Genomic DNA, 72,089 nt, shown 5'->3' on the forward strand with positions numbered 1-72,089 from the left:
TTTACCAGGATGCTGCCTGGTTTGGAGGGTAGGTCTTATGAGGAAAATTGAGGGAGATAGGGCTGTTCTCTCTGGAGCGGAGGAGGCTGAGGGGAGACTTAATCGAGGTTTATAAAATGATGAAGGGGATAGATAGAGTGAACGTTCAAAGACTATTTCCTCGGGTGGATGGAGCTATTACAAGGGGTCATAACTATAGGGTTCATGGTGGGAGATATAGGAAGGATATCAGAGGTAGGTTCTTTACGCAGAGAGTGGTTGGGGTGTGGAATGGACTGCCTGCAGTGATAGTGGAGTCAGACACTTTAGGAACATTTAAGCGGTTATTGGATAGGCACATGGAGCACACCAGGATGGTAGGGAGTGGGATAGCTTGATCTTGGATTCAGATAAAGCTCGGCACAACATCGTGGGCCGAAGGGCCTGTTCTGTGCTGTACTGTTCTATGATCTATGTTTTATGACGAGTAAGAATGTGTATATGATAACCAGATCTCATTTAAACTTTGTATTTGAGACAAAATAAAATTCATCGCAATATCCGCAAATCAATTATTTCTCAGAACATGAAGAATTCACTTTCAAACTTCCACCTGACCAGAACTTGTAGATTTGTGGAAGATTTTGATTCTCATTTTCAAAGCCCTTTGGACATGTTTATTCAACAGGAGTTGAGCTGGACAGGAACCATAACTTTGCTACCCACTCCGGGTTTAAATTTTCCAGATTTCATCCCATCATTTAATGAAATTCCAGATGACAGTAAAGGGATATTTCACAGCATTCATCACCTCCTCTCTGAACTTCCTCTGTGTGACTGCGTAAATAAATGTGTTGGTGCAGGAACTGGATAACTGGAGCATTGATCCCATCATATCTATTACAAGTCCATCAGTTGACCAGACATTAAACATTACAGTGATTCGTTGAATCGATAGAAATACAACACGTGTCACCCATAACAGGATAAAGCTGCCCGATATGGTGAAGAGGAAAATGATGGATCTCCTTCGATTCTTCATTTCTGGATCATTCTGCTCCTCCCCGATTCGCTGTCCCCTCAGTTTCCTGCGGACTGCACTGGCCAGCAGGATGTACCTGACAGTGAGAGTATTGAGCAGCAGTATCAGCACGAAGGGGAGCACTGGAGTTAAAATGCGATCAATCCAGTCAAAGACTTGCCATGAAAGGAAGTAGTAGAATTTGCCTGATATTGAGCAGTAATAGGTCTCATACGTAAAAAACACCGGGATTTTGGTGAATAAACACAGTAAACTCACCGTTGTGATAACGATGGCTGCTGTTTTCTCAGTGCAGTATTTCATCTTCAGTTTCTGGAAGCAAATGGTCACCATTCGGTCAAAGGTGAAGGCGACTGTGAGCCAGACAGAGCTGCTAACAACTGCGGTAGCAATAACTTCTCTGATGCCACAAGCATGATGAGAGAAAAATAATACAACGCTCAGTTTGAAGGGATTAATTTTCTCCAGTATGACCCGAATAATGACAACCAGCAGATCGGCTGCAGCCATCGCCACCAGGTACCGAGTGACACCTTTGGAAAGACCGCACCTCCCTCGAGATAGAGTCACAATCGCGACTAAGTTAGCTGTAAATTTAAAACAGATGGTAAAACAAAGTTGTCCAGTGAGTGGAAGAAAAGATATGAAGAGCAAGAAGAGAAAATGTGAAAAGTTACAGTTTTACAACTCACATTAAAGAAACAGGGTGGAGCCTGTTATCCAATGTGTCAGCAAATAAGCTTCTCAATGAACAAGGAGAATATCATTATTGCAGAAATATAGTAACTGCGATTAGGTTAAATTAATCAAAACAGACTCACTGGTGAGACAGGCGGAGTTTGTGTATTTAGTTTCAGCTCCTTGGGTTGGAGATTGGATCTGATTCACTGTTGAATCAGTTGAATAATGTACAGGAGCTCTGAATTTGAGCTCTAATAGTGAGCAAGTGGATAACTCATGAATCCAATCATGGGGTCACAACTGATTATTTGTCAATTCTTTCAGAGCCTTCCAGGAAGTTGGAAAATGGCACGGTAAATAATTTACATTTTGTTCACCACAGAACACACCCTCACAATCAACTTCAAGAAAACAGCTACAAGTGCATTTATCGAATGTCTTTCACAACTGTAGTTGATCTGAAGCTCTTTTCATGCCATAAAAAGACCTTTGAAATGTAATCACTGTTGTGACGTCGTTATCTGTCCACACTGAGACTTCCCTTGTATTTGTGAGCTGGATCTCAGTGGCAGGTGTGATGCTACTGTTACTTTAAGAAATGTAGTTTTTAATATGTTCACTGCAGTTATAAGCAGCTTTGTTTTTTTATTGTGGCATCGGCTGTCTGATTAGAGATCCTTTTATTTCGGCTAAATGGTTGAAATGTTTTTTTTAAATCTTGACCGAATGCCCTTTCAGGGAGTTTCTGACCTTTTGGATTGTCGTGGGCAGAATGATTGAAAGGTCAAGTAGGATAGTTGTTTTCCTCTCCCAAGAGTTTTGTCCTTTCGGTTTTGGTTGCTGGTTGGTTAGAATCTGTTTCAACTCAAGACTGGAAGCAGCCTTGCCTCTCTCTCCGGAGTGAAAATTCTGCTGTCGGTGGTTTTCTAGCTTGGAATTTGAGGCAAGGATTTCCTCGCTCACATGCAGTGGCTTTCAGGCAAAAACAGGCAAAAACAGAGTTTCCTTTTCTCGCTCCCTGATATTTTTGACAAACTTATCTGATACCAAGCTTGTCTGCGTGTATATCAAGAGAACTGCAGCATCCAACCATGATGCATCCAGCATCTTGTGAACATTCGTATTTTTTGTGTTAAATCTGTGGCAAGTATTTTTTTAATGGGAATTGTTTATTTAGCTGTTAAGGTTTAATACAATATCATAGTTGTTTTTTTCTTGTTTGTGCATGGCAGAGGTTATTGCTCATTTTCTGTCTGTACATGTTAACAGTATTCTTAAATAAACTTTGTTTGATAGAATGACCAGTGGGTCATTTGAATCATACCTGAGGTCAAACATCTCATGCTCACCCTAGCCAAATTCAAATTGCAAAACCTATGATCCAGGTGGACTTCATAAAACACTTTGGAGTTTCTGACCTGAATTATACAAGTGCCGCACTGAAACCTGCACAAAGTCAAACAGATCCTGAACATCAGTAAACACATGTTTAGTTTGGATTCAATGCCTGAAATAAAACATTGCCTGAAATAAAATAATGATCATCATGATTGGAAATAATAACTTCAAGCATACGACTGTGTAACATGCCCGACACCAACAAGTTCCACTATCAGAGCAGCCAAACCAGCAATGATTCTAATAACTCACACAGAACTCCAACCACTGCAAGGATGTGATAGAAAATGGGTTCGACATCAAAGAGCAGAAATAAGAAATCCACCAGATGCATGTTCCGTGATGAACTCTATTGTCCTTTAGTTTTCATTGACTCTGAGCTCACTCACTCAGTGGGACCCTTTATTAATACAAGCGAGTGACACCCACTGAGACCATGAGACTTACGTAAACATTGTTATTAGTTCCACTGATTGGAGTAAACAGATTAGACAGGCACGGAACCTTGATTGAAGAAAAACAGAATCGTTGTATGTACACTTGATGAACACCAGCACAAGCACAGGAATTGAAACATCATGGAACTGGCTACAACAAAGCGACCATTCAACTTCTCATACCTGCTCTGGCTGTTGAAGGAATGGTCCACTCACGTCCATTTCCCTCTCCTTTCCCCATACCTTTTCTCCTTTGAAAAACATTTAATGGATTCAATGCCCTGCGAGATGCTGCAAAATCTAATAGTGGCTTTGTGTGTGTGCGTGCGTGTGTGTGTGTGTATGTGTCTGTGTTTGTGTGTGCGTGCGTCAATCTCCTAGACTCTGAATTCCATCTAATATGGATTAAATGAATTTTAGATTCTCTATACCAATGGAACGGTGAGTGAGACCTTTCCATTGACGTCATCCCTTATAATTTGTGCTTCAAATCTGCTGAAACATTTGTAGGGTAAAGAACACTGTCTAATAAAATATACTAGGAATCTGTACAAATTTCCTGATAACTTTTCCCTGTGAAATTTCCGAAAGCCACATTGATAATGGCAGCTGCCGAGGTCAAACGGTCACACTGTAATGAGAGCCTCCCACCAGAGGATGTGCTGCAGCATCATCTCTGACGGGAGTGGGTGATGATGTGGAGATGCCGGCGTTGGACTGGGGTAAACACGGTAAGAAGTTTAACAACAACAGGTTAAAGTCCAACAGGTTTATTTGGTAGCAAAAGCCACACAAGCTTTCGGAGTTCCAAGCCCCTTCTTCAGGGAGGGGGTGATACAGAGAGAGAGATTTCTAAAGTAAGGTAGAGGGGAGAGTTCAAGATTGAGCTGAGAGGCCAAGATTGAGCTGAAAGCCCGAGTGAACCTAAAACAGAAAGAGGAGGGAATGGAGGGAGGAAAGGCCAGAGTGAGGAGGGAGGAAAGGACAGAGTGAAGAGAGAATGGAGGAGGGAAGGACGGAGTGACCGGGGAATGGAGGGCGAAAAGGACAGAGTGAGGAGTAAATAGAGGGAGGAAAGGGCAGAGTGAGGGGGAATAGAGGGAGGAAAGGACAGATTGAGGGGGGAATGGAGGGAGAAAATGACAGAATGAAGAGGGAATGTAGGAAGGAAAGGGCAGAGTGAGGAGGGAATGAAGGGAAGAGAGAACAACATGAGGAGGGAATGGAGGGAGGAAATGAGAAAACAGGGCCTCAAACAGGGCCCAGAGGGCAGGACTTGAGAAGCGAGTAGTGAGTGGAGTGCCCTGTTTGCGATCAGATTTCCACTCCATCTGACAAAGGAGCAGCGCTCCGAAAGCTAATGGTATTTGCGACCAAATAAACCTGTTGGACTTTAACCTGGTGTTGTTAAAACTGTTACTGTGTTTACCCCAGTCCAACGCTGGCATCTCCCCATCCTGTCTGTCTGTGCCAGCGTTCAGGACATCTGCTCAGGGTTGGAGAGGAACTTGCAGTGGGAGAGGGAGGATCCAGTTGCCCTGGTTCATGTCGGTATCAATGGCAGAGGAAGAACGAGGAAAGAGGTTCTGTACACACCTGAACCGTGCTGGGACCAGTGTTCTAGCGAGACACATCACGAGAGAAGAAGAGAGGGATTGAAATGAAATAAGAGTGCGCAAGATATCAAATGTAGAAAGATGTGGGCTGGAATTTTCCAGCCAATCACGCCAGTGGGCTCTTCCAGTCCTGATGACAGCATATTCCCACCATGGGTTTCCCAGCAGCGAGGGTGCATTCAACGGGAAACCTCCTTGAGAACAGTGGGACCAGACCAGCATCAGCCAATGCCAGGCCAGCTCAGCCCCGGCAAAACACACAGCGGGTTGCGTGAAAAATCCCGCCTGTGGTACATCGAAGCGTCGAGACAAGAGCCGGAATTCTCCAATCTCATTTGCCTCGACATCACTGTCGGTGAGAACGGAGAATTTGGCACTCAGCCAGATCTCCCTTCAGTACAGCTGGACCGGAAAATCCCAGCCGTGGCGAGTTTGGAGAATTCCGGCCAGGGAAAGCGAGGATAATAGGAAAATGGGAAATAAGGGTCAGAGAATGGCAGCAAGGGACAGAATGAAAAAAAAAACCGACGGATGGACAAAGAATAAAGACAAAGATAACAAAAAGGCAAAATGGAAGGCTCTGTATCGGAATTCACACAACATTCATTACAAAATAAAAGAGTTGATAGCAAACACTGAAGTCAATAAATATGATTGGTCGTCATGACATAGACCTGGCTGCAGGATGACAAGGATTGGGTTCTGAATATTGAGGGGCTTATGACATTCAAGAAGAATTGGGAGTGAGATAATGGTGGAGGGGTAGCATTGTTACTCGAGGGTATCAATGCTGCAATAGTTAGTGATGACCCTGGTTCAGGAGATCAGGATGCAGAACCTGTTTGGCTGGAGATGGGCAGTTACAAGCTGCCCCCGGGGCATTGGCACTTTGCCCTTTGGGCACTGCTGGGGGAACAGGCTGGCACTGCCAAGGTGCCAATGCTCATGGGGCGCCCCCCCAAGTTCCCGACCCTCTGGGGGGCCCGAATTGCCCCCTTTCATTCCAGTGGGGTTGAGACACAAGCTCCCCAAAAGTGGGGAGCTCCTGTAAACCCCATTGGAGTGAAATACTCCTTGCGGGGGCAGGGAGGCGAGCAAGTCCGGAGACTTCAGTCCCGGACCCACAAATGACATTTAACTTAAACTGAAATCGTTTTTTACATAATACATGCGGCTCCCCGTTGATTTCCAGTACGGAGCTGACGCCGCCAGAAATCTGGTGCCAGGAGATGCTATCGGGGCGGGATATCCAGCTTGGATCCTGCGCATCTGGTACCGCTTGAATCTCCTGGCCTGCTGCGCTAAAAAAGAAGCGCAATGTTTGGAGTAGCGAGTGAGTATTCATTGTGGTCCCGATACAACCTGACTGAGGGCGATTGACTGGGAAATTAGCAGTAGCTGTACCCCTATCAGCCACATCCCGTGCCCCTGGGACCAGAGAAATGGGAGAATCCCAAGAGTGGGAACAGACACTGAGAAAGTATCTGAATAAGAAATGGCCCAAGTGGGCAGAACACTGCAGTAAGTTATTCGCGGGTCTGGGATCCGCAGGTCAGAGACGTTGGAATGAGAGAAACAGAGATCAAGGAAAAAACACTTTGAAATTGAGTAAAGCTGTCGTGATTGTTATTTTGTTAGAAGAGTTATAGAGCGAGAAATCAGTGAAAATGAAGTTAAAAGATTATTTAGAAAATTTGAGAGAAGTAGTTGAGAAGTTAAGAGAAGAAAATGAGCTGTTCTGTGGAAAGGTAGTAGAGCAGGAGCAAAAGAATCAGATAAAAATATTTTATATGAGTCAGTTTAAAATTCAATGTGAGAAAGCATATCAAGTTCGTGAAGAGAATCAAAACTCTGATCACTCCCAGTGCCAGCAGGAGATTAATGAATTAAAATCTCAGCTGTCAAAGCAGAAAAGGGATGATGTCTGTATTTGGGACAGTTGAGTTTGAGGGAGGTGATGATTGTGGATTGGTTTATGGGATATATCGAGAAGAGAATGTTTGGCAATGTGTCACACTTGGTGCTGACTGGGGGCCCCCACCTCCCTTCCGGAGGCTCCTAATCGCTCAGCACCCTGAGAACTTGCCCGTGTTCCGATGAATCCTGTGACTACTAGTCGCAAGGAAGGCACAGAATTGCCACGAGACAAAGGAATGAATGCCTTAAAGTACCCCAACTCCACATATAGTTCCAAATACAGAGTTAACCAGCCCCCACCAATGGATAGTCTTGTGATTTTAGAAAATGCTATGCCCATGAACCCCATTGAAACAGACCATATGGGGCAAGGAGCAGGAGCTCAAACCCTCACTTACACCGTAAAGACCACCAAGGGGCTATTTACATCAAAGGACAAAAGAGCGGTTGGGGGAGTGTGGTGTTACAGAATGGAGTTACAATGGAACTATGTCTTCTCACCTTACCAGGGAAATATTGTCAATTATTTGAAGAGGTGCGAAAATATTCTATAGATCCACCTCGGTGCAGTAAACATGGTGAGAAACCCAGCTCAGTTACAAATCAGAAAACACATGTTTGGAAAACGCTAATTAAAAGCCTGGGGAAGATTTTTGAATTGTTTCATTCTGAGAGCACATTTAAAACACAAGGCTGATTGGAGGAAACCTGAAGTTGAGCTGATAATTTGTGTTGTTTTTGTGTTGCAGTGTTTTTGTGTGGTCTCGAAATCTCTGTCAAATTAAACATAAAAATAAAATTTGTAATCTCCAGCGTGTATAAATTCTCAATCACTAAATTAGGTTGGTAATGAATCAAAGAGAAAATGGTGAAACCTCGGCCATTTGAAAAGACAAGAGGGGTGAAGCAGTTTCCAATGTAATAACATCACCACCCCTTCAAACTAGACAAAGGGAAGTGAGCACATGTTTCCTGCCAAACTTTATAAATCCTTTACTTTCACAATTTGAACCCAGGATCATTCAAACTTTGAATCTGTTACTTACAAACTCCAGTTTATATACTTGGATTATAACATTTCAATTTACTTTCCACAAATTGTGTTGCTTGTTAAATGTATGTGGTTGTTGTTGAATGAGATTGCGAAGAGGAGTTGTTAAAAGCCATTGCTTTGTTCTTGTGAGAGTCGTGATTGTGGGTAATAAATGTGATGCTTTACACATTAGTTTAAGTTCAAAGGGAGCTGAGAGAGAGTTAAACTTAAGTTTAACATTTCTTAAGAATTTATCTCTTCTTTGAGTTTGATAGTTTTGAAGAAAGAAGAATGAAGATGACTGTCTTAATCTATTTCTTTATTTTCTTTGAATGTTTTATTTTTATTCAAGTTTAAAACATTAAGATTGAATGGCAGCAAAATGCTATGGAGTTGTGAGCTTGGAAGCTTCCATGAGTGAATGTGTTTAATAAAATTTGTGTGGATGTTCTTTGTTATGTTGCTTCCTTTAATGCTTTAATGTTTCCCCCAATTGTGATTTTACAATACTGGTTTGATACAGAGTTTAAAATCAAATGGGAGTTGTGAGTTGATTAAAAATGTAAAGTGAACTAAGTTAATTTATTTTGAAATTCCTTAACCCTGAGTATAATCAATGGCCATGGTTGTTCTCGAGAGATATCGGATGTACATGTGGGACGTTACTTTGAACACAACGTTTGGAAAGTAAATTGAAATGTTATAAACCAAGTTTATAAACAGGAGTTTGTGAGTAACTAATTTGAACTTTGAATGATCCTGGGTTCAAATTGTGAAAGTAAAGGATTTATAAAGTTTGGTAGGAAACCATGTGCTCACTTCCCTTTGTCCAGTTTGAAGGGGTGGTGATGTTGTTACATCAGAAACTGCTTCACCTCTCTTGTCTTTTCAACTGGCAGAGGTTTCACCATTTTCTCTTTGATTCATTACCGATCTAATTTGGCGATTGAGAATTTATACACACTGGAGATTATTAACTTTCTTTTTATTTTTAATTTCAAAGAGATTTCTAAAGTAAATTAACTCATTTGGCTCCAAGCTGAATGGATTTTTCTGTTTAGTTTTAAATAAGTGCATCGTGAATAACAGATAATAAGCAAGTCCAGCAACTTCAAGATTGTTTTTCACAACCTCGTGATGACGAGACCTAAAGGCTTTGCCTTTGTGGAAGGGTTTAACTCATTTCAATTTTCTCCCTCTGATCTTATGAATTAAAGTGATTAGTTTCTCATATTTAATTGATTGAATAAATTGAGTGCAGGGAATAGCCAACTCATATAAATGGGAAGTTACCTAAATTTTAAGGGGATAAATACATTTTAATTTTTGAGAATGAAAGTGTAATGGAAAGAGAATCTGCATGGGTTTGTTATTGAAGAGAGATAAATTGAAACATATTCTCAGGTCACGATGTCACCATTTGAAGCTGGGATAATTTTATAAAGTAATATTTGTTTTACTTTTTATGTTACTTATATTGAGTTCATGTTATTTAAGGTAATGCACATGGTAACATGTAAAATCTGTTTTGATTCAATGTGCCTAAAAGCTGATAATTTGGGAACTAATCTTTCTGTGAAAGATAAGGGTTCCTGAGTGTTTATGGGTCGGGTGATCTGTATTTGGAGATCGTATTAAATCTGGGGAATGTCAATGACACTGCAACAGATGACAGGATTTTCCTATTGTTTAGTTATCTGGGGTTATGGAATAAAATAAACCATGTGTGCAGATCATGCTATACATTACCTAATAACAAATAGTCAAAAGCTGATCAAATAATGAAGGAGCTTCCTCTACAATTTGTTAAACTGGCATAAAATCACTTAAGTTACGTCTTTCTTGTGCATTAGGTATATTGGGTTAATTGAGCCTCAAAATAATATAGCATGTGTATGTTAATAGGAGACACATTTTGAGCTGTGACTGTTGGCAATTTAGATTTTCCATTGTAGTTGTGACAAAGGGATGCATTATGCAGATATGGATCATTTTTAATATCAAATACGTGGGAGAGTCAAACCTACCCCTTCAGTACCTTTTGGTAAATGACCCTCCTAAATCTGGATTTGAATTTTACTCTGCTCTCTCATCTCCACAAATGGTATATTCTTGTCCTGTGAATACTGTTGGACCTGAAAACGATTTAGTAATCACGAATACAGACAAGATTCTGTATGAAAATATTCGTTATGAATTGGTGCCAGTTGTATTGGATTTCACTAAAATGTATTTACCAGATTGGTGTCCCTCTCAACTAGGGAATTATATGTCCATTTAACACAGAGGTTGTTAAAACAAGAAGCGACAAATGAAGAACAAGAATGGTTTGGTGATTCAAACATTCGCCAGAGGAGGGAGTTAATTAATGATTTAGCAACTGTTTACAGTGCAGGAGAGTCCACAGTTAACACTCCGGATTTGGCAAAACTGGACATTAAACTTCAAACATTAACCCAGTAGGTTAGACAAGTAATGCTGAGGTCAATAACAATAATCAGAATGCTGCAACAGGATCTTTCTTCCTATAACGTGCTGATTAATATATGGTAATGATATTAGATGGACATGCTAAAACCATTCATCTAATTATTAAAGACAAGGCAATTGATGATGGAAAACAACAGAATAGAAACGTATGTAGTGTTAATTGGAATTGGATGGGAGAGCAACTTGGAGGGAATTGAGAACTGGCTGATCAGGGGAAGGTTCCTTCCTGGATTAATGTGCAGTAACATTATTTTAGTCGTGGACAAAGACATCCTAATGTGTCTCAATGTCAGTTTCGATGATTGACCGAAGTTTAGTTTGAGATTAATTGTGGTGGAACATTGCACAAAGCTTTGAAGTTAATAGTCGGGATTCCAGGGATTCCAATGATAGAAGGTGTCAGAGGTTCAGAACATTGGTATCATTATGGATGGTTAATGGATGGGATATGATAATGCTCTACCATATGCTGTAGAAAGAGAGGGCAATTTCGTGGGTACCAGCTTAAGAGGATGCCAACAATCAGAAAGAATAATTGTTTGTCTGTCTCCCAAATATTCAAATGAACAGGATTCTTGTGGGTTTAAAGTTGATGACAATTTAAGTTGTACAGTGGAAGTTAGGCATCCAGATACAGACATCATGAAAGTATCTTACAGAGAAAAAGATGAATGTTGCATTACTCCTTCATTAGACCATTACCAATATGAAGCTTTGGTTTGTATTATTACCTGAACAATTTTTTGTGTTACTCCACAGACACCAGTAAGAATGGGCTATAGTGAATTGGTTGAAATACATGAAAGACAAGAGTTGATATTAAATGTAATGGATGAACAACAAGACACTTTAGGTGATATCCATTGTGACAAATTCCTGGCCAGGTTTCATATACAAGTGGAAATCAAACTTAAGGTAAGCAAAGAGACAGATAGTGAGTATTGATTTATGCATTGCAAGTATTTACTATTGTCTCAGTGGCTACAAAATAAAGGAAATTGTATTTCAGGATCTAAGGTTGACTTTGTGTCTATTCGCCAGTAGAGGTAAAACACACAGTTTTGTATTACAATGTAAGCCCCTGTTCACAGTGTTACTCGACTCATCAACATTCCAAAAACCTGAGTTCAATTTGCAGAACCAAACCAAGAGTGTAAATGTAAAGTTCACACATTGGGCCCGATTTTACCATTTTGATTCTATGTGCTGAATCTGGGGGTGATCCAGACCCGACTTGTAAACCTTTCTCCGGCGCCCCCATACGTACTCTACCTGAAAAAAAAGCAGCAATTCCGCATCGCACTGCACAACCCTGTGGGTGGGGCTTATCGCTGCTGCTCCGATCGGAGCCACCAACTGCACATGCGCAGTGAATAACATTGAAAACCACTCCCCTGCCACATCACTCCCGGGCCGCACAGACATTGCCCCACCCCCACAACATAACCGTCCCCCTTATCCACCCACCCGCCCGCTACCCAGACCGATCTTGGCCCCCCTGCCCCACTCCGCTTCACCTATCGCACGTAGAGTGGCAGCAGACGCCCTCTTCCCCCCCCCCACCAGAGAACAATCTGACCCGCCTCCCTCCTCCTCCCCCCACCAGAGAATAATATGACCTGCCTCCCTCCCCCACGATGTGGAGATGCTGGCGTTGGACTGGGGTAAACACAGTAAGAAGTTTAACAACACCAGGTTAAATTTCAACAGGTTTATTTGGTAGCAAAAGCCACACAAGCTTTCGGAGCTCCAAGCCCCTTCTTCAGGTGAGTGGGAATTCTGTTCACAAACAGGGCATATAAAGACACAGACTCAATTTACATGAATAATGGTTGGAATGCGAATACTTACAGCTAATCAAGTCTTTAAGAAACAAACAACGTGAGTGGAGAGAGCATCAAGACAGGCTAAAAAGATGTGTATTGTCTCTAGACAAGACAGCCAGTGAAACTCTGCAGGTCCAGGCAAACTGTGGGGGTTACAAATAGTGTGACATGAACCCAATATCCCGGTTGAGGCCGTCCTCGTGTGTGCGGAACTTGGCTGTCAGTTTCTGCTCAGCGACTCTGCGTCGTCGTGTGTCGCGAAGGCTGCCTTGGAGAACGCTTACCCGAATGTCAGAGGCCAAATGCCCGTGACCGCTGAAGTGCTCCCCAACAGGAAGAGAACAGTCTTGCCTGGTGATTGTCGAGCGGTGTTCATTCATCCGTAGTCGCAGCGTCTGTGGATGAGTCTGTGTGAATGTATGAGTGTGATGTGAGTGTGTGTATGTGCATAAGTGTGTGTGTGTGTGGCTGTGTGTGTGTGTGTGCATGGGTGTGTGTGTGCGAGTGTGTGCGTTAATGTGAGTGAGTGTGTGTGTGAATCTCCTGGACTCCGATACTGCGGTTCAAGTGAAACTTAGATTCTCTATACTGATGGAACAGTGAGCGAGACTTTTCCATTGTCTTCATCCCGCATCATTTGAGTGTCAAATCTGCTGAAACGTTTTGTAGAGTAAAGAGCACAGACTAATAAAATATATTCGGAATCTGTACAAATATCCTGATAACTTTTCCCTCTGAAATTTCCTGAAGCCACATTGTTAATGGAAGCTGCCAATGTCAAAAGGTCACACTGTAATGAGAGCCTCCCACCAGAGGATGTGCTGCAGCATCCCCTGATGAGAGGGGGTGATACAGAGAGAGAGATTTCTCAAGGGAGGTGGGGGGGGAGAGTTCAAGATTGAGCTGAGAGCACGAGTGTACCTGAAATAGAGTGAGGAGGGAATGGAGGGAGGAAAGGCCAGAGTGAGGAGCGAATGGAGGGAGGAATGGACAGAGTGAGGAGGGAATGGAGGGAGGAAAAGACAGAGTGAGGAGAGAATGGAGGGAGGAAAGGACAGAGTGAGGAGGGAATGGAGGGAGGAAAGGCCAGAGTGAGGAGGGAATGGAGTGAGTGAGGAGCAGAGTGAGATCAGAATGAGAGTGAGGTGGAAATGGGTGATGAAGGAAAAGACTGAGGTGGATACAGAGTGAACTGTAAGATTCTAAAGTGGGAACTTGGTGAATTTGGGAATTCTGCAGTGATTGGGAAGGAGCTGCTCATTCACAGAAGAATAGGGATAGCTTTTACTGGAAAGTAGGGAAAGGATTTGTGTTTGGATATTTTCATTTAAAGATCTAATTCTCACACCAAGTCTCGCTCAGCCATCACCCTGTGCTCTCTGATCTACATTGGCTCCTGCTCTGACACTGCCTCATATTCATAACAAGTTCTTCTTTGTGCTCAACCCCTCCATTTCAAGATGGCGCTGGAGCGATGCAGCCTCTTGCGAGCTCTTTGCAGCATATCCACTAAAACCATCTTTCAGTCTTGTTCTAAACTCCGGAGCTCGGGCCTTCACTCCACCGGCCCCCAACCCCACCGACCCGGAGCATTGCGACTCTCTGCAGAGCCCAAGCATTCCCTCCAACGCTGCCCCACTTTATAATCGCCCCACATTTCTAAAAATCAATTCCCACCGTTTAAAAATGACCAATACTGCTCCTTTTAATCTACCTGTAAATCTCAAAATCCTTCGACATCCGAAGGGAGACCCTGACCTGGCAGAGTCCTGGAGAACCCTATACGTGGACCCAGCCATCAGCTCATCCGTGACCACGACTCCAGAGACACCATCCAGTTACTGGTCATCTGGACATCCTCCGATCTCTGAAGTCAATTCTCAGCCCGACAGCGACCCGGAATGCTTGACCAAGCAGACCCGACTGCCGAGGTGAAACCACACTCATGGCAACCAATCCTCTACCCACACACCGACCAACGTGAAGAACCTCACTGGACACACCTACACCCTTGATACCGTAGTCTGCTCACACCGACCCCAGGGCCTGACCGGAAGCAGCCACTCATCCAGAAGCATGGGAAATGCACAGGTCTGCCGGTGAGATTGAAACAACGTGGTACCAAACCCCCCTCCCCAGCTTACTCCCGGCAAATGTCCAATCTCTGGAAAACAAGCTCGATGAACTTAAAGCCAGACTCACTTTCCAAAGGGAACTGAGAGATTGGTGTGAAATATATTAACCTGCCTCCTGCCCATTTCCGAAGGGAGGCTGATGGTGTCGGAAATCCAGCGCTCGTAAAATGGTACTGGTCGCGAAAACCGAAATGGGCACAATGCAATGGCAATATTGCCCCCCATGTATTCCAATTCCTTGTTCTTTTATTCTTACAACATTTATGGTGATGGGCAGAAAGGTCTCCGTTACTGACGCCAGAGAGATTAATGATTAAATTGCTGGGAATTTAATTACTGATTGAGCTGAATGTGAGTTCAAAATATTCAGTTAAAATATATTCTGTTCCAGAATCAGCACTAGAAGGAATACAGTGTGAATTTGTTCAGGTGACAGTAACTAAGAACATACAAAGACAATTTGTTCCCATGCTGACTGATATTAATTCCACTCATTGAACAAGCACGTGAAAAATATCCCTTTCCATAGACTGTGCAAATGCATCGGGAAATTTTATAAAAGCCAGAATGTTACTATGATTGTTGTTCCTGCAATAATGATCAATGTGAATCGTGCAATCTCACAATACTGATACAAATGAAAACACAGATTCTCTTTCTGGGATGCAAGGTATTTCTATCATTTCAGAGATCTCTCACCATCTCTCAAGGGTGAGTTTAACACAGACAAAGAGATTGAATCATCCCGGAGCCCTTTCCAATTCACGTTCTCGAGCATGAGAATGACGAAAGTCCATTCTTGTTGTTTTTTTGAAAGCTGTAATTGTAACATTCTGACCTCCAGCGCTATTAAGATTCAATATTCAAATCCATTCGGCCCTTCAAGTTCAAGTTGGGACTGAGGAAATCGGTGGTAATGATGGAGTCGGAGCACATGTGGAACGTGAGGTGTATTCAGATGGTTTGGAGCTGAGCATGTGGATGACCAAGGAAAGATATTTGACAAAAAAAACAAGTGTAGTATCGACATGCTGTACTTGGTTGAAGTCATAAGGTAACATTGTGGCTTCATTTGAAGCAATTTTTAAAAGCGGCATCTTGGCATTTTGGCGAAGATGCAAATGAGATCAAGCCTTGGAAAAGGTGCAATGCCTACTCCAATCAGCTTGGATCATGTAGATCAAGCCCAAGACAGGAGCTGAGAGCCCTGTCTTGTCAGCTTGGATCGGGAATGTCTCACTTGATGAGACTCTGAATTGGGCTTTGATTGGATTGAATTGGATATAAACAAAGAAAAACAGTGTGAGAGAGTGAGGAGAAGCCAGTGTGAGTGAGTTTCTACAATGCCTGGACACAGAAGAATGGAACCAGGGAGGAGAAACTGGAAATGAGGCATTGCTGGAGGATGGGAATGTTAACCATGTCAAAGCTGCAGACAGGCTGAGAAGGAAGAGGAGGGAGAGTTTGCTGTGGTCACAGCCACACGGATATCATTTGTAACATGAATAAGGGCTGTTTCAGAGCTGTGGCAGGATTGGAAACCTGGTCAAAGGTGGAGCTATAGAAAAGTTTTGACTTCAGGACATTTGAGTTACGATGATTGGCATTGCAACATTTATAATTTAACACCATGTTGTGAATTTGAAATTATGGCTCTGACTTTATGACTCTGTAATAAATCGAGGGCGACTTGATGTGGCTCAAAGTAACAAGGGATTTAATGCCAATGATCAATAATATTTACAACAGAATGTCAGATTGAATCAACGATGCGACTGTACAACTCTCTTCCCAGGATCCAGCCACGGGACCTCCTCGACTGGGATACGCAACCTTGCCCCCAATTGGCTCAGCTTCCCACCTCGACAGTCCATAGGGTCCGGGCTGATCGTGTGGCCCTCAGGGAGAGCTCCCTTAAAAAGGGGTAACGCTGGCACAATCCTTCCCCCCTAACTCATGAATTCAACAATGGAGGAATTCAGCACAGACAAACAATGTTTTATTAAAGGGCAGCGGGAATACCCCTGAGAAAAACCCATCATAAGTGTAGTTGGTCCGGGGATTCCGGACCCGCGTAGAATGCCTCAGTTCTGTGGGAGACTCTTCAGAATTTGAAGAATCCAGCCGGACAGATGCAAAAGGCAAACTCATCAATCCGGGGTCAAGCTCCTCTTCTGGAGCTGCTGATTCCTCAGTTACAGTAACCACTGGTTGCTCAGATCCCTTGTTTCCAACTGGAATCCCGGTAACCAATCCTGGCAACTTGGAATTCACAGCAGGGGGCGCCGGTTGATCCCCTGTATCGGTCACTGCTCTCCTCCTCAGGTGGTCTACATGTTTCTTGTGATGACAGCCTTGTATCTCCATCACATGGGAGACCATTCCTATTCTCTCCACAATCTTACCAGCCACACAAGCCGGTCCTGCTGCAAAGTTTCTGACCATGAACTCAACTCGGAACAGTCTGTCTTTGTTCTTTGAATCGTGATTTTCTCTCTGAGAGGCTTGCCAACTCCCCCACCCTCCCCACCAAATCTGGGAATATCATATCCAACCGTTCTCTTAAGCTGCATCCCATTAGTAGCTCAGCTGCCGTGACGCCTGTGGTTGCATTTGATGTGCTGTTATAAGACAACAAAAAACTGGCTGTGCGGAGAGGAAGAGGCCGATTGACTTGATTGGTGGCTCTGGTTTATCTTTGACATAACAATGGTTTGTGTTTGGAAACTATCATAATGTGTTGTCATAAATATATTGATGAAATGTTTTGATTGCACAGATGACCGACAAGCTTCCTTGAGCTCTCTTGGAATACTTTTATTCTGCCTCTGATAACGTTCTAGAAGCAAAGGCAAGGCCCTTTCATTCCATCAGGCACCGGGTGGGACGACACTGCTCCCACTCCATACGGTGATGCATCGCAGGTTATTACCAAAGCTTTGGTTGGATTGAAGAGCATCAACAAAGCCGACGACCGCAGAAGCTGCTTAATTTTTACAAAGGCTTCCCCACCTCCCATGCTGATGTTTCTTTAACTTTGGTAGATATGTTTATTAAAAATCTACCATAATAGCTTACCATGCCCAGAAATGATTTCAACTCTGATGCGTCTTTCGGCTGTGGAACCTCCTTAATTGCTTTAACTTTCTCTTCCAAAGGATGTAACCCTTTGTGTCTACCCTAAAATCCAAATATGTAACTCCCTCTGCTTGGAACATACGTTTCTCCCATTCCAACCTAACCCCTGCTTCTTAAAACCTTCTCAGTACTTCTTCCAAATTTGATCTGTGTTCTTCAGGTGAGGTTCCTGTCATTAGTACATCATCAAGATAAACCACTAAATTAGAGATGCGTTGTAATTGGCTCTCCAATGTCTGCTGGGAAATGGCACAGGCTGATGAGACTCCAATAGGTAACTGTGTATACTGGTACAAACCCTTGTGGGTGTTGATAGTAAGCAGCCTTTGTGAATCCTCATCCAACTCCAGCTGCTGATGGGTGTGACTGAGGTCTAATCTGATATATTTTAAACCCCCGACTAGTTTGGCCCTCTCTCCTTGCCACGTTATACGGATGGCTGGTCCAGCTGGGTTCAGGTGTGGACCATCCCAACAGTCCAGCTCCCAGTTTCCCCAGGGGGAAATCTGGTTTGGAGGCTGCCAGGTGGGAAGACACAAAGAGAGGCGGGATGTCCCCATTGTGCGAAAGGCACCCTAAAGGGTGAACCACAACCCCTTCCTCCTCACCCTTTCACCACCTTTGATGGAAGAAAGGTCTTCCCAGTCCCATCTGAATCCCACTGCCCAGAGGATAATGGCAGTGGAGGTGGATTGAGCTCTTTAAATGGCCATTAATTGGTATTGGATAATGATGCTGAGTCCTTGTGGAAATGAAGTCCTATCTTCACATTGAGGATATCACTCATCATATTGTGTGGCTCCACCACCGTAATAAATGTGATAGATTCCAAACAGGTCTAACACTCAAAACTGGGCATTCATGAGGCCCTGTGGGCCACCAGCAGCAGCAGAATTTTACTCAACTACAATCCGCCCTGCATTTTCCCCACTCTACCATCACCAACAAACCAGGGGATCAACCTTGGTTCAATGAAGACTACAGGAGGGCATGCCAGGAGCAATACCAGGCATGCCCAAAAATGAGGTGTCAACTTGGTGAAGCTACAACACAGGATTACTTGCAGGCAGGCCAAATAGTAGAAGCACGATGCGATAGACAGAGCTAAGCGATCCCACAAACAATAGATCAAGTCTCAGTTCTGTCGTCCTGACACATCTAGTCGTGAATGGTGACGGACAATTAAACAATTGACAGGAAAAGGAGGCTCCACAAATATTCACATCCTCAATGATGGGGGAGCCCGGCACATCAGTGCAAAAGACAAGGCTGCAATATTTCCAACAATCTTCAGCCAGAAGTGCCCAGTGGATGATCCATCTCAGCCTCTTCTTGTGGTCCCCATCATTCCTAATAATCTGTTGCCAATTTTATGCACTTCTCACGATATCAATAATGTGCACAGTTAATCATCAGAAGTGTTTGACTGGACAGTGTGGAGGGAACTTTCATCCCGGTCTAACCTGTGAGGTAACTAACTCGTCAACACATTTCACAATGAATGCAGGAATGCTCCTATACTATTACAGGTGAAGATTGGTGCGCTCCAAATGTGTTCGGCTTCTTTGTAATTTCTGGGCTGCATTGACTGAATAACATCACTGTGTTCAGAAACACGAGTGATCCCTCCATCATCTCAGGCTGGAGAAATTGATTTTGACTCCCTGGTGTATTGCTGATCACCGATTGCTGAGTGCAATGTAACGCTGCTGATTACTGAATAGTAGCTTTAAAAAATTATATCCCATACAAATCTCAAATTTATGCTACACAACAGAACTGGAGTTCCGGGACCTTCCAATTTGCACGTCTCGCAACAAAAAAGTGCTTTTAGTTTTGTAGACCTCACTTTGTAGCTGTCGGTGTACATTAAGTAGAAATAAAAACAGAAAATGCTGGATAAACTCAGCAGCTCTGGCATGTGGAGAGAAACAGACTTAACGGCCGCGATTCTCCCATCCACGCCCACCATTTTTCTGGCGGGTCCGGCCAGGAGATGTGCGTGTCGGCCATTTCACGGGTTCCCCGCCAGTTTTTTCGACCTGCGCACATCTCCCAGCTGGAGAAAAATGGCGCCGCTGGGATCCCGCGGAAAATCGGCAGGTCGCTGTTTAACACAAGTTTTCATCCCTTTGCATGCCATTATCAGAATCCACATGACAATCTCTGCCCATATCTGCGTCTCCCAACTTTTTGGCGTGATTTAATTTTGGTGCGAATCAGAACAGGTATTTAAGAGTCACAACCTGGAGTGGCAGCCTTGAACTGGCGTGAGGAGGTAAGTGCTACTCGCGGAGTGCGGGGATGTTGCAGGCAGGCCCTGGAGATGCCTGGTCGCCTTCCTCCTGCCACCTTCATGTTTTGGCCAGTTGAGTGACATCTGGGGGTGGCGATGGTGGGGGGAGGTGGTGGTGGCGGGGGGAGGGCCAGGAGGGCTTCCCTTTCCTCACAGCTCCCTGGGTGAAGTTCCATCAGGGAGTCCCATTCCCCCATCCCCCCGCACTCTCCAAGCAGTGCTGAGGCTGACCATGGGAAGGAGCCTCGAGGGCTCCTGCTCCCTCCCACCCCGCACTCTCCAAGCAGCGCTGAGGCTGACTGTTGGAAGCAGTCTCGAGGGGTCCTGCTTCCCCCCCACCCCCCACAGCACTTTGCAGTGGCATTGTCTTTCTGCGGGGTGTGGTCAGTGACTCTACTAAGTGCTGGTGTTCCGGGGAAGGGGAGGAGTGTACCACGTGCTGACTGAGGCCAAACCAGATGAAGCAGCTGCTGCTCCAGGCCGGGTTGCAGAGGTTCAGACATGGACTGCATGGAATCTGCTGTCACTGGGCTCACATCTGGTGCTGCTTTGCAGTTTGTCCCTGCCCTGTGACACGGACCAGCAACACATGCCTGTCACAGATTCTGCAGTTGCACACATCGCAATGGCTCAAGGTTGTGCATTGCCCACGTCAGCACACTGACCTGCATAATCTGTGCCCGCATTTGCCATGATGGGAATCTTACACAACCCTAGTCGGGCCACATATGGCACCATGAATTGTGTGGGGTTGCCAGCTCCCACAAGTGGGGATTCTGGCCCAAGTGAGGGATCGGGGTGGTGCTGGGTCTATGCAGCCAATGGTCATAATCCATCATTCTATGCTTTTTCCAAACCACACTGTGCAGATGGATCTCGGTTTGCTTGACCTGGAGCTGGCCATGTTGGTGGCAGCAGGGTCAGAGGAGGGGGAGGAGACGGCGCCGGTCAGGAGGTGGCGAGCATGGAGAGACCACCGCAAGAGGAGGCACCATCAGACCCTCAGGAAGGAGGGCAGGGGGCTGCCGCTGAGGGTCAGAAGGTGGGTGAGCAGGCTCCCGAGGGGGTGCACAGAAGGCGGAGGATGCCAAGGCCAAGGAGTTACAGGGCCCGCAATTCCTTCGAGACCCTCGGAGGAAATGTGCCGTCGCCGGCTGCAATTGTTCAAGACCGCAGTGCGTCACATTTGTGAGGTACTCTCATACCTGGCACCTCGAGGGAGCAGCAGCCACCCACTCCCTGAAGATGTGAAGATGATGGCAGCCCTCAATTTCTATGCCTCCGGGTCATTCCAGGCTCCTAGTGGCGACCTAACTGGGATCTCCCAGGCCTCCGTGCACAGATGTGTGCGGCAGGTCACAGATGCCCGGGCAGAGCAGTTCATTAATTTTGATGTGGGCCGTGCACAGCAGGAGGCCGGGCTCTCGGCTTCGCCTCCATCGCCAGGATTCCGAATGTGCAGGGCGCAGTGGATGGCACACACATCACCTTGCGGGCGCCCCCATGCAGGGCCACAGCGATTTGTGAACCGGAAGGGGTTCCACTCCCTGAACGTTCAAATCGTGTGCGACCATCGACTGAAGATCATGCAGGTCGATGCACGCCACCCAGGGAGTGTCCATGACAGCTTTGTGCTCCGGCAGTCGGACATCCCTGGGCTCTTTTAAGACTAGCCCAGGCTCCCGGGATGGCTACTGGGTGACAAGGGTTACTCGCTAAGGCCATGGCTGATGATGCCTGTGTGGAGGCCCCAGACCGAGGCGGAGACCCTCTACAATGAGGCCCATGCAGCCACCCGGTCCGCCGTTGAGTGGTCAGCCTGCTGAAGATGTGGTTCCGCTGCTTGGACTGCTCTGCGGGGGGGGGGGTCCTCCAGTGTGACCCTGTGCGTGCTTCATGCATCATGATCATTTGCTGCACTCTGCACAACATCACCCAGCAGTGGGGAGACCAGCTGGAGCAGGAGGAGGAGGAGGGGGAGGAGGAGCAGCAGCGAGGGGGCGATGTGGCCGCCCCACCACATGAAGAGCTGGAGGAAAGACAGCAATGGCAACTGTCCGGCAGGGAAGGGCAGCAAGGGACGCCTTGATTGCAGCCCGCTTCACCGAGCTAGTGCTGTGCAGTGAGGGGGGGTGCAACCAACACACACCCACCACACCCCAGGAACAAGTGCAGCCGCTATTCCCCCTCCACATCGACCTGGGCCCTCAAACCACCACATCACCCTTCCCCTGCTCCTGTCATCCCACCACCCTTTCCCCCAGAAACATCCGACCATATTAATGTGCCTGAGCTGGCAATGATAGCGAGTCTTGTTTGAAGGCTGGAAGATGATGACGACTCACTCTTGTGCACACTGGGATCCTGCCCCTGGTGCAATTCAAGTCTGACTCCTACCTGTACTCTGAATGCACGCTGCCACCCTGGCCCAGGGAGCTGGAAGGGTTGGGGACGCATGTTTTTGGCCAACAGATTGGAGGGGGGTGGGGGGGTTGCGGGCACTTGCACCAAGGGTCTGGTGAATGTTGGGGAAGGTAGGACAGGCACTCTGAAACATGGGCTGAGTCTGCAAGGCTCAACAGACAGCACCTCTGTGTTTGGGAGTCGGGAGCACTGAGGTGGGGGTGGGGTGGCGGGGGAAGAGAATCAGAGACACATTAATCACAGCATGATGTGCAATTAACAGTTTATTGTGCTCTCCCCCTAAATGATTACCAAACCCTGACGAATGCTGACCTTCACCCGTGCCCTCCAGTGAATTACAACTTTCTAACTTTGTGCTGTCTACTACGTCTTCCAGGTGCTACCACAGGATGCACATTGGAGGTGGAGGTGTCCAGCTGTGATACCCGCCCCGTTGCCTGTGATGTCCTAGGCGGACGTCCCCTGGGTGGCCGGGAACTGTAGGGCCCCGGCTGACTTGAGGATGGCACTGTTTCGGTGCCACTCTGTTCATCTCGTTGGTCCTATATGCCCCGGTGTGAGGAAGGTCTGTGGTTGTCCGGGATCTCCTGGGTGGAAGACACTGGCAGGGGCTCAAGCTCTTCCTCCTCCCTTGGGGTGCCCAGAGGCCCCGGGGGCACTCGATGGGACGTCAAATGCAGTCAATTTCCAGGTATCTGGAGCTCAGAGCAGCTACAACAGGCCCGTATGGGGCGGGAAGATGATGGGATGTGGCCCAGCTGGACCCTGGAGGCATCAGGCTGCCCTTACTATAATTTAAACCGAGGTGTGGTGAGGTGGGGGTGCCGATGGTGGGGAGGAAGGTGAGCAGAGCTCAGGGTCTCCAGATGGGCCTGTGGAGGCCTCACGTCGACCTTGGGGGGACCTTTTTACAGTGGACCCAGATAGACTTCAAGCAAGCCTGGAAATGGCCTTTTGCAGCAGACTCGGGGAAGACACAGGGCCCGAGTGAATAAGTAAGTGAGTGAATGAGTGAGTGAGTGAGCAAGCAAGCGAGCGAGTGAGTGAGTGAGTGAATGGAGAGGGTGAGTGTCACAACTCAATGTCCAGGTTCGTAACCCCAGGGCGGTGGGGTGGAAGGGGAGGAGGCAGAAATATGGTCCATGGTGGAACCAATGAAACCAAGAGGATGAGAGACGAGGTCCTTTAATATGAGTTTAAGGATTGAGAGAAAACGTTACAAAAGCAGAACAGTAATCTCTGAATTATTCCTGGTGCCACATGCTAATATGAGAGAAATAGATGGACATAGCAGGTAATTGTGTGGATAGAGAGGTGTTTCCAGAGAGAGAGAGCCTCTGGCTCCTGGGATATTGGGACCAGTTCTGTGACAGAAAGCATCTGTTGAGTATTGGCGTGTTTTACCTGAACAGATCTGCCATCAATATCCTTGTGGGATGGTTCGCTGGTGCAATGGGGGAGATTTTCATTTCATTTAACAGGGGTTTGGCCATGAAGACCTGGGCCCAAATTTACACAGAGATGGAATGGCTCCACTCCTGATCCAAAATGAGCCCCGAACCGAGATTTCCTGCCCCCAAACCCGGCACTGCCATTTTCACCAGGGTGGCTGGGGGAATATGTGGACAGGATGTATTTTATACATCCACACTTCACAGAGGCAAAATAAAATTCAAAGTGCAAATGGCCATTCTTGGAAGGAATTTTATCACACGCCTTTCTAACACTTAATTCTTTGACTCCATGAAATTAAACAAAATTTCTAAACCTGACAGTGTTCTTTGAGAAATAAGGTGGCCTTTTGGAGGGGTGAGGTAATCTCTTTGTTTTAGTCAACCGGAGTCATCAATGTGTATAAATGGTGGATAAGTTCTGTGGAGCTCTCTGGCTGTCAAGTCATTTAAATCCCCTCAGTTTAATTTTGAAGAGAAAAGTGGCTGCTGAGACAATCACTTGGTTCGAGTTAAGAAACAACAAGCTCTTCTGCTATTTTGTCTATTTTGTGAACTACCAAACAATTGGAAAGTAATAGATTATCAAATGTGCAATGAAATTACTGAGGTGAAAGGACCTTTGAGTATTGACAATGGGTGACTTTAACGATTCCCACATAAAATCAGACAGTCGTTGGGTTAAGGACAGCGAAGGAGAGAACATTCTGGAATGTCTTCAGAACAATGTTTTTTATTAGTCAGTTTCCAGCCCAAGAACAATGAGACATTTAAAGATCTAGTTTTGGGGAATTGAACCCCCAAAAGCCCCACACAGGGGAGCCAGGTGATTGTGGCCCAAAGAGTTTCAATTGATTTTAAGTTCTAGTGACTGTAATCACATATGTACGAACAAGAGCAAGTGGTCAGTTCGGCAGTTACTCAACATCGATGTTTAATTTGTGACTGACCATTTTGGCCTTGGCTACATCTTGTCATCCTTATCATCCTTGTCAATTATTTGTGTATCCTCCTTGGTGCTTCTATATCCTTTTTATAATGTGGTGACCAGAACCATACACAGAGCTCCACGTGCGGTCGGACCGTGCTTTGTACAGGTTTAACTGCAATTCTTTAATTTTCAATTTCAACCCTCAAGAATTAAACCCTAATGTTTTGTTTGCTCCTGTAACAGCTTTAATACATTGGTCACCGAAAATCTAAGACCTCTTTGCATCTCTGCCTCATTTAGATTCTTATTTTCCATCTTTTTTCTGATCTTATGATTCTGAGCAAATTGTAATGCCTCACACTTATCAATGTTGAAATTAATTTGAAATGCCTCTTCTGTACATTTATGAATGTTTTCTCCTCATGTGTGGCAGTCCCCCCTCAGTCTCGACAATGCTGCTCAATGTTGTGTCATCTACAAATGTGGAAATTGCATTGTTGGTTTAAGAACATAAGAACATAAGAAATAGGAGCAGGAGTAGGCCATCTGGCCCTTCGAGCCTGCCCCGCCATTCAACAAGATCATGGCTGATCTGAAGCGAATCAGTTCCACTTACCCGCCTGCTCTCCATATCCCCTAATTCCCTTATCGATCAGAAAACTATCTACCCGTGATTTAAACATATTCAACGAGGAAGCCTCCACCATTTCAATGGGCAGAGAATTCCAGAGATTCACTACCCTCTGAGAGAAGAAGTTCCCCCTCAACTCTGTTCTGAACCGGCCCCCCGTTATTTTGAGGCTGTGCCCTCTAGTTCTGGTTTCCCTTCTAAGTGGAAAGAATCTCTCCACCTCTACCCTATCCAGCCCCTTCATTATATTATATGTCTCTATAAGATCACCCCTCATCCTTCTAAACTCCAACGAGTACAGACCCAATCTGTTTAATCTCTCCTCATAAGCTACACCCCTCATCTCCGGTATCAACCTGGTGAACCTTCTCTGCACTCCCTCCAAGGCCAATATATCCTTTCGCAAATAAGGGAACCAAAACTGCACACAGTACTCCAGTTGCGGCCTCACCAGTGCCTTGTACAGTTGCAGCAAGACCTCCCTGCTTTTATATTCTATCCCCCTCGCAATAAAGGCCAACAATCCATTGGCCTTTTTGATCACCTGCTGCACCTGCAGACTGAGTTTTTGCGATTCGTGCACAAGGACCCCCAGGTCCCTCTGCACAGTCGCACGATGTAATTTTTCTCCATTTAAATAATATTCCAATTTACTATTATTTCTTCCAAAGTGGATAACCTCACATTTGCTAACGTTATATTCCATCTGCCAGATCCTCGCCCACTCGCTCAGCCTATCCAAATCTCTCTGCAGACTTTCCGCGTCCTCCACGCAATTCGCTTTCCCACTCACCTTCGTGTCATCAGCAAACTTGAATACCCTAGATTCAGTCCCCTCCTCCAGATCATCGATGTAAATGGTAAACAATTGAGGCCTCAGCACCAATCCCTGCGGCACGCCACTGGTCACCAACTGCCAACCAGAAAAGCACCCATTTATCCCAACTCTCTGCTTCCTGTTAGATAGCCAATCCCCAATCCACGCCAACACCTTACCCCTAACTCCGTGTACCCCAATCTTCTGCAGCAACCTTTTGTGAGGCACCTTATCGAACGCCTTCTGGAAATCTAAAAACACCACATCCACCCGTTCCCCTCTGTCAACCGCACTAGTGACATCTTCATAAAGGTCCAGTAGATTCGTCAAACACGACTTTCCCTTCATGAATCCATGCTGTGTCTGCTTGATCGAACCATTCTTATTCAGGTGCTCTGTTATTTCCTCTTTAATAATGGACTCTAGCATCTTCACAACTACGGACGTTAAGCTAACCGGCCTGTAGTTACCCGCCTTTTGTCTACTTCCTTTTTTAAACAGCGGCGTAACAGTAGCTGTTTTCCAGTCAGCCGGCACTACCCCAGAGTCCAGCGAATTTTGATAAATTACTACTAACGCATCTGCTATTACCTCAGCCATTTCTTTCAGTACCCTGGGATGCATTCCATCCGGGCCTGGGGACTTGTCTACCTTCATACCTATTAGTCTACCAAGCACCACCTCCTTAGTAACAGTAATTGTATTAAGGACCTCCCTTCCCACCAACTCTCGATCTCTAATATTCGGCAAACTATTTGTGTCTTACACCGTGAAGACCGACACAAAGAACTTATTTAAAGTCTCAGCCATTTCCTCGTTTTCCACGATGAAATCCCCCCTCTCATCTTCCAAGGGTCCAACATTCACTCGAGCCACTCTATTCCTTTTTATATACTTGTAAAAACTTTTACTATCATTTTTTATATTTTGAGCTAGTTTAGTTTCATAATCTATCTTTCCTTTCTTAATCGCTTTCTTAGTCGTTCTTTGTTTTTCTTTAAAGCTTTCCCAATCCACTAATTCTCCACTATTTTTGGCCACTCTGTACGCATCTGATTTTATTTTAATACTCTCCTTTATTTCCTTCGTTATCCACGTCCGGTTATCCTTTTTCTTACAGTCCTTCTTTATCACCGGAATATATTTTTGCTGAGTACTTAAAAAAATCTCCTTAAAAATCCTCCACTGTTCCTCAGCTGTCCTACCTACCAGTCTGCTCGCCCAGTCTACATTAGCCAATTCCACCCTCATCCTATCGGACTCCCCTCTGTTCAAGCAGAGGACACTGGTTTGGGACCCTACTTTCTCACCCTCCATCTGTATCAGAAATTCCACCATATTATGATCACTCATCCCAAGAGGAACCTTCACAAGAAGATCCTTAATCCTACCTGTCTCATTGCACAGTACCAGATCCAAGATAGCTCGCTCTCTCGTAGGTTCTGTAACATACTGTTCAATGAAACAATCCCGACAGCATTCCAAGAACTCTTCCTCAAGCCCTCCCCTGTCCTAGTCCTGAACACATTTCTTTGCTTAGTTCTTTCCCATCATTCCTTCTGCAGCTCATCTTGTCTCTGAGAGCCACCTCCTGCTCCCCTCAACCCACAATTCTCAGTCTCAAATGTATGTCTGCTGTGTTATGATTCAGGTTAGAAACTCCAAAGCATTTGATATGCCTGGATCATAAGCTTTGCAAATTTGAATTTGGCTAGGTTAAGCAAGAGGTGTTTCACTTCAGGTATGATTCAAATGACCCACTCAGGAGCTTTTATCAAACACATTTTATTTAACACGTTGAACACGTTGAAAGAATAATAGCAATAGTTTTTACCAATTACAAGCAAGGTTAAAAATAAACAAACATGGTATTGTATAAAGCTTAACAACTACATGCACTGTTCCAATACAAACCTGCTTATAACATACACCCGCCACAGGTTTAGCACAGAAAGTAAGAATGCTCACGTGATGCTGAAACTTAGTTCATTGGCTGGAGAATTGAAACTCTGACTTCCCAGCCTTGTAACTTCTCACAGACCTCGAGGCAGGGGCAGAGCCACCGCTGGCCTCCAGCTTTAGCCTGAAAACCACTGCAAGAGTGAGAGGCAATCCTTGCCTCAAATTCCCAGCTAGAAAACCACCAACAGCAGAATTTTCACTCCAGAGAGAGGCAAGACTGCTTCCAGTCCTGAGTCGAAACAGATTCTAGCTAACCAGCAGCCAAAACTGAAAGGAAGAAACTCTTACGAGAGGAAAAAAAAACATTCCTACTTGACCTTTCAATCATTCTTCCCACAACAATCCAAATGGTCAGAAACTCCCTGAAGGCCAAGATTTTTTAAAAAACATTTAAACAATTTAAGCAGAAATAAAAGGATCTCTAATAAGACAGCCGGTGCCACGATAAAAAAACAAAGCTGCTTATAACTGCAGTGAACATATTAAAAACTACATTTCTTAAAGTCACAGTAGCATCACACTTGCCACTGAGTCACAACTAACAAATACAAGGGGAGTCTCAGTGTAGACAGATAGAGACGTCACATACATTTCTAAGGTCCTTATGGCATGAAAAAAACTTCAGGATAAACTACAGTTGTGAAAGACATTCGATAAATGCACTTGTAGCTGATTTCTTGGAGTTGATTGTGAGGGTGTGTCCTGTGGTGAACAGAATGTAAATTATTTGCTGTACCATTTTCCATCTTCCCGGGATGCTCTGAATGAATTGATAAGTAATAAGCTGTGACTCCGTTATTGGATTCATGAGTTATCCACGTGCTCACTATTACAGCCCAAGTTCAGAGCTCCTGTAGATTATTCAACTGATTCAACAGTGAATCAGATCGAATCTCCAACCCAAGGAGCTGAAACTCACCAGTGAGTCTGTTTCGATTAATTTAACCTGAACTCAGTTGCTATATTTCTGCACTAAAGACATTCTCCTTGTTCATTGAGAAACTTATCTGCTGACCCATTGGGCTGTTTCTTTAAGTGAGTTGTAAAACTGCAACTTTTAACATTTTCTCTACTTGTTCTTTATATCTTTGCTTCTTCTCACTGGACAACTTTGTTTTACGATCTGTTTTAAATTTACAGCTGACTTAGTCGCGATTGTGACTCTATCTCGAGGGAGGTGCGGTCTTTCCAAAGGTGTCACTCGGTACCTGGTGGCGATGGCTGCAGCCGATCTGCTGGTTGTCATTATTCGGGTCATACTGGAGAAAATTAATCCCTTCAAACTGAGCGTTGTATTATATTACAGTCGTCATGCCTGTGGTATCAGAGAAGTTATTGCTACCGCAGTTGTTAGCAGCTCTGTCTGGCTCACAGTCGCCTTCACCTTTGACCGAATGGTGACCATTTGCTTCCAGAAACTGAAGATGAAATACTGCACTGAGAAAACAGCAGCCATCGTTATCACAACGGTGAGTTTACTGTGTTTATTCACCAAAATCCCGGTGTTTTTTAAGTATGACCCCTATTACCGCAGGGTATCAGACGAGTACTACTATAATCCTGTGTGGAAAGTCTTCGACTGGATAGACCGCATTTTAACTCCAGTGCTCCCCTTCGTGCTGCTACTGCTGCTCAATACTCTCACTGTCAGGTACATCCTGCTGGCCAGTGCAGTCCGCAGGAAACTGAGGGGACAGCGAAACGGCGGGGAGCAGAATGATCCAGAAATGAAGAATCGAAGAAGATCCATCATTTTACTCTTCACCATATCGGGCAGTTTTATCCTGTTATGGGTGACACGTGTTGTATTTCTATCGATTCAGCGAATAACTGCGATGTATGATTTTTGGGAAACTGATGAATTTGTAATAGATAAGATAGGATCAATGCTCCAGTTATCCAGTTCCTGCACCAACACATTTATTTACGCAGTCACACAGAGGAAGTTCAGAGAGGAGGTGATGAATGCTGTGAAATATCCATTTACTGTCATCCGGAATTTCATTAAATGATGGGATGAAAGCTGGAAAATTTAAACACGGAGTGGGTCGCAAAATTATTGTTCCTGTCCAGCTCAACTCCTGTTGAATAAACATGTCCAAAGGACTTTGAAAATGAGAAGCAGAATCTTCCTCAAATCTACACATTCTAGTCAGGTGGAAGTTTAAAAGTGAATTCTCCAGGTTCTGAGAAATAATTGATTTGAGGATATTGGGATGAATATTATTTTGTCTCAAATACAAAGTTTAAATGAGATCTGATTATAATTTAAACATTCTGAGAAGTCAAAGGGAAAGATTCGAACGACACAGATTTCACTTCTCACTAACTCCACAGAATAAATACAGTGAGTTTGAAAGGAATGGAAACAACTGATTCAGTGAGACGCAGAAAAATTGAAGAAGCCGCGTCGAAACGATGATTGTTGTTGTTGAGAACTGACAATAAAAATAGTTTGAAAACTGCCTTTTCAGGGAAAGTGAAATCTTTGTGAGGAATTTAGAATGTCGACAAATTGAAAACTCCTGGAAAGCAGGAACATGGAGACAATTGCTGAATCATCAACCTGGGGAGAACAAACAGCATTGGGAAAGGGGACTTTGAACCAACTCACTTGTACTAGATTCAGAAAATGGAGTTTGAACAAACATTGGACAGGTGGGACATCCCATCCAGTTCATTCAGTGATCAATAGTCATCATCCCATGTGTTTCTGTGCTTCCATGTCTCTTTATCTCCATTCCACCAGCTACCAATCAAACATATTGCTCAATGTTCTACATGGCATATTTCTCTGGCAATATGGAATGGACAGAGAGCTGACTGCAAGACAGGAAACTGGGAGATCCTTTCACGTACTCCAACATTCTGCTTCCAATTGGACACCCCCACCGGGACAATTACTTTTCCTCGATCTTTTCATTGGGAACTGTCGTCGGGACATTGGCCATCTCAATTTTTCTGCCCCCCTCACCCATTCCAATCTCTCTCCTTCCGAACTTTCCGCCCTTCGCTCCCTCAGGTCCAACCCTGACATTGTCATCAAACCTGCCAACAAAGGGGGTGCTGTTGTCGTCTGGCGTACTGACCTCCACCTCGCAGAGGCTGAGCGCCAACTCTCAGACACTTCCTCCTACCTCCCCCTGGACCATGATCACACCACTGAACATCAAGCCATTATCTCCAACACAGTCACTGACCTCATTTCCTCCAGATGCCTTCCCCCCACAGCTTCCAACCTCAAGGTCTCCCATTTCCAGACCGCCCACTTCGACCTACTTCCCAAAATCCACAAAAAGGACTGTCCTGGTAGGTCCATTGTGTCCGCATGCTTCTGCCCCACTGAACTTATTTCCTCTTACCTTGACTCCATCCTCACTCCCCTGGTCCAATCCCTCCCCACCTGTATCTGGGATTCCTCTGATGTCCTGCATCATATTGCCAGCTTCCAGTCCGCAGGCCCTAACCACCTCCTATTCACCATGGATGTGCAATCTCTCTACACCTCCATTCCACACCAGGGCGGCCTGAGAGCTCTTTGCTTCTTTCTTGAAAAGAGGCCTGAACAATTCCCATCCACCATCACTCTCCTCCGCCTGGCTGAAGTCATTCTATCTCTCAACAACCTCTCCTTCAACTCCTCCCATTTTCTCCAAATCAAAGAAGTAGCAATGGGTATCCACATGGGTCCGAGCTATGCTTGTCTTTTTATGGGGTATGTGGAACATTCCTTGTTCCAGGCCTATCCAGGTCTCCTCCCACAACTCCTTTACAGTACATTGATGACAATTTTGGTTCCGCTTCATGCTCTCATCCAGACCTTGAAAAATTCATCAACTTCACTTCCAGTTTCCTCCCTCCATTGCCTTCACCTGGTCCATCTCAGACACTTCCCTTCCCTTCCTTGACCTTTCTGTCTCCATTTCCGACAATAGACTATCTACCAGTATCCATTACAAGCACAGTGACTCCCACAACTATCTGGACTACAGCTCTTCACACGCGACATCCTGTAAGGACTCCATCCCTTTCACTCAGCTCCTTCACCTCCATCGCATTTGTTCCAATGATGCTAATTTCTAAAGTTGTGCTTCTAATATGTGCTCCTTTTTCCTCAACTGTGGATTCCCATCTACAGTTAACGACAGGGCCCTCAACAGCGTGCAGTCCATCTCCCGCACCACGACCCTCACCCCCTCCCCTCCCTCCCAGAACAAGGATAGAGTCTTCCTTATTCTCACATTTCACCCCGCCAGCCTCCGCATGCAAAGCATAATCCTCCGCCATTTTCGCCAACTCCAGCGTGATGCCAACACCAAACACATCTTCCCTTCATTCCACAGAGACCATTCCCTCCAGGATAACCTAGTCCACTCCTTCACTAAACCAACACCTCTCCCGTCACTCATGGCACCTTCCCATGCAATCGCAGAAGGTGTAACACCAGCTCCTTTACCTCTCCTATGTTCACCGTCCACGGTCCAAAACATTCATTCCAGGTTAAGCAGCGTTTCACTTGCACCTCTTTCAATTTGGTCTATTGCATTCGCTGCTCCCAATGTGGTCTCCTCTGTATCAGAGAGACCAGACATAGACTGGGTGATCACTTTGCTGAGCACCTTCGCTCTGTGGGCAATCAGGATCCTGACCTTCCGATTGCTTGCCATTTTAACACACGATTCTGCTCCCATGCCCACATGTCTGTCCTTGTCTTGCTGCAATGTTCCAGTGAAGCTCAACACAAACTGGAGGAACAGCATCTCATCTTCCGGCTCAGTCATTTACAGCCTTCCAGTCTCAACATCGATCCCCACCCCACAACATCTCCATCTGTCACAGCTTACAGCTTCTCTGCCGTTTGACCGTTCAAACCCTTTATTCTCTCTGTGGATAGCTATTAGCAGTCTTTTCCCCGGTTTTCTATGGCTTTTACTCATCTTTCATTCCTTCCCCCTGCAGTATAAATATCTCTCACTTTCAATGCCTTTTAGCTTTGACAGTGGGTCATCTGGACTCGAAACGTCAGCACTTTTCTCTCCTTACAGATGCTGCCAGACCTGCTGAGATTTTCCAGCGTTTTCCCTTTTGGCTTCAGGAAACTGGGAGTTGGGTTAAAGTCATTCAGATTGGCAGGAAGTGGGAAGTGGCTACCAAAAGGACCAATGCTGGAACATTGTTGTTCCCAATTCATATTAACAACATGAACAATATTCACAATGAAGAACAAACTGTGGGGACAGTGAAATGTGGATGAAACGATCTTAGGCAGGTGAGGGAGAATGAGGAGGTGATCTTAGGCAGGTGAGGGAGAATGAAGAGGTGATAGACAAGAGCTATCATCAGGTGGTCACGCCAGGGCCACGGGAGGAGGCCAAGTGGGTGACAGCCAGGAAGGGTAAAACACGGGTGATTGAGAGCACCCCGGTGGAAGTGCCCCTACATAACAAGTACTCCTGTCTGACTACTGTTGGGGGGGACAGCCCATCTGGGGGAAGCAGCAGTGGCCGTGTCTCCGGGGTGGAGTCCGGCCCTGTAACTCAGAGGGCTAAGGAAAGGAGGAGGAAGGCGGTATTAATCGGGGACTCGACAGTCAGGGGGTCGTACAGGCGATTTTGCGGAGGCAGGCGGGAGTCTCGCATGGTGGTCTGCCTCCCTGGGGCTGGGATCCAGGATGTCGCTGGGCGAGTCCCAGAAATCCTGAGGTGGGAGGGAGAGGAGCCGGAGGTAGCGGTACATATTGGTACCGCTGATGTGGGTAAGAAGGGGGAAGGGAACATGAAAAAAGAGTATAGGGAATTAGGGAGACAGCTGAGAAGGAGGAAAGCAAAGGTAGTAATCTCGGGATTGCTGCCTGTGCCAAGGGAAAGTGAGCAAAGGAATGGAGTGAGGTGGAGGATGAATGTGTGGCTGAGGGAATGGTGCAGGGGGCAGGGATTCAGGTTCCTGGACCATTGGGACCTCTTTAGGGGCAGGTGTGACCTGTATACTAAAAACGGGTGACACTTGAATCCCAGGGGGACCAATATCCTGGCAGGAAGGTTGGCTAAGGCTACTGGGGAGAGTTTAAACTAGATAGGTTGGGGGGAGGGGATCAAAGCGACGTGACTGAGAGTGAGGAAGGTAGCTCGCAAACAGAGAAGGGTTATAGGCAGTGCAAGAGGGCAGGTGGACTGGGAACAGAGAAGGGGAGAGGTCAGACCATAGGATTGAGAGGTGTCTACTCTAATGCCAGGAGCATAGTGAATAAACAGCTAGCTAAAGGAGGAGAGGGCTTGGGAGATGTTAGTAGCGCTTCAACAAACCGGGTCCAGATAAAGGCTGGCATAAAGACACTTTGCCTGAATGCACATAGCATTCGAAACAAAGTAAATGAGTTGATGGCACAAATCCATACAAATGAATATGATCTAGTGTCCATCACAGAAACGTGGTTGCAGGGTGACCGGGACTGGGAACTGAATATACAGGGTTATCAGGCATTTAGGAAGGATAGACAGGTAGAAAAAGGAGGTGGGGTAGCTTTGTTAATAAAGGATAATATCAGGACGGGAGTGAGAGACGACATAGGCTCTAAGGAGCAAAACGTGGAATCGTTGTGGGTGGAGATAAGGAATAGTAGGGGGAGAAAGACACTGGTAGGCGTGGTCTATAGGCCCCCAAATAATAACTTAGAGGTGGGGAGGGCTATAAACAAGCAAATAATGGATGCGTGCAAAAGTGGAACGGCAATAATCATGGGGGATTTTAACCTACATATTGATTGGTCGACTCAAATTGGACTTCAGGGCAAGGTAGACTCTTTGCAGACATCGCAACAGTCATTAAATTTCAAAGGTCCTTTATAGCGTGCAAAGAGCTTTAGGATGAACTAAAGTTCTGAAAGACATACTGTCAAGACATGTTCTTTCACATCCAAAATTCATTGGCAAGACTTAGCAAACAACTCAAAGACATTGGGAGGACATATTCCCACTTGTCCAATCATTTCAAGAAACTGCATCCACTGATATAAATGTATATAGAAAGAGGCAGAGGTGAAAAAATATAATGAATTGTGATGCCCGTGTACCTTTGAGAAATGTATTTTTTCAAATTTATGTCCTCTGCAGTGAAACAGCTTTTTTATATATTGTTGCTGCTGGGCTATCTGCTCAAATTCTTTTTTTGTTCCTTCAATGGCTTAAATGGGTTCTGTTTAGTTCTGGGCCTCAGGTGCTTTCTGGCATTTTTTATGACCTTGCATTGTTAGAGGGAAGAATAATTAACCCGACAGGTGACAAGAGTTCTTTTGTCTCAGTTTTGAGCTGCTGGTTTAACTTAGAAGGGGTGTAGACATCAGACTGAAAATCAGTGTATTTCTCCCTCTGTCCTTGGCATTGTAAATTCTGCTGGCCAGCTGGAAGCTCGGCTTCTGGCCTTCCTGGAATGAAAATTCTGCCGTTGGTGGTTTTGCTAGCTAGTACCGAGAGTCTCCCTCTCTCGCTCCATGATGTTTTTGGCAAGCGTTTCTGATACCAAGCTTGTCTGCGTGTATATCAAGAGAACTGCAGCATCTAACCATGATGCATCCAGCATCACTGAGCATTCGTATTTTCTGTGTCAAACCTGTTGCAAGGATTTTGTTTATGGGAATTGTTTATTTAGCTGTTGAGGTTTAATACAATATCATAGTTGTTTTTTTCTTGTTTGTACGTGGCAGAGGTCATTGCTCATTTTTTTTCTATACATATTAACAGTATTCTTAAATAAACTTTGTTTGATAGAAGCTCCCTAGTGGGTCATTTGAATCATACCTGAGGTCAAACACCTCATGCTCACCCTAGCCAAATTCAAATAGCAAAACCTATGATCCAGGTGGACTTCATAAAACACTTTGGATTTTCTGGCCTGAATTATACAAGTGCCCCACTGAAACCTGGACAAAGTCAAACAGATCCTGAACATCAGTAAACACATGTTTAGTTTGGATTCAATGCCTGAAATAAAACATTGCCTGAAATAAAATAATGATCATCATGATTGGAAATAATAACTTCAAGCATACGACTGTGTAACATGCCCGACACCAACAAGTTCCACTATCAGAGCAGCCAAACCAGCAATGATTACAATAACTCACACAGAACTCCAACCACTGCAAGGATGCGATAGAAAATGGGTTCGACATCAAAGAGCAGAAATAAGAAATCCACCAGATCCATGTTCTGTGATGAACTCTATTGTCCTTTAGTTTTCACTGACTCTGAGCTCACTCACTCAGTGGGACCCTTTATTAATACAAGCGAGTGGCACCCACTGAGACCATGAGACTTATGTAAACATTGTTATTAGTTCCATTAATTGGAGTAAACAGATTAGACAGGCACGGAACCTTAATTGAAGAAAAACAGAATTGTTGTATGTACACTTGATGAACACCAGCACAAGCACTGGAATTGAAACATCATGGAACTGGCTACAACAAAGCGACCATTCAACTTCTCATAACTGCTCTGGCTGTTGAAGGAATGGTCCACTCACGTCCATTTCCCTCTCCTTTCCCCATACCTTTTCCCCTTTGGAAAACTTTCAATGGATTCACTGTCCTGCTAGGTGCTGCAAAATCTAATAATGGTTTTGTGTGTGTGTGTGTGTGTGAGAGAGTGTATGTCAATCTCCGAGACTCTGCATTCCATCTAATATGGATTCAATGAATTTTAAATTCTCCACACCAATGGAACAGTGAGTGAGACTTTTCCATTGTCTTCATCCCTCATCATTTGTGTGTCAATCTGCTGAAACCTTTGTAGAGTAAAGAGCACCAAGAAATAAAATATATTAGGAATCTGTACAAATTTCCTGATAACTTTTCCCAGTGGAATTTCCGAAAGCCACATTGATCATGGAAGCTGCCAATGTCAAAAGTCACACTGTAATGAGAACCTCCCACCAGAGGATGTGCTGCAGCATCATCCCTGATGAGAGGTGGTGATACAGAGAGAGAGGATTCTAAAGTAAGGGAGAGGGGAGTGTTCAAGATTGAGCTGAGAGCCTGAGGGAACCTAAAACAGAAAGAGGAAGGAATGGAGGGAGGAAAGGCCAGAGTGAGGAGGAAGGGAGGGACAGAGTGAAGAGAGAATGGAGGGAGGAAAGGACAGAGTGACCGGGGAATGGACGGAGAAAAGGACAGAGTGAGGAGGGAATGGAGGGAGGGAAGGCCAGAGTGAGGAGGGAATGGAAGGAGGAAAGGAGAGAGTGAGGTGGGAATGGAGTGAGACAGGAGCAGAATGAGGAAAAAAAAGCGAGGTGGTAGTGAGTGATGAAGGAAAATATTGAGGTGGATGCAGAGTGAGCTGTAAGATTCTAAATTAGAATGATCATTTTACCAAGTTATTTTATTTATTTCACAGTTAACATCTTCCAGCCCTAAAACCCTCTGAGAATACTGCCCTGGAATTCTCTCTCAATGACGACTAAACTTTTCCATTTCTCTCCTCCTTTAGTGAACTCTTCAAAACCTCTCCCTTTGACAAAGTGTCCTAATCTTTCCTTAGATGGATCAATCTGATATTTTGACTGATAATCTTCCTGAGAAGCAATTTGGGAGATGTTTCTCGATTGAAGGTATTGACACACAGACAAGTTATTGTGAATATTTTCAATTGAATAATTGCAGAGCAATGCAAATCATTTAATGCTTAGTTTCTCATTTAACAGGGACAGCTATTAATGGAAAAAGTAGAGAACAGATTTGTGTTTGGATAATTTCATTTAAAGATCTGGGGGATGATTCTCCCAAAAAGAAACTAAGCGCCCAACAGTTGGGAAAACGGATTTTTCCTGCCCTTTTGTTTGGCTTTATTTAGTTGAATGAATCTCCAGCGCTCTGTGCTCCACAAAGTGCCTCAGAGGGAGATTCACGCCTGTCAGGGGGGCCTCATCCCAGCCAAGAGACTGGCATCAGTGCGCTGTGTGGGCCAGTGTGCATGTGCTGACCTGCGCACTGGTCTCCCATTGCTGGCCTCACGATCACTGGCCTCCTGGTTTCTTGCCAGGCCCCCTTTTCCCGATCGCCAGCTTCCCAACACCCTCCTCCCTCCCGATCGCTGGACTCCCCGACCAACCGACCAACCCCACCAATTGCTGGCCTCCCTGACAACTGTCCCCAATCGCCAGCCACCCATGGCCAGCCCTGATCCATGCACTGCCATGCGCACCCCCAAACCCCATGCCATGTGCAGCTCTGCCCGCCCTCCTCCCTCCCTCTCCCACCGATCGATAATGCAGAGTGCAGTGGGCACATCTCCCACCACTGCCGGTCGGCCCACCTGGTAGGCCCCATACTCTTGTGTCAAACCCCCTTGGCATTACCTGGTGCCCAATGAGCAGTGCTGGGGTGCCCTGTGGACAGCGCCAGGGTGCCAGGCTGGCAGTGCCATGTTGGCACTGTCCAAGGGGAAAAACACACCCGGCGCCCTGGGGGGTGGGGTGAGAGGGCGCCTGAATGGCCTCTGTGCCCACCAGAGAGGTGATCACGCCTGGTTCTCGTGGATGGGCCCAGCTTTAATTCCTGCTGATGGGAACCTCTCCCAGCTGCGGGGAGACAATAGCGAGTTTGAGGAATACCATCCCTGGCTCGTGAATTTTATGGTAATCATACTCACGCTGTTTTCAAGAACAAGGCTGATTATGTAAAAGAAAAAGGCATTGGACACTCACGATCAGCTGGACGCCGGTTGCAAGTCCTCCTACAGGTCCCCTGCTGTTGCCAGCGTGCTGAGAGAGTCCCACCCGCTTATTCTCGCACTGAGTCTCACTCAACCATCACCTCTGTGCTCTCTGATTTACATTGGCTCCTGCTCTGACACTGCCTCATATTTATCATTTATTCTACTTTGCTCTCAGATCCCTCCACGTCTTCACTTTACTCAGTCTCTACATTCCTCTGAAATATTTCCTCCAAGAATTCTGACCTGTTGCACCTTGTCATGGCTTCAATATTGACAACATTGGATTGAGATTGCCTGGCCCTAGGTTCTGGAACAGAGCGCCTGGACCTCTCTCACTCTCTCATTTTCATTCGGATGCTAAATAAGTAAAATGTTGCTGAAAAATCTCAGCTTCGATTACTCAACACCATCCACCCTTCTTAACGGTTGTCCATGTGTCATTCTGTTTGTTTCGATGCCTGCATTGTCATGAGGTTTTTGGGACTCAGAAAAAAACACATGGAGTGGGATTCTCCAGGACCATCATGCACACTCCCATGCAGATTTGCGCGCATGCTCCCACACACGCTCCCACACGCAACCACACATACACACACAGTCTCACAAACACGCACACTCGCAGTAACAGATGCAATCATACATGCCACACATACACACTTCACTCACACACTCAAACATAGAGCTGTGAATCAGACTAAGAGTCTTTGTGAACATTGCAGTTGGGCAACAATGAAGGTATTTGAGATATATTCAAGCATAAAGGGAAAGGTAAATAAACAGAGCTGACTGGCGCCTGAGTTGAAATTCATTAAGCTGTCAGTGGAAATCTATTTCAATGCACTGCACCAAGAAATTGACAAAATATCAAAGGTTTTCAATGGAATAGAGAGGGTTTCAAAGGTTTCAGCTTGCTGGTAAAGCTCAGAGACTTCAACGCAAAGCTGTGTGAATACACTGGGGATGATTGCACAGCTGTGGAGAATGGAACCCCCCCTCCCCCCTATCCCCACCCAGCCAGAGAAATTGACATCTCCCTGTCAGAGGAACCCAAAGGGGTCTGCTCAAACCTGCAGCTTCTTACGGAGAGAAATGGAAATTCCTGCTGCAGAATGGAGTGCTGCAGTGATTTAAAAGCCGGACAGCTGTCCAGGGGCCATGGAAATTAAAGTTATTCGGTCACTTCAAACTTTCTGTGCTGACAGGCAGGAATGAAGATGTTGATCACTGAGATGCCTGAAATCACCATGCCAGGGGTGATCTTCAGTTCTGTCAGTGCTAGAAGGGGTTGTCCATCCACGAGTCCCCCACCCTGGCGGAGAGTGGCGAGGTGACCCCCTTTCCCACATCCGATCACACTCAACCCCCAGGACCCTTGAGGGACCCTTCCTTTGGCAGCAGCAGAGGTGCAAAGGGCCACTGGACCCACCTCCTTGATTCCCTCTGACCCATGGTGCTAAGTCAGGTTGTCAGTGCTCGGGTATCGGGAGCAGTGCACCGTCAGCATTGCAAAGGTGCGTGGCTTGAAGGGGGCCTGATTAGGGATTTGAGGGGGGAGGGGACTGAGTGGGAGGGGGAGGGATATGAGTGGGGGACCTGAGATGGGATTGTGGGGGGCCTGAGGGTGAAAGGGATGGCTCACGCTCATGCCTGTGTGGTAAGTGTGGTGGTGGTGGGGGGTTGACCTGTTATTTCAGTGGAGGGAGAGCGGATGCCACCCTTTGCTGAGTGGTTGGTGATGCACCCCTGGTCAGCAGGGAGTGGGGAGAGGGGGGTGTGGTGAACCATCGTTGGTTACCACTGTGGGGTTATTCCAATGTTACTGTTGGGTTAGGGTGTTGCCACTGTGGGGGTTGTTATAATGTTGTTGTTGGGCTAGGGTGTTTACACTGTGGGATTAATATACCTGTGGTGGATGCTGTTATGGCACATCCCGGTCGGGCCCCGCCTCCTGGGAGAGGTATAAGACCCTCTGCTCAGGCGGGACCCCTCCAGTCTGGATTGGTGTACTCATGTTAGATAGTTCCATTGTTTGTCAATAAAAGCCTTCAATCGCTGAAGCCTTGTACCTCGTGCTTGATTGTCGCGCATCAATTTTATTGACAAACATAAAACTCTCGACAGTAAAGAGATTATGGAGCAAATGCTGAAACCAGAGCGTCTGACGCTGGACCCACGTGCGGTCGGTGCCTCTAACACCTTCGACCACTGGCTGAAGTGTTTCAAGGACTACCTGGCGGCCTCTGCAGCAGTTACTACGGACGACGACAGACTCCAGGTCCTCCACGCGAGGGTAAGCGACACGGTCTACCTCGCGATTCGTGCGGCCACCACTTACCCGTGGGCCATCGAGCTCTTGAAGAAACGATACACGAGACCACCCAACGAGATTCACGCTCGTTACCTCCTCGCTACACGACGTCGGCAGTCGGGCGAAACCATGGAGGACTACGCCAATGAGCTCTTGCAGCTTGCCAGGGGCTGCGACTGCAAAGCTGTGTCGGCTGAGCAGTATATGTACGACCTCGCCCGAGATGCGTTTGTAGCAGGGGTAGGGTCCTCGTACATCCGGCTTAAGCTATTGGAGAAAGGGAACCTCAACTTGACCCAAGCGATGGAGATGGCTGAGATGCTGGAGACAGCGTCGAAAAGCTTGGCTCTGTACCCCGAAGACCACGTGGAGACAACGTGGCAGGAGCAAGCACAAATCCCTCCTCGCCCCACGGGCTCGCGCTCCCATATCGACCCGACGACGGCGGCAGCTCCAGGCGGCCAGCGATGCTATTTTTGCGGAGGAGCCAAGCATCCACGGCAACAGTGTCCAGCAAAAACGGCGATCTGCAGTCAGTGCGGTAAAAAGGGGCACTATGCTAAAGTCTGCAGGTCGAAGCCCAAGAACGGCAGTGCAGCCTGTGACCCTCCAGAGCGGAGACAATCTCCTTCGGCGTCGCAGTACCCGCGAGGCCCGACCACGTGCGAATCCAGGACGGCGCCATCGTGGCTGACGGAGGAGGAGGATGACCACCAGGAGTTGCTACGCTTGGCGCCCTCACCCACGTGCGATTCATGGGGGCGGCCATCATGGTCGACGATGACCAGGAGCGACCAGCAGGGGTCCTCAGTATCAACCTCGGCTGCATGCAGTGACGCCCTAGGGCCAACGGTGGCGTCGATCTCTCTGGACCAGACAAAGCATCACAGGCTTGACTGTTCGATGATGAACATCAAGGTAAATGGTCGTACTGTGTATTGTCTGTTTGACAGTGGGAGCACCGAGAGTTTTATTCACCCTGACACTGCAAAAAGGTGTGGACTCCGGGTTCTACCTGCCAAACAGACAATTTCTATGGCATCACGGTCCCGGTCTGTACCGATCCAAGGACGTTGTATGGTAACCCTAGAGGTGCAGGGCACAATTTACGAGCGATACAGGCTCCTTGTGTTGCCGCACCTTTGCGCGCCAATTCTCCTCGGACTAAACTTTATGGTCCACATGAAGAGTGTGATCCTACAGTACGGTGGGCCACTCCCTTCGCTGGCAGTAGGGAATCAGCCGCAGCCTCCAAATTGCCCAAAGCGCCCCGCATGCAATCTTTCCACACTAAAGATCACCACACCTTCTTTATTTAAGAATCTGGTACCAGGCTGCAAGCCCATCGCTACTAAAAGTAGGCGTTACAGCGCTGAAGACCGGATCTTTATCAGATCTGAGGTTCAGCGGCTCCTCAAAGAAGGGATCATACAGCACAGTGCTAGTCCGTGGAGAGTGCAGGTCGTGGTGGTTAAAAGCGGGAACAAACCCCGGATGGTCATCGACTACAGTCAGACCATTAACCGTTATACGCAGCTGGATGCGTATCCTCTCCCGCGCATATCTGATATGGTCAATCAGATTGCGCAGTACCGGGTGTTCTCCACCATAGACCTTAAGTCCGCCTACCACCAACTCCCCATCCGCCCAGAGGACCGACAATACACGGCTTTTGAGGCGGATGGTCGTCTATATCAGTTTCTTAGGGTTCCATTTGGTGTCACCAATGGGGTCTCGGTCTTCCAGCGTGCTATGGACCGAATGGTGGACCAGAACGGGTTGCGGGCTACCTTCCCGTACCTGGATAACGTCACCATCTGCGGCCATGACCAGCAGGACCATGACACGAATCTCCAAAACTTTCTGCGCACTGCATCTCGCCTGAATCTGACCTATAACAGGGAGAAGTGTGTATTCCGTACGCGCAGGTTAGCTATCCTTGGATACGTGGTGGAAAACGGGGTCATCGGCCCTGATCCAGACCGTATGCGCCCCCTTACTGAACTTCCCTTGCCCGCTAGCGCAAAAGCACTGAGGAGATGCCTCGGCTTCTTTTCTTATTATGCGCAGTGGGTCCCCAACTACGCGGACAAAGCCCGTCCGCTCATCAAATCCACGACCTTCCCACTCACGCCGGAGGCCCAATTGGCCTTCCAGGCTTTGAAAAGCGACATTGCGAAAGCCACGATGCACGCGGTGGATGAATCCATCCCTTTTCAGGTGGAAAGTGATGCATCGGATTTCGCCCTGGCCGCCACACTGAACCAGGCAGGCAGGCCCGTCAAGGTCCCGAAATTCGGCATTCAGCGGTGGAGAAGGAGGCTCAGGCCATTGTGGAGGCCATCAGACACTGGCGCCATTACCTGGCGGGGAAGCGGTTCACCCTGATCACGGATCAATGATCCGTGGCGTTTATGTTCAGTAATACGCAGAGGGGCAAGATCAAGAATGATAAGATCTTGCGGTGGAGAATTGAGCTCTCCACCTATAATTACGATATTATGTATCGTCCAGGGAAGCTCAATGAGCCCTCGGATGCCCTCTCGCGCGGAACATGCGCTATCATGCAGGAGGACCGCTTGAAGGCCCTCCACAATGACCTGTGCCATCCTGGAGTCACTCGACTCTACCACTTCATAAAAGCCCGCAACCTGCCCTACTCGGTCGAGAATGTCAGGTCAGTAACGAGAAGCTGTCGGATTTGCGCGGAATGCAAACGGCACTTTTATCGACCGGACTGGGCACAATTGGTCATGGGCACAATTGGTCAAGGCCACTCGCCCCTTCGAGAGGCTGAGTGTGGGTTTTAAGGGCCCCCTTCCCTCAACGGACCGGAATGTCTATTTTCTCAATATCATAGATGAATACTCCCGGTTCCCGTTTGTTGTCCCCTGTGCGGACACGTCGACTGCCACAGTGATTAAGGCATTCAGTGATCTTTTTACCCTGTTCGGGTACCCCTGCTACATACATAGCGACAGGGGCTCGTCGTTCATGAGTAACGACTTGAGGCAATTCCTGCTCTCATACGGGATTGCCTCTAGTAGAACCACGAGCTACAACCCTAGGGGTAACGGACAGGTGGAAAGGGAGAATGCTACAGTCTGGAAGGCTGTCCTATTGGCGCTGAAGTCCAGGGGCCTTCCAGTCTCCCGTTGGCAGGAGGTCCTTCCAAATGCGCTTCATTCCATTTGCTCCCTCCTGTGTACGGCAACCAATGCTACTCCCCACGAGAGGATGTTCTCATTCCCTCGGAAGTCGTCCTCGGGGATCTCCTTACCAGCCTGGTTGACGTACCCAGGACCCGTCCTTCTGCGGCGACATGTGAGGGCCCGCAAGTCCGACCCCTTGGTCGAACCGGTCCAACTCCTCCACGCCAACCCTCAGTATGCCTATGTGGCATATCCTGACGGGCGAGAGGACACAGTCTCGATTCGAGACCTGGCGCCCGCAGGGGAAGTAGCAACTCCTGTCGCTCCTATACCCCCTGTCACGAACCCCCTTTCACTTCTTTCTTCCCCAGACGTGGCGCGGTCAGCACCGGGACCAGTGCATAACAGTTATACTCCCATGTACAGCTTGCCTGAGACTCGGAGATCGGCGCCACCACAGAAGGTACCAGGATCCCCTGCATCAGCGCCTCACCAGGGTCAACCGGCCCGGGAGTCCTCGAGGGGACAGCCGGACGCTGTTTTGGAGAGAACGCCACGGCAAGCACCTGCTCCGGTGTCGCAACCGGTGTTGAGGAGATCACAGCGACGGTGCGGTCCTCCAGACCGTCTGGACTTGTGAATTTTGTATATATGTGATCTGTTTTCGCACCCCGCCGGCCTTTGTTTTTAAAGGAGGGGTGAATGTGGTGAACCATCGTTGGTTACCACTGTGGGGTTATTCCAATGATACTGTTGGGTTAGGGTGTTGCCACTGTGGGGGTTGTTATAATGTTGTTGTTGGGTTAGGGTGTTTACACTGTGGGATTAATATACCTGTGGTGGATGCTGTTATGGCACATCCCGGTCGGGCCCCGCCTCCTGGGGAGAGGTATAAGACCCTCTGCTCAGGCGGGACCCCTCCAGTCTGGATTGGTGTACTCGTGTTAGATAGTTCCATTGTTTGTCAATAAAAGCCTTCAATCGCTGAAGCCTTGTACCTCGCGCTTGATTGTCGCGCATCAGGGGGTCACCATTTCATTTATTGGAGGGAGGGAGTTCAGCGCACCCTTTAAAAAGGACACCTTGATCTCTGAACAGCAGGGGTGGCCGGCAGTTTTTCCACGATTAACTCCTTTGCGTTGTTCCGGTGGGTGAATCCCAGCTGACAGACGCTGGCAGCGCCAGTGGGGAACACTCTGGTTTTCCTGCTGATGTGGGCATTTAGATCCAATTCAGGTGAATCGCGCTCGATAGAAATTAATGGGTGTCATTATAAACTGGCTTCTGTCTTTAAAGACCCACAGACTGAGCATCACATCAGTCAGTCAGCACGTCAACAATCCAATGGCTTCAATGTAGTGATGCCTCTGTCAGGTGGAGACTCTTCCTCAGGTGAAGAGGGGATGAGGAGAAGAGAGAGAAGACCAGCTGGCCACGGACAGCATCAACGTATCTGCCCACTAGAGAGAGCAGATCACCCTGAAGGGGGTGAAGGCCAGTGAGAGTTGTGAAGATTGACTACCATCGACACCGCAAACTGCCGGCTCCAAGTGGAGAGGATCTCCAAGAAGATCGCGCATATCGACACAGACATCAAGTTTCTACAAAGATGCAAGAAAGCACACAAGATACCGAAAGGACTCCAGATCACGAACCCACTCAGGGCAACCTATAACACAGACTACACTGAGAGACTTTGCCGTCCCACCTCTCTCACCCAGCAGCAACCAAGCCTCCCCTAGTACCACAGTAGAAAACAGTACCACTGCAGGGAAGTCCATTGTCAACTTGTCGGACTGCACACTTCAACCAGATGAAATCGAAGTTCTCAGCCGAGGGCTCAATTTCTGCCCCACCACCAAAATAGACCCCATCAGTCTCGCAGCAGACACAGAGGAATTCATCAGGCGAATGATGCTGCGGGAGTTCTTCCACAAACCCCAAGAGGCCAACAGCGAACACAATGAGACAGCCAATGAACCGGAACAGCCGACAGAGAGATCCGCAGTGCAGCAACCGAAGAGGAAAGAGTCGAATCGGACTCCTCCGGAAGGCCGCTGCCCTCGACTCGACATGTATGCCCAAGCGGTCAGGAGGTGAGTCAACACCAGATTCATCAACCACACTCACAAGACAGCCCCGAACATTACCCAAGCACAATGCAACACCATCCACGCTCTCAAGACCAACCGCAACATTGTCATCAAACCAACAGACAAAGGAGGGGCCATCGTCATAATGAACAGAACGGATTACTGCAAAGAAGTGTACCGACAACTGAACAATAAGGAACACTCCAGACAGTTACCCGCAGATCCGACCAAAGAACACACCCGTCAACTCAACAGACTGATCAAGATCTTTGATCCAGACCTTCAGAGCACCCTCCATGCTCTCATCCCACGTACTCCCCGCGTTGGAGATCTCTACTGCCACCCGAAGATACACAAGGCAAACACACTCGGCCGTCCCATCGTATTGGGCAATAGGACCCTGTGCGAGAACATCTCCGGCTACGTCGAGGGCATCCTGAAACCCATTGTACAAAGAATCCCCAGCTTTTGTCGCGACACTGCGGACTTCCTACAGAAACTTGGCAGTTGAGCATGGAGCAGTTGAACCAGGATCACTCCTCGTCACAATGGATGTCTCGGCACTCTACACCAGCATCCCCCATGATAATGGCATTGCTGCAACTGCCTCAGTACTCAACGCCGACAACTGCCAGTCTCCAGATGCAATTTTGCAACTCATCCGCTTCATCCTGGACCACAATGTCTTCACCTTCAACAATCAGTTCTTCATCCAGACACACGGAACAGCCATGGGGACCAAATTCGCACCTCAATATGCCAACATCTTCATGCACAGGTTTGAACAAGACCTCTTCACTGCACAGGACCTTCAACCGATGCTATACACTAGATACATCGATGACATTTTCTTCCTTTGCATTCATGGTGAACAATCACTGAAACAACTATATGATGACATCAACAATTTCCATCCCACCATCAGACTCACCATGGACCACTCTCCGGAATCAGTTGCATTCTTGGACACACGCGTCTCCATCAAGGACGGCCACCTCAGCACTTCACTGTACCGCAAGCCCATGGATAACCTCACGATGCTCCACTTCTCCAGCTTCCACCCTAAACACGTTAAAGAAGCCATCCCCTACGGACAAGCCCTCCGTATACACAGGATCTGCTCAGATGAGGAGGATCGCAACAGACACCTCCAGACGCTGAAAGATGCCCTCATAAGAACAGGATATGGCGCTCGACTCATCGATCGACAGTTCTGACGCGCCACTGCGAAGAACTGCACCGACCTCCGCAGAAGACAAACACAGGACATGGCGGACAGAGTACCCTTCGTCGTCCAGTACTTCCCCGGAACGGAGAAGCTACGACATCTTCTCCGGAGCCTTCAACATGTCATTGATGAAGATGAACATCTCGCCAAGGCCATCCCCACACCCCCACTTCATGTCTTCAAACAACCGCATAACCTCAAACAGACCATTCTCCGCAGCAAACTAACTAGCCTTCAGGAGAACAGTGACCACGACACCACACAGCCCTGCCACAGCAACCATGCAAGATGTGCCGGATCATCGATACGGATGCCATCATCTCACGTGAGAACACCATCCACCAGGTACACGGTACATACTCTTGCAACTCGGCCAACATTGTCGACCTGATACGCTGCAGGAAAGGATGTCCCGAGGCATGGTACATTGGGGAGACCCTGCAGACACTATGACAACGGATGAATGAACACCGCTCGACAATCATCAGGCAAGAGTGTTCTCTTCCTGTTGGGGAACACTTCAGTGGTCACGGGCATTCGGCCTCTGATCTTTGGGTAAGCGTTCTCCAAGACGGCCTTCATGACACATGACAACGCAGAGTCGCAGAGGAGAAAATGAGAGCCAAGTTCCACACACATGAGGACGTCCTCAACTGGGATCTTGGGTTCATGTCACACTATCTGTAACCCCCAGGACTTGTCTGGGCTTGCAAAATCTCACTAACTGTCCTGTCTGGAGACAATACACATCTCTTTAACCTGTGCTTAACGCTCTCTCCACTCACATTGTCTGTACCTTTAAGACTTGATTGCCTGTAAAGACTCGCATTCCAACCATTATTTTGTAAATTGAGTTTGTGTCTTTATATGCCCTGTTTGTGAACAGAACTCCCACTTACCTGATGAAGGAGCAGCGCTCCGAAAGCTAGTGGCTTTTGCTCCCAAATAAACCTGTTGGACTTTAACCTGGTGTTGTGAGACTTCTTACCAAGATTGAAGAGGCCAGTGGAGGCACCATTACCAGCTGGCAGAGACTATTGAGTAAGAGCCACGTAGCTGGACATGACAGAGGATCGGTGCAGAAGAAGGATCCACTCTGTCAGGGAGACGGTCACTTTGATCTATAAAGGGATGTGTCCTGAGATCGGCTCTGAGACTGCCAGTGGCAGCAAGAGCTGATTTGGTCAGTGGTCAGGGAAAGGAGGCTGTGACTGTGAGTGAGGCAGGTCAGGGGGTCAGGAGGGCAGGACTGTCGCTCTCTGCCATTGTCCAACAGCTTTGAGGTTCTCTCAGCTTGTTTGGATGGGAGTGGGGGTTGCAGGGTGGATGAGCTGACTCACCCTGGCACCATGGTGCAGGAGGCCATTCAAGTGAAGGGGAAAAAAGGGAACATTTTGGTCCTTGGGGGACAGCTTAGTGACGGGGATTGACACCAATCCCTGCAGCAAAGGGACAGAGTCCAGATGGCTGTGTTGTTTGTCTGTGTCAGGGTTCAGGACATCTGCTCAGGGCTGGGAGACGAACTTGCAGTGGGAGAGGGAGGATCCCGTTGTCCTGGTTCATGTAGGTATCAATGGCAGAGGAAGAACTAGGAAAGAGGTTCTGTACAGAGAATACACAGTTCTGTACACACCTGAACCGTGCTGGGACCAGTGTTCGAGCGAGACACATCACGAGAGAAGAGAGGGATTGAAATGAAATAAGAGTGCACAAGATATCAAATGTTGAAAGGTGTGGGCTGGAATTTTCCAGCCAATCACACCAGTGGGATCTTCCAGTCCTGCTGATAGCATATTCCTAACACGGGTTTCCCAGCAGCGAGGGTGCATTCAATGGGAAACCTCCTTGAGAACGGTGGGACCAGACCAGCATCAGCCAATGCCAGGCCAGCTCAGCCCCAGCAAAACACACAGCGGGTTGCATGGAAAATCCCGCCTGTGGTACATCGAAGCGTCGAGACAAGAGCCGGAATTCTCCAATCTCATTTGCCTCGACATCACTGTCGGTGAGAACGGAGAATTTGGCACTCAGCCAGATCTCCCTTCAGTACAGCTGGACCGGAAAATCCCAGCCGTGGTGAGTTTGGAGAATTCCGGCCAGGGTAAGAGAGGATAATAGTAAAATGGGAAATAAGGGTCAGAGAATGGCAGCAAGGGACAGAATGAAAAAAAAACTAAGGATGGACAAAGAATAAAGACAAAGATAACAATGAGGCAAAATGGAAGGCTCTGTATCTGAATTCACACAACATTCATTACAAAATAAAAGAGTTGATCGCTCACATTGAAGTCAATAAATATGATTGGTCGGCATGACAGAGACCTGGCTGCAGGATGACAAGGATTGGGTTCTGAATATTGAGGGGCTTATGACATTCAAGAAGAATTGGGAGTGAGATAATGGTGGAGGGGTAGCATTGTTACTCGAGGGTATCAATGCTGCAATAGTTAGTGATGACCCTGGTTCAGGAGATCAGGATGCAGAACCTGTTTGGCTGGAGATGGGCAGTTACAAGCTGCCCCCGGGGCATTGGCACTTTGCCCTTTGGGCACTGCCAGGGGAACAGGCTGGCACTGCCAAGGTGCCAATGCTCATGGGGCGCCCCCCCAGTTCCTGACCCCCTGGGTGGCCCCAATTGCCCCCTTTCATTCCAGTGGGGTTGAGACACCAGCTCCCCAAAAGTGGGGAGCTACTGTAAACCCAGTTGGAGTGAAATACTCCTTGTGGGGGCAGGGAGGCGAGCAAGTCCGGAGACTTCAGTCCCGGACCCACTAATGACATTTAACTTAGATTTCAATTCTTATCTAAATAATATATGCGGCTCCCAGCCGAGTTCCAGCGTGGAGCTGACGCCGCCAGAAATCTGGTGCTGGCAGATGCTATCGGGGCGGGATGCCCAGCTTAGATCCCGTGCATTTGGCACCGCTTGAATCTCCTGGCCTGCTGCGCTAAACAAAAGCGCAGCTTTTGGAGTAGCGAGGGAGTATTCATTGTGCTCCCGATACAACCTGACTGAGGGGGATTGACTGGGAAATTAGCAGTAACTGTACCCCTATCAGCCACATCCCGTGCCCCTGGGACCAGAGAAATGGGAGAACCCCAAGAGTGGGAACAGACACTGAGAAAGTATCTGAATAAGAAATGGCCCAAGTGGGCAGAACACTGCAGTAAGTTGTTCGCGGGTCTGGGATCCGCAGGTCAGAGACGTTGGAATGAGAGAAACAGAGTTCAAGGAAAAAACACTTTGAAATTAAGTAATGCTGCCCTGATTGTTATTTTGTTCGAAGAGTTAGAAAGCGAGAAATCAGGAAAAATGAAGTTAAAAGATGATTTAGAAAATATGAGAGAAGTTGAGAAGTTAAGAGAAGAAAATGAGCTGTTCTGTGGAAAAGTATTGGAGCAGGAGCAAAAGAATCAAATATAAATATTGTTTATGAGTCAGTTTAAAATTCAATGTGAGAAAGCATATCAAGTTCGTGAAGTGAACCGAAACTCTGATCACTCCCAGTGCCAGCAGGAGATTAATAAATTAAAATCTCAGCTGTCAAAGCAGAAAGGGATGATGTCTGTATTTGGGACAGTTGAGTTTGAGGGAGGTGATGATTGTGGATTGGTTTATGGGATATATCTAGAAGAGAATGTTTGGCAATGTGTCACACATGGTGCTGACTGGGGGCCCCCACCTCCCTTTCCGGAGGCTCCTAATCGCTCAGCACCCTGAGAACTTGCCCCTGTCCCGATGAATCCTGTGAATACTAGTCGCAAGGAAAGCACGGAATTGCCACGAGACAAAGGAATGAATGCCTTAAAGTAACCCAACTCCACATGTAGTTCCAAATACAGAGTTAACCAGCCCCCACCAATGGATAGTCTTGTGTTTTTAGAAAATGCGATGCCCATGAACCCCATTGAAACAGACCATATGGAGCAAGGAGCAGGAGCTCAAACCCTCACTTACACCGTAAAGACCACCAAGGGGTCATTTCCATCAAAGGACAAAAGAGCGGTTGGGGGAGTGTGGTGTTACAGAATAGAGTTACAATGGAACTATGTCTTCTCACCTTACCAGGGAAATATTGTCAATTATTTGACGAGGGGCGAAAATATTCTACAGGTCCACCTCTGTGCAGTAAACATGGTGAGAAACCCAGCTCAGTTGCAAATCAGAAAACACATGTTTGGAAATTAAAAGCCTGGGGAAGATTTTTGAATTGTTTCATTCTGAGAGCACATTTAAAACACAAGGCTGATTGGGGGAAACCTGAAGTTGAGCTGATAATTTGTGTTGTTTTTGTGTTGCAGTGTTTTTGTGTGGTCTATGATGCGCGATTAAATCACTCGGGAGGCTGGATCGTACCCGGGAAATAAAGGCTTTTATTAGAAACAAGAATGGAGCATCCTGCTTAACAATACAATCCCAGACCAAATGGTCACCAGGCAGTGCAGTGACCTTTATACTCCTACAGGTAGGCGGAGCCAACCGGAGTGTACCACAGAACAATACCAACAGGTAGAACACCCCAACCCTAACCCCAACAGTGACAACAGTAACATATGTACAAGTACCCATAGTGCTAACCATCTATGGTTCAGTACCCATAGTGGTAACCATCTATGGTTCACCACATTCACCCCTCCTTTAAAACAAAGGCCGGTGGGGCAAAAAAACAGTACGAACTGTCCATATATTCACAAGTTCAGTCGTATCGGAGGGCCGCACCGTCTCTGCGACCTCCTCAACACTGGCAGTAGCGCCGGTTCTGGTGACCGTGATGACCCTCTCTCCAAGGCGGTGTCCAGTGACTCCTCCAGTTCCTCATGGACGGGTGGACCACGAGGTGGCGACAATCTCCTGGACTCAGGAACGCCCCGAGGTGGCGACAATCTCCTGGACTCAGGAACGCCCCGAGGTGGCGACAATCTCCTGGACTCAGGCAAGCTGTACACGGGAGTAAGAGGATTAAGTGGTGGTCCCGATACTGCCCGCGCCGTGTCAGGAGGGGAGATAAAGGGCAAGGGGTCCCTAACCAGGGGTGCGGGAGCGACGGGGGTTTCCAGGTCCCCTGCAGGCGCCAGATCTCGAATAGAGACCGTGTCCTCTCGCCCGTCAGGATATGCCACATAGGCATATTGAGGGTTGGCATGGAGGAGATGGACCTGTTCAACCAAAGGGTCGGACTTGCGGGTCCTAACATGCCGCCGCAGGAGGACAGGTCCTGAGTGCGTCAACCAAGACGGCAGTGAGGTCCCAGACGAAGACTTCCCAGGGACGGTAAACATCCGCTCATGTGGGGTAGCGTTGGTTGCCGTACACAGGAGGGACCGGATTGCATGGAGCGCAACGGGAGACTGGAAGACCCTTAGACCTCAACGCCAGTAAGACAGCCTTCCAGACTGTAGCGTTTTCTCTTTCGACCTGCCCGTTACCCCTGGGGTTGTAACTCGTAGTCCTACTTGAGGCAATCCCTTTTGAGAGCACGTATTGCCTCAAGTCGTCACTCATAAACGACGAACCCCTATCACTGTGGATATAACTGGGGTAACCAAACAGGGTGAAAAGATCCCGCAATGCTTTGATACCCGTGGCAGCGGTCATGTCTGAACAGGGAATGGCAAAAGGGAATCGGGAGTACTCGTCAACCACGTTGAGGAAGTACACATTCCGATCTGTTGAAGGAAGGGGGCCCTTGAAATCAACACTCAGTCTTTCAAAAGGGCGAGTGGCTTTAATGAGGTGTGCCCTGTCAGGTCGGTAGAAGTGCGGCTTGCATTCAGCACATACCTGGCAGCTTCGAGTTATCGACCTGACATCCTCTACAGAGTAGGGTAGATTCCGGACCTTTACAAAATGGAAGAGCCGAGTGATCTCCGGATGGCAGAGATCATTGTGGGGGGCCTGTAGCCGGTCCTCCTGCACAGTGGCACGTGTTCCACGCGACAGGGCGTCTGAGGGCTCATTGAGCTTCCCCGGACGGTACATGATATCATAGTTGTAGGTGGAGAGTTCGATTCTCCACCTCAAGATTTTATCATTTTTGATTTTACCCCTTAATGTGTTGTTGAACATGAACGCCACGGACCGCTGGTCCGTGAGAAGGATGAATCGTTTTCCAGCCAAGTAATGGCGCCAATGCCGGACGGCCTCCACAATGGCCTGAGCCTCTTTTTCCACAGCGGAGTGCCGAATTTCAGGGCCTTGGAGGGTGCGAGAGAAAAAGGCGACGGGCCTGCCCGCCTGGTTAAGTGTGGCGGCCAGGGCGAAATCAGATGCATCACTCTCCACCTGGAAGGGGATGGACTCATCGACAGCGTGCATCGTGGCTTTCGTGATGTCAGCTTTTATCCCTTCAAAGGCTCAGCGAGCCTCTGCTGCCAGGGGAAAAGAGGTAGACTTTATGAGCGGACGGGCTTTGTCCGCGTAATTGGGAACCCACTGTGCGTAATACGAAAAGAAGCCTAAGCATCTTCTCAGTGCTTTGATGCTAGTGGGTAGGGGAAGTTCAAGGAGGGGATGCATACGGTCTGGATCAGAGCCAAGGACCCCGTTTTCCACCACGTATCCGAGAATTGCTAGGCGGCGCTTGCTGAATACACACTTCTCCCTGTTATAGGTCAGATTCAGGCGAGACGCAGTGCGTAAGAACTTTAGGAGGTTGGCATCGTGGTCCTGCTGGTCATGGCCACAGATAGTGACGTTGTCCAGGTACGGGAAGGTAGCCCGTAGCCCGTGTTGGTCCACCATTCGGTCCATTGCACGCTGGAAGACCGAGACCCCATTCGTGACGCCAAAGGGGACCCTTAAGTAGTGGTAGAGACGACCATCCGCCTCAAAGGCCGTATATTTTTGGTCCTCTGGGCGAATGGGGAGCTGGTGGTAGGCTGACTTCAAGTCGATGGTGGAGAACACCCGGTACTGCGCAATCTGGTTGACCATGTCAGATATGCGCGGGAGAGGGTACGCGTCCAGCTGCATGTACCTATTAATGGTCTGACTATAGTCTATGGCCATCCAGGGCTTGTCTCCAGTTTTAACCACCACGACTTGTGCTCTCCATGGGCTCGTGCTAGGTTGAATGATCCCTTCCCTGAGGAGCCGCTGAACCTCAGATCGAATAAAGATCCGATCCTCAGCGCTGTAACGCCTGCTCTTAGTTGTGATGGGCTTGCAGCCTGGCACGAGATTCTCAAATAAAGATGGCGGGGTGATTCTGAGTGTCGAGAGACTGTACGTGGAGCGCGCTGGGCAATTTGGAGGCTGCTGTTCTCCCACTGAAAGTGGAGGGAGTGGCCCATCGTACTGCAGGGTCACACTCCTCAGGTGGACCATAAAGTCTAGCCCCAGGAGTACCGGAGCGCAATGGTGTGGTAACACGAGGAGCCTGAAGTTCTCATAAACTGTGCCCCGCACCGTTAGGTTTACCACGCAGCTCCCAAGAACGGTAACAGATCGGGACTGCGACGCCATAGAAATTGTCTGTCTGACAGTCTGTACTCGGAGACCGCACCGTTCCACGGTGTCAGGATGAATGAAACTCTCCGTGCTCCCGCTGTCAAACAGACAATGTATCAGGCGTCCGTTTACCTCTATGTCCATCATGGACTTGTCGAGTCTGTGAGGCTTGGCCTGGTCCAGGATGATTGACGCCATCGTTGAATCTTGAGTGCAACTGCAGGCAGCTGAGATGGTCGATGGTGATGACCCCTGATGGTCGTCTGCGGTTGGTGTTGACCAAAATGGCTGCGCCCATGGATCGCACATGGTCGATGGCGTTGAAAGTGGCGGCACTCGCAGGTCGCACGTGTCTTGCGTCGTCATCCTCAGGAATGGCGGCGCTCGTGAATCGCACGTGGTGGAAGACCTCGACGAAGCCGGAGACGAGGAGACAGATCCTGGAGAGTCACACACCGCACTGCTTGGCTTCGAAGGTGGTTTAGCTCGGCACACTTTAGCATTGTGCCCTTTCTTCCCATACGCGGAGCAAAATACCGTTCTGGCCGGACATTGCTGAAAAGGGTGCTTTGCCAATCCACAGAAATAGCACCGCGGGCCACCTGGAGCTGCCGCCGGCGTCAGATCCGAGTTTGAAAGCACGATCGCGCAGTTCCTAGGAGCCGCTGGGAAGAGTTGAGTCGGTGGCTGTACTTGCCACGATGTTCCCACGTGGTCAGTGGGGTAAGTGTCAAGACTTCTGGAGGCCGTTTCCATCGCATCGGCCAATTCCACCGTCTTAGCTAGGTCTAAGTTACCTTGCTCTAGCAGCCGCAGGCGAATATAGGATGAGCCGATTCCTGCCACGAACGCATCTCGGATCAAATCGTTAGTATACTGGTTCGCCGACACTGGCTTGCAATTGCAGGCTCTGGCTAGCTGCTGAGGTTCACGCAGGTACTGTCCCGTCGTTTCACCGGGCTGCCGCCGTCGAGTGGCTAGTCGGTGCCGAGCATTAATCTCGTTTGGCGGTTTGTTGTACAGTTTCTTAAGTAGTTCGATGGCCCCTTTGTAATCTTGGGCATCGCGGATTGTTGCATACACAGTGTCGCTTACCCTTGCGTGGAGGACCCGCAATCTATCGGTGTCGTTTTGAATGGCTGTTGAGGTGTCGATATAATCTTGGAAGCACTTCAACCAATGGTCAAAGGTGTTCGACGCTCCAGCTGCACGCGGATCTAAGGTAAGCCGATCGGGTTTTAACATTTGCTCCATGGTTTTTTTTTTCAACCGAAACTTGTTACTAATAAAATTGATGCGCGATTAATTCACTCGGGCGGCTTGATCGTACCCGGGAAATAAAGGCTTTTATTAGTAACAAGAATGGAGCATACTACTTAACAATACAATCCCAGACTAAAGGGTCACTAGGCAGTGCAGTGACCTTTATACTCCTATAGGAAGGCGGAGCCAACCGGAGTGTACCACAGAACAATACCAACAGGTAGAACACCCCAACCCTAACCCCAACAGTAACAACAGTAACATATGTACAAGTACCCATAGTGCTAACCATCTATGGTTCAGTACCCATAGTGCTAACCATCTATGGTTCAGTACCCATAGTGCTAACCATCTATGGCTCACCACAACTGGAAAATAGAGAAAAGATTTGTGTTTGGTTATTTTCATTTAAAGATCTTATTCTCACACCAAGTCTCGCTCAGCCACCACCCTGTGCTCTCTGATCTACATTGGCTCCTGCTCTGACACTGCCTCATATTTATCACACGTTCTTCTTTGTGCTCAGATCCCTCCATTTCAAGATGGTGCCGGAATGAGGAAACCTCTTGCGAGCTGTTCCCAGCGAACCCTCTAATACATCTTTTAATCTCATTCTAAGCTCCTAAAACTGTACCCAAACTCTTTTAAACTCGCCAATAATGTTCTTTTTAAATATCTTACAGATTTGGTGATCCTCCGAACTGCAAAGACTCCTGACCTGTAAGCGACCCGGACCCCGTGGGCCCGAGGCCAGCACAGCAACTCTGGAACCGGGGCCTTCACTCCACCGGCCCCCAACCCCTCTGACCCGGAACGCTTGATCGCGCACACCCAACTGCCGATGCAGAACCACAGCCATGGCAACAAATCCTCTATCCACACACCGACCAAAGAGAAGAACCTCAGTGGAAGCACCTATACCCGTGATACCATAGCCTACTCACACAGTGTCCCAGGCCGACCAGAAGCAGCCACTCATCCAGGAGCGTGGGAAACGCGCAGGCCTGCCAGTGAGATCGAAACAACATGGTCCCAAAACCCCCTTCCCCAGCTGACTCCCGGCACATGTCCAATCTCCGGAAAACAAGCTGGATGAACTTAAAGCCACATTCACTTATCAAAGGGAACTGAGAGATTGCTGTGTGCTCTGTTTCACGGAGACATGGCTCACTCCCACGCTACCCAGACTGTGCCCTACAAACGGAGGGTCTCTCAATCTATCAAGTGGTCCACACGGCAGCCTCAGGAAAGGCGAGTGGAGGTGGGGTCTGCCTTCTAATCAACACCTCTGGGTGCTCAGACGTGACAACACTGGCGAGTTTCTAATCCCTGGACCAAGAGTATCTGACATGAAATGCCGCTCCTACTACCTGCCGTGGGAGTTCACCTCGGTTATCCTGACAGCAGTTTACATCTCACCCCATATGGAGGTGAAGACTGTGCTGGAAGAAATATATACCACCACAAATAGCCTTGAGACAAAACATCTCGTGGCCTTGTTCACCTTGTTCAGGGACTTCAACCAGGCCAAGCTTAAGAATGTCCCAAGATACCATCAACACGTTTCCTGTACGCCTGCTTCCAGCTTACAATCAAAACCGAAATGGGAGAATCTGATATAGAAACTCGTGTAATGTTGGTCTGAGGAATTGGATGATTTCCTACGGGATTGCTTTGAGTCAGTGGACTGGTCAATATTCAAGAACTCAGCGACCAACCTGATTGCATATCCCACAGCAGTGACAGACTTCCTTAGTAAGTTCATAGAAAACTGTGTGCCAAAAAGGCTAATCCGAATGTTTCTCAACCAGAAACCGTGGATGAAGAGGGATATCCACTGCCTTCTGAAGTCCAAGTCTGAGGCATTCAAGTCAGGTGACCCTTACCTATCCAAGAAATCCAGATATGATCTATGGAGAACCATCAAAGATGCGAAGAGACAATATCAGAACAAGCTGGAGTCCCAGGCTAGCCACACAAACACTCAGTGATTATGGCAAGGTCCGCAAGACTTAACAAGCTGCAAGGCGAAGATGAGCAGTGTGACTGGCACCTACGCAGCCCTCTCCGAATAGCTCAATATATGCTAAGCCCGTTTTGAGCAAGAGGTTAGCGAGAGCACGTCTTTACTCCAACAACCTCATCATCGCAGACGTCAGATCAGCCTTCGTGAGAGTCAACCCAGGGAAAGCGACTGGCCCGGATAGGGTGCCCAGAGGAGAACTTAGGTCCCCCACAGGCCAGCTGGTGGGGGTATTCACAGATCTCTTTTACCTCTCCTTACACTGATCTGAGGTCCCTACCTGCTTCAAGAAGACAACCATCATCCCTGTCCCAAAGAAAAGCTAGACAGCGTGCCTTTATGACTACTGCCCAGTGGTTCTGACATCCATCATTATGAAGTGCTTCGAAAGGTTAGTCATGGCACAGATCAGCTCTGGTCTCTCAGATTGCCTGGATCCACTACAGTTCGACTATCGCCACAGCAGGTCCACAGCAGACGCCACTTTGCTGGCTCCACACTCAAACTTGGAACACCTGGATTTCAAAGATACCAATGCCAGATTGCTAATTATTGACTACAGCTCAGTCTTCAACTCCATTATCCGAACAAAATTCATCTCCAAACTCCATTGCCTCGGGCTAGGCTCCTCCCTCTGCGACTGGATCCTAGACTTTCAAACCAACAGACCACAACCAGTAAGGATAGACAATGATACCTCTTCCTTGTTTATCCTCAACACCAGAGCTGTGTCCTTAGCCCCATACTATACTCCTTATACACTTATGACTGTGCGACCAAATTCTGCTCCAACTCCATTATCGTGTTTGCTGATGACACCACCTTAGTGGGTCGGATCTCAAATAATGACGAGACGAAGTAAAGGAAGGAGATAGAGAATCTGGTGAAATGGTGCAATGACAATAATCTCTCCCTCAATGTCAATAAAATGAAGGAGACAGTCATCGACTTCAGGATATCATGCCCCTGCCGACAACAAAGGTGGTGAAGGGAAATGTTCGAGAACTTCAAGTTTCTAGGTGTTCAGATCACAAACTTGCTGAAGCTATAGTTAAGAAAACACATCAACACCTCTACTTTCTCAGAAGCTAAGGAAATTCAGCATTTTCACTACGACGCTCACCAATTCTTACAGATGCTCCATGGAAAGCATCCTTTCCGGATCCATCACAATTTGGTACGGCTACTGTTCTGACCAAGACTGCAAGAAACTACAAAGAATTGTGAACGTAGCCCGGTCCATAATGCAAACCAACCTCCCATCCAGTGACAAAATCTACACTTCTTGCTGCCTCGGCAAAGCAGCCAGTATAATCAAGGCACCCACGCTTTCCAGGCATACTCTCTTCCACCTTCTTCTGATGGGAAAAAAGATACAGAAGTCTGAAAACACGTATCAAACGACTCAAGAACAACTTCTTCCCTGCTGTCATCAAAATTTTGAATGGTCTTATCACATAGTGAGCTGATCTTTCTCTTCACGCTCCCTGGAATTGCACCATTAAATTCTGCACCCTCCTTTCCGTCTCCCTATGTGCTCTATGAACGGTATGTTTTTGTTTGTATTTCTCGCAAGAAACAATACTTTCCCTATATCCCAATACATGTGACAATAACAAATCAATTCAATTCAATCGACAGTGGAAACACAATCTTTAGGTGGCATTTTCCAGCAGCGCCCGTCCCAAGACTGGAAAATACCATCAAGGTCATCGGACCTGTGCGTGGTTCCCCCCACCCCTCCAACACTTGCTACTATTCCCGTGGAGGGCAGGGTGGGAAATTCCACTCTTTGAATACTTTTAAGGAAGAGGTGGATAAATTCCAGATGAACAAGGGGGTGAAAGGTTATTGGGAGAAGGCAGGGATTAAAGGTACACTCACATGGCAGAATGAAGGAGGTGAGTAGAGAAGCTGACCTGGTAGATTAACTTATCAGAAAAGCAGAGACAAGATAGATTGGAGCTCAGAAGGATTGGATGTTAGGGAGAGGAAGAGGGTGGGAACAATGAGAGATTAAGAGAGAGAGAGAAATGTGTTTATAGACAGAGATGAGGCAGGAATTATTAAAAATGCCAGAGAGGGATATGAGCATCGCTGACAGGGCCAGAACTTGTTTCCCATCCCTAATTTCCCTTGAGAACGTAATGGTGAGCAGCCGTCTGCCTGACCTGAACAGATCTGGCATCAGTATCCTTGTGGGATGGTCAGCTGGTTTAATGGGGGAGGGTTTCAATTCATTTGACAGGGGTCTGGCCATGAAGACCTGGGATCCAAAGTTTCACAGAGCTGGAACGGCTCCACTCCTTATCCAAAATTTCACCCAAGCCCCGAATCCAGATGTCCCGCCCCCCAAATCCGGCACCGCTAGTTTCACCAGAGTGGGTGGGGGATATGTGGATAGGACGTATTTTACACATCTGCATTTCACAGAGGCAAAAGAATATTCAAAAGTGCAAGTGGCCACTCTTGGAAGCAATTTTGTCACACACCTTGCTTAAATTCAACTTTTTGGCTCCATGAATTTGAGGAAAATTTCTAATCCTACTGGTATTCTTTGGAGAAATAAGGTTTCTGTTTGGAGGGGTCCAGTTACCTCTGGTTTAGTCAAGAGGAGTCATCAATGTGTGTAAATGGTGGATACGGTCTGTGGAGCCATCAAGCTGTCAAGTCATTTAAATCTCCTGTACTTAAAAAGGCTGCTGTGACTCCTGGTTGAACAAAAAATGGTGCTTGGAATTTGAATGGATGTTTGTTGACATAATCCTCAGGGCCATCATTAAAGTATCAGTACTGCTACATGCATCCACAACCTATCCTTAACACAGTGGGGGACCTGACCTTTCGCAGTTTTAAAGACAGCTCAAGTGATATAAATTTATATAGTTTTTGATGTGGGGGCGATGAATGGAAATGTTTGTTTTGATAATGAATGATGGAAGTAATACAGTACTCAAAGGAAAGAACATCCTTGAGATGTCAAAAGAGACAATCGTTCATTGGAGTTACGATACATCAAGCTATTGAGCTCTTTGGTCTTTTCTGACGGCCACCAAACACTGGCAAAAGGATAGAGTATCATATGTGCAAAAATATTACTTAGCTGAAAGAACATGAGAGTATTGACAATGGGAGACTTTAACTACTCCAATAAAGAATCAGACAGTCATTGGGTTAAGGACAGTGAAGAAGAGAAAATTCTGGAATGTTTTCAGGAGAATGTTTTTGATTAGTCTGTTCCAGCCCAAGGACAATGATGTATTTCAGATTCCAGTTCTGGGCAATGAAAGGTGAAAAGCGAAGAATGAAATTCTGAGAGCATTTTGGGAATAGTGATCATCATATCAGAAGGTTTAGATGGGCGTTAGAGATAGCAAGGATAAAACTAGAATGAAAATATTTATAAGTAGGAGGGATAACTTCAAAAAATTGAAGAGGGATCTGGTTTGGAGTCAAATACTGGCAGATAGAAATGTCATGGAGCAATGGATGGTCTTTGAGGAGGAGATGATTGAGATCCACTTCAGGAAAACTTATTCAAGGGAGAAATTGAGGGCAAAAAATTCAGAGTTTCCTGGATGGTGAAGGAGTTAAAGGAATCAGATAGTCATTAACTTCAGGAAGCCCCTGTCTACATCAATCGGGATGAAGTGCAAATGGTTGAGAGCTTTAGGTTTCTAGGTGTCCAGGTCACCAACAAGCTGTTCTAATCCCTCCATGCCGATGCTATAGTTAAGAAAGCCCACCAACGCCTTTACTTTCTCAGGAGGCTCAGAAAATCTGACATGTCCGCTATGACTCTCACCAACATTTACAGATATGCACCATAGAAGGCATCCTTTCCGGATGCATCACAGCTTGGTATGTCTCTGCTTTGTCCAAGACCTCAAGAAACTACAAAGAGTCGGGAATGAAGCCCAGTCCATTATACAAACCAGCCTCCCATCCAGTGATTCTGACTTCCCTTACCACTGCCTTGGAAAAGCAGCCAGCATAACCAAGGACCCAATGCACCCCAAACAGACTCTCTTCCACCTTCTCCCATCAGGAACAAGATACAGAAGTCTCATGTCATGTACCAGCTGACTCAAGAACAGCTTCTTCTCTACTGCCATCAGACTTTTGAATGGACCTACCTTACATTAAGTTGATCTTTCTCTATATCTCAGCTATGACTGTAACATCACATTCTGCATCCTCTTCCTACCTTCTCTCTGGAAGGTATATTTTGATTCTATCGTGCACAAGAAACAAAACTTTTCACTGTATACCAATAAATGTGACAATAATAAATCAAATCCAATCAAAGAATAGGATGAGGCACAAGAAGAGGATGTAGGACAGAGGAGAATCAGAATAAATATAAAAGTCAAAAGGGATACATGAAAACATGAAATGAAAACGCAAGATTAGTTTAGTAGCTGAGAATCTGAAAATCCTCATGTGTTTTTTAGGAATATGAGCAATTAAAACATCATCAGACGAGCAGTGAAGCTGATTCGGAACCGTTTCAGGACATCACTGCAGGAGTTCCTCAGGCCCAACCATTTTCAACTGCTTCATCAATGATCATCTGTCCATCATACGGTCAGAAGTAGGGATGTTCGCTGATGATTGCACCAGTTTGAGCCTCCTCAGATACTGAAGGAGTCCATGCCCAAATACAAGACCATGGCAATATCCTGGCTTGGGCTGACAATTGCCATGTGACAGTCACATGACAGAAGTGCCTGGCTATGACCACCTCCAACAAGAGAGAATCTAACTATCGCCTCTTGACATACAATGTTATTACCATTGCTGAATCCCAACTTTCAATGTTCTTATGGTTACCATTGACCAGAAATTGAACTGGGCTCACCTTATCAACACTGTGGTTACAAGTGCAGGTCAGATGCTTAGGATGCAGCAGCGAGTGGCTCACCTCCTGACTCTCAAAAACTTGTTCATCTACAAGACACAAGTCAAGAATGTGATGGAATGCTCTCCTCTTGCCTGGGCGAGTGCAGCTCCAGCTACTCACAAGAAGGTTAAAATCATCCAAGACAAAGCAGCCCGCCTGATTGGCACCCCTTCCGCAAACATCCATTCCCTCCACCGCCGATGAACAATGGCAGCCATTTGTACCATCTGAATGATACACTACAGGAATTCAGCAAAGCTCCTTAGCCGGCACCTTCCAAACACACGACCACAGCAGCTAGCAGGATGGGGGCAGCAGATTTCTGGGACTATCACTACCTGGAAGTTTATTAAGTCACATAATAGTGAGAATAATGGAGTGAGTTGAGCCACTCTCTCAGGCGTGTTCCACAACGCAATCATCCCACACTCAATCACTTTATTGGAAAGTTGGGAGTTCATGCTGGTGCTGGGGTGAGGGCTAAACACACCATTGACTTGGCTCTGGTGCTGTTTAGCAAGGCCCCCCAATCTCACAGTGCACTCTCCATCCCCCATGCACATAAGGACCCCAATGTCAACAGCGGCATGTTCCCCAATCTGCTTCTCATCATGGGTCGCCAGCATCCTGGCATCAGGGCCCTCCAAATGTGTCTCTCCATCGTAAGCTCCGATGCACCCCTCCGTCATAGCCACGACATTCCCCTCATGTCATAGTACAGTACAGTACAGCACAGAACAGGCCCTTCGGCCCACGATGTTGTGCCGAGCTTTATCTGAAACCAAGATCAAGCTATCCCACTCCCTATCATCCTGGTGTGCTCCATGTGCCTATCCAATAACCGCTTAAATGTTCCTAAAGTGTCTGACTCCACTATCACTGCAGGCAGTCCATTCCACACCCCAACTACTCTCTGCGTAAAGAACCTACCTCTGATATCCTTCCTATATCTCCCACCACGAACCCTATAGTTATGCCCCCTTGTAATAGCTCCATCCACCCGAGGAAATAGTCTTTGAACGTTCACTCTATCTATCCCCTTCATCATTTTATAAACCTCTATTAAGTCTCCCCTCAGCCTCCTCCGCTCCAGTGAGAACAGCCCGAGCTCCCTCAACCTTTCCTCATAAGACCTACCCTCCAAACCAGGCAGCATCCTGATAAATCTCCTCTGCACTCTTTCCAGCGCTTCCACATCCTTCTTATAGTGAGGTGACCAGAACTGCACACAATATTCCAAATGTGGTCTCACCAAGGTCCTGGACAGTTGCAGCATAACCCCACGGCTATTCATCTCCAACCCCTTGTTACTAAAAGCCACTTGAGTGGCAACCTTTAGAGATCTGTGGATATGAACCCCAAGATCTCTCTGTTCCTCCACAGTCTTCAGAACCCTACCTTTGACCCTGTAATCCACATTTAAATTAGTCCTACCAAAATGAATCACCTCACATTTATCAGGGTTAAACTCCATTTGCCATTTTTCAGCCCAGCTTTGCATCCTATCTATGTCTCTTTGCAGCCTACAACAGCCCTCCACCTCATCCACTACTCCACCAATCTTGGTGTCATCAGCAAATTTACTGATCCACCCTTCAGCCCCCTCCTCAAAGTCATTAATAAAAATCACAAAGAGCAGAGGACCAAGCACTGATCCCTGCGGCACTCCGCTAGCAACCTGCCTCCAATCCGAAAAATTTCCATCGACCACCACCCTCTGTCTTCGATCAGACAGCCAGTAACCTATCCAATCGGCCACCTTTCCCTCTATCCCACACCTCCTCACTTTCATCATAAGCCGACCATGGGGGACCTTATCAAACGCCTTACTAAAATCCATGTATATGACATCAACTGCCCTACCTTCATCAACACACTTAGTTACCTCCTCAAAAAATTCTATCAAATTTGTGAGGCACGACTTGCCCTTCACGAATCCGTGCTGACTATCCCGGATTAATCCGCATCTTTCTAAATGGTCGTAAATCCCATCCCTAAGGAACCTTTCCATCAATTTACCAACCACCGAAGTAAGACTAACCGGTCTATAATTACCAGGGTCATTTCTATTCCCTTTCTTAAACAGAGGAACAACATTCGCCATTCTCCAGTCTTCTGGCACCATCCCCGTGGACAGCGAAGACCCAAAGATCAAAGCCAAAGGCTCTGCAATCTCATCCCTTGCCTCCCAAAGAATCCTCGGATACATTTCATCAGGCCCAGGGGACTTATCGACCTTCAGTTTATTCAACACTGCCAGGACATCCTCCCTCCGAACATCTATTTCCTCCAGCCTATTAGCCTGTAACACCTTCTCTTCCTCAAAAACGTGGCCCCTCTCCTTGGTGAACACTGAAGAAAAGTATTCATTCATCACCTCGCCTATCTCTACTGACTCCATACACAAGTTCCCACTACTGTCCTTGACCGGCCCTAACCTCACCCTGGTCATTCTTTTATTCCTCACATAAGAGTAAAAAGCCTTGGGGTTTTCCTTGATCCGACCCGCCAAGGACTTCTCGTGTCCCCTCCTAGCTCTCCTAAGCCCCTTTTTCAGCTCATTCCTTGCTAACTTGTAACCCTCAATCGAGCCATCTGAACCTTGTTTCCTCATCCCTACATAAGCTTCCCTCTTCCTTTTCACAAGACATTCCACCTCTTTCGTGAACCATGGTTCCCTCACTCGGCCATTTCCTCCCTGCCTGACAGGGACATACCTATCAAGGACATCCAGTATTTGTTCCTTGAAAAAGTTCCACTTTTCATTTCATATCATTTCATGTCATAACCCCCAACGCACCCCTCCATCATAACCCCAGCAATACCCCACGTTATAACACTCGATAATCCCCTCCATCATAGTCCCGCCATTCCCCCCATGTCGTAACACTCAACATTCCCCCCAACATAGCCCCGCCATTTGCCCCAGGTCAAAACCCTCGACATGCCCTTCCATCATCACCCCTGACATTATCCATCCCTGCTTGACCCCACTGCATACCCCACCCAACATTCCCTCTTGACATAGCCATCATAGCCACCACTCAGGCCCCACCCCCTTGGCACCACTTCTGGCACACTGCCTGGTGGCTACTGTTCGTGTGCCTGGTGGGCCCCACCAGGTGGGCACTGCCCGATGGTTCAATTGACCCAATAAGAAGCTTTTATCAAAACAAACTTTTTTTAAGAATACAATGAGGATATAACAAAATGAATTAGCATAACTTTGACTCGCATAATCAAAATACTTAAACATGACAAAATATAATTCTGAACAACTCGCAATCTCTCGAGTTCCAATGTAAACCAATATCTCCATAAACATACAACCTTCTTCAGAATTAGTTAGCACAACAACAAGTATGCTCACATGGTGCTGGGTTTCCAACCTTTAACACTTCTGGACAGGGATCCAGGTAAAGGCTGCAGAGAAGGATATAACCTCAAACAGCAAGGCTCAGAGAAAGAAACACTCTCCTTTATGAGAACCTCAGAGAAAGAGATTTATCTCCTGGCAGATTCCAGTCTCCAACTTCAGAGAGGGGACAAGAGAAGCACTGCTCTCTCAGCTCCAAGCAGCATCTAAACTGCAACTAAACTTGAATTATCTGTATAAGCCTAGCTCCACCCAGTCATGTGACTCTACCTGTCAATCAACCTATCCGGTCCGACTCTGCGAAACCCCAGTGGAAATCTCAAAAATAACAACCCTGCATTAGTTCAGATTAAAACAAGCATTGCAGCAGTTAAGATCAATTATGCCCCTGCAATAACAATAGCACCGAAAATAACTAAAACATATGCTAAACAAGAAACATGACGAAAAATCATTTCTTAAAGGCACAGTATCATCACACTTACCAGGAGATGCCCAATATTGTCTGAAGCAGAGCAGGTGAAACATATTCAACCATTTTTCTTGCCTTCTATAAGCTGTCTGTGCCTCGCTAATTGTAAAGGAATTTGCTGAGAACAGAAATCTGCTTCACATGGAGCTTTGTATTTTCAGTTAGTTTGCTGTTTGTCCAAACTCGAATTCACAACTTTGACATGACAGCTGTGGCCTTAGTCATCCTGGTGCTGAATTCCTTTGCAAGGGAGAGAAATCATGGGCCCCGGAACTTTCTCCTGTTCCCAGGCCCCGTGTTCCTTCCCTCCTTCTCCCAGCGCCCCCACACTCCACATGAAACGTCCCCCTCAGTCTTACATGATACTTTTCCCCATTCTATACTCAGCAATATTCATCAAACAATCACAGAGAGGTCCTATTAAAAGATGGCACCCATTGCTGGCATTTGATTAGAAATAGCAACCAAAAAATGCAGCACTAGTATTGAAGGGCAGCAATGATATAATGCAATGTTAGCTGGTGTGCACTCGATAGGTGACCTCAGTGTGACTATTAACCAAACCAGACAGTAAAAATGTACTTTAACAGCATTGTGAATATTGACGCGGGAATATTCAATTGGTTATTTATAAAATTGTGCAAATGAACCATTGATCTTTGTGACTACCTTAGCCCTTACCAATACATTCTGCACATTGAACCATGTGGACAAGGTAACAGTGCATTGATATTTGGAAATGTTGGAATATTTGCATTAGATAAACTGCACAAGACCTTTTCCATTCTATAGGAATAGAAGAATTTGTGCTGCCTGGGTGCATGATATTATGCAATATTATTTCATACAAATGGTATGGTTACATTTTATTTTGCCAGTATTCTCACAGGGTCAAAAGTTCAAATAAATCCTGAACAGAAAAGTGCAATGGCTGAACAACACAGTTCTTCACTGTCAGTTAAAAACATTGGAGCCCTCAGGTGTATCTGTGCAACACAACATTTAAGAGGTCAGATGTCAAAGACTGAATGGTTCACAAATGTGTCGTTGTCTTGTTAATCACCAAGCCTGGAGACTACGCTGACTGCTGCTTCTCATTACAGTAAATATTCAACACTTACAATACAATACAACTTTGCCATGACATTTCAGTACCTCAAAAAGTAAATTAAAAGCACGAAGACAGAGAGGGATAATCGACGAGTGGACAAGTGGACAAGATTGAAGTCAATGGAAAAGTCTCTTGAGAGTCATGTGCAGTGTGAAACAGGTTACTGATTCACTATGAGGCTATTACACACTCCTGTCCTGGCAATTTCACCCCACAAATCCCGCTCACAGTAAACTTTCATTAATATCACAATAAACAGAATTCCAGCCATGATTCCATATTCTAATCGCAAGATAATTATGACAAACTTATGACAGGATGACAAACACTATCTCACTCTGTTCATTTCAGCCATCCCAGAAAGACATACACACACTCATATTGTTTAACAGGAGGAGGCCACTCAGCCCTCGATCTGCTCTTGCCATTTGATGACATTTCCTCCATTATATCAGTGAGTACATCTACAAAGTATTTAATTGGCTGTAAAGTGATTTGGAAAATTGTGAAAGACAAATCAGGGTTCGTCTTTATTTCATTAAAGCTCCATGCAGCAAGCAGTGACTGTAATGCAGGTGAAATTGAAGGCTCAATGCTGATTCTCAAAAGATAATTGATGACAGAACAATAAACGGATGTTGGGAAAGTTGCTACAAAGAAATCACGACATTCGCACAATTCAACTTGTAGCTAACGTCCCTCACACCCTCCCGAAACCTCCCCTCAATCCCCACTCCATCATCCATTCAACCCCACACCTCTCCCAGACAGAACTCAAACCTCCCCGCAAAACCCCCACGTGCCCAACCCCTCAGCCCAACCTCCCCCCATCCCCAACCTCCCCTCAACCAGCACTCAAAACTCCCCTCACAACTTCCCTCCATCCTTTCCCAAAGGCTCCCCCCAACAGCCCTCCAGCCTCCCCGTGTTATGCTGTATATTCAGCATTTAGTATTTTGACATGGTTAGGGTTATGGTTATGGGCAGAATTTTCCCAAAAATTTCCCCACTGCCATAACGGTGAGAACACAGGGGTTTTGTGCGCTGGCCTCTCAGGCACCCTCCACATCGTAATCTTTCCAACAGTGCAATGAAAGAGCCTCCACATACATCACGCCATTCTGGAGGCTCCACCAACATGACTCACCCAATGCGGCTGCAGCTGTTCCCCATTAACAAGGAGGAGCTGCATTTAAACACTAACGATGCCACACAGTCAGTCATGCCAGGAAGATGGCACCACACAGAGCTGTGCCATGATTCACGGAGGGAGATCTGGGAGGGCACAGGATGCCTTAGAGGAGAAGAGGGCCATCTACTTCCCCAGAGATGGTCGAAGGTAGGGGCCGGGCCAGCAATGCAGACTGGGCAGAGGTGGCAGCAGCAGTCACTGCTCGCGTACTGGCACAGTGGACCAGTGCTCAATGCTGGAATAAAATGAATGGCCTCATTCGGACAGCAAGGGTGATTGAACATCCCATCCTGGCATCAGCCCCATCCATTACACCTGGAATGTCCACGCCACTCCTCTCCCTGATACCCCACGGCCTTCCAGCACCCGAGCTCCCCTAGCACCTGCCTCCAACTCCTCTGGCACCCCATCACAAACCCTGCTTGCTGGGGCATAGTACTGACATATACCACTCAATTGCCCCATTCCTGACACTCCTGACATCTGGTGCCCTTCCAGCCATCAGGCTTTCACTCCCCTTGTCTGAACCCACAGGAGCAGATGGCCCATAAAGGGAGGGAGTGGGAGGAGGCGCGCATTGGGGTCTGTGAGCTGCGGCTCCTGACTGCCTTTGAGGAGCGTGCCATGGTGTTGTCAGGGGAGGCCGAGGAGAGAGCCATGACCCACAGCCAGGGTGGCGTTCGCCACAGAAGTGAGGACCACAAAACCTTCATCCATACGACCTTTTTCAAGTAAGATAATTGTCCCTCCCATGCACTGAACCTTGTGTCTTGTTTAGCAGGAGACGACCCCGATGAGGCCCACCGCCTGGAGCATAATAAGGTGACAGATTCCCTGTTCACCCGTGCAGCCAATTCATCACTTTGATGTGGACTGAGCCCAACAACAAGCTCCTGCACCCATGCAAGTCCCCCACCCCTCCCCGCACCATGGCAGCTGCTGAGACCCCCCTGCAGCCCGGGGGTTGATGCTCAGTGGTTCTCACCTCCTCGCTCTCCTTCACTCCTGCTGTGTCTGAGCTACACTTTTAAAGAGCAATATTGATTGGCACCGCTGTGACATCACTCCGGAGAGGTGGGAGGCATTCGGGAGTGGGAAACTATTGTGTGCCGAACTCGTGAATGATATTGAAATCCAGTCAATTTCAAGCTCATAAGCTTTGCGCTCTTGCTGGGTGCGATGTGGTTTGCTCCATGAAAAAGGGGTTGGGAAAATAGCAAGGCCTTTGGCACCAGGCGTGAATTGGATTTTTAGCTTCACATACTGTTTCCCCAGCTCACCGCACTGATTGCTGGGCACGCAAAGTGGTAAAATCCCGCACATCAATTTAATTTAATCTGCACTAGTTGGGATGCAGAGTCCAAGAGATTCGATAAACACACAGACATTTACACAAAATTGTTGTTAGAGTTTGAAGCACCCAACACGACAGTGAATGTATGAAAGATTTTCAAAGGGGAAAAGCTATGGGGAAAGTAGAGGAAATGGGTGTGAGTGGATCATTCTTTCAACAGCCAGAGCAGGTATGAGAGGTTGAATGGTCTCTTTTCTGTCGCCAGTTCCATGATGTTTCTATTCCAGTGCTTCTGCTGGTGTTTATCAAGTGTAAATAAAACAATTCTGTTTTTCTTTAACTAATCGAGGTTTCATGCATGTCTAATCATGTTTACCCCAATTACTGGAATGAATAACAATGTATATATCAGCCTCATGGTCTCAGTGGGTGTCACTGACCTGTATTAATAAAGGGTTCCACTGAGTGAGTGAGCTCAGAGAGTCAATGAAAACTAAAGGACAATAGAGTTCATCACAGGACATGCATCTTTTGGATCTATTATATCTGCTCTTTGATGTTGAACCCATTTTCTATCGCATCCTTGCAGTGGTTGGAGTTCTGTGTGAGTTATTATAAACATTGCTGGTTTGGCTGCTCTGACAGTGGAACTTGTTGGTGTTGGGCTTGTTACACAGTCGTTTGTTTGAAGTTATTATTTCCAATCATGTTGATCATTATTTTATTCCAGGTAATGTTTTATTTCAGGAGTTGAATCCTAACTAACCATGTGTTTATTGATGTTCATGATCTGTTTGATTTGACCGGGTTTCAGTGAGGGTCCATTGTGTTTTTCATCTCTCCCTCTGTCTCTCTCTCTACATACACCTATATTAGTGGATGCAGTTTCCTGAAATGATTGGACAAGTGGTAAGCTGTCCTCCCAATGTCTTTGAATTGTTTGTAATGTCTTGCCAAAGAATTTTGGTTCAGAAAGAACGTGCATTTATATAATGTCTTTCACAAATTTAGTTCATCCTAAAGCTCTTTGCATGCGATAAAGTACCTTTGAAATGTAACCACTGTTGTGACGTCTCCATCTAGTCTATCGTGCCCTGACATTCCCCCTGTCGTAGCCCTGAATTCACTGGGTGGCACGGTGGCACAGTGGTAGCATTGCTGCCTCACAGTGCCAGGGACCTGGGTTCAATTCCCAACTAGGGTTACTGTCTGTGTGGAGCATGCACATTCTCCCCGTGTCTGTCTGGGTTTCTTCCCACAGTCCAACGTTGTGTGGGTTAGGTTGATTGGCCATGATAAATTGCCCCTTAG

The sequence above is a fragment of the Mustelus asterias genome, chromosome 15 (genome assembly GCF_964213995.1).
Source record: "Mustelus asterias chromosome 15, sMusAst1.hap1.1, whole genome shotgun sequence".
Classification (NCBI taxonomy): Eukaryota; Metazoa; Chordata; class Chondrichthyes; order Carcharhiniformes; family Triakidae; genus Mustelus; species Mustelus asterias.